We start from the raw sequence: 72089 nt of genomic DNA on the forward strand, positions 1-72089 counted from the left end.
GTGGGCCCAGGCTGCCACTCTGGGCAGGACTGAGCTGGACCACAGTGGGTGGGTACAGCAGGGCCTGGCACTGTGCCCTTCTCCAGCCTTGCATCAGGATCAGAGTCAGGGTTAGGGTTAGGGTTGGGGGAGGCAGATTGCAGTTTCACTCTGAGTTCCATAGTCAGCCTAATTTTGGTTGCAACACATGGCTTTTCCTGGCTGCTTGGAGGTCCTTTGGGTGGGTGCCCTGGCAGAGAGGCCAAAGAAGTGATCACAGCTGCTGGATTGGGCATCTCTCTGGCCTAGAGCCTCTGTCCTGCCTCCTGCAAACCTGGTCCCAGGCAGAACAGGCCCTCCTCAGAACTACTTTGGTCTCAGCATTTGGTCCTGGGTTTCATCAGCCTGGGTTTCTCCACCTGGTGTGGCTGATCTGAGTTTCACAAAAAAAGCCCAGCCGATGCTGGCTGTGCTGAACCTCATTGAGAGTTTTTCATGCAGCAAGGAAGAGCACTCTGGGATCTTCCTCCTCCTCCCTCTCCCCGCCTCCTTCTTCTCCCCTTCCTACTCTCAGCCCATGGTCACTTCTTCTCCACCTGTTCCAGCAGTGGGTTGCCTTCTGAGTCGGGGGTCTTAATGCTATCAGTCATGACAATGGAGGTGGGGCAATGCCAGTTGAGCATCAGGATGAGCTGCTGCCACTCCTGCTTCAGCTCCTCCATCTGGGTTTTCAGCTCCACATTCATGAGTTTCAGCCACTGAGATTCCCGCTGCAGACACTCTGTCCACTCCTTCTTCTTGTTCTGGCATGGGGCTGCCACTACTTTGTTCTTTTCCTGGAGCCTTTTTCTCCACTCCTCTTACTTGTCTAGCTCATTTTTCACAGGTTTCTTGACCAGTTTAACCTTCAGGAAGTGCAAGGGGGTGATCCTGGCCCCAATGTTGTGGATGTCAGTGTATTTCAGCTCCTCTGTAGTCAGGGCCAAGCTGGAGAGTCTGGTCAGGGGGCCGAGCCCTGGCAGAGAGCCGGCAGTCATGGAAGAGTCAGGCATCTGCCCAGGCATCATAGCAGGAGGAGTGGCAGTCCAGATCTGCAGAAGCCGCAGAGGGAGGCTACAACCCTGGGGTTTGGGCCAGGCTGCAGGCACCATTCCCACTCAGGAGCCTCAGTGGTGCCAGCCCTGCCCTGCAGTGTCCACCACTGCCAGGGCCTCCTGTCGCAGATGTGGAGCAGGCTGTGACCCTCCTGCAGGCTGTGGCCTGGGTCTCCCTCTTTGAGGTGATCAATCCTGGGGCTCTGCCTGCCTGCCTGCCTCATTGCCCCTAACCACTCACCTGCCTACCTGATTGCCCCTAACTGCTGGCCTGCCTACCTGATTGCCCCTAACCCATTGCCTGCCTACCTGATCACCCCCAACCACTCATCTGCCTGCCTGATTGCCCCTAACCACTTGCTGGGGGTGGGACCAGCCCTAGAGGGGCCATGGTGGTTCTGGTCATTATGCCCCTGGGCTTTTATTATATAGGATTTATGCTATTTATAGGTATATAATAAGATACCTGTCACTATTTGGAATTGTTGCATAACCCAATCATTTTAAACAAATTGATGTTTTGAACATTTTAATTAAAATATATTCAATAAGAATGGATAAAAGATTTAAGTCCATGTAATTAAGTTAATTCACACTAACACAGTAAGTGACTATTATTGACTCCAATGTTTGGAATTGGAGTTTCAGTTTACATAAAACAATATTTATATATTAAGAGAGTTTATAAATCTGTGGAGAATGAAACACAGGTAAATGGATACTTATTGTATAATGCAATATATTAAAAAATTAGTTCAATTATCAGGGTTCATTGAAAATTTGGTTCCATATAAATAAAATATAAAATGAAGGTTTTCTACACTGTATTTTTAGCACATAGACTAATATATGCCCATACTTTGATTTGTAAACAGTAGAAAATTTAGTTAGAGATACTTAACTGAGAGCCTAAGTGGTATTTAAAAAATAGCTAACATCACATACAGTTAATCTATATAATGAGAAAATATTTTCCAAAGGACGTACAATAGGGCTAGATCGAGTACTTTGCCTTTGTCCTGCTTTGTTATACGTTGCATGGCAAATTACTATGGAAATAAGATCTTTGTTTCTTTAGAGTTTATTTTCTTTTGCTCTTTCATCCATTCCTCAACTTGTAATCTTCCATTTGTGACAGCAGTGAGGTAGTGAGGAAATGATTTTGTGTTTGTAGATACAAGATAGGGATTTCAAATAAGTAAAAAAATAAAAAGCATCATAGCTTAAGAATGAACAATATAGGAAAATCTCTTGGCATGAAAGGTTCTCTATTTAAAAAGTGAGATTATCTTATAGATAATTTGTCAAAGTCATATCATAACAGGCTTGTTTATAGATTTTATTGGCCAAGCTAGTCAAAAGGTAGCATGACATTGGTAAAATGTGTCAGAATAAGAAATATTTGGGTTCCAATCTCATACTTCTGCTATTTGAATTATCTAAATTCTTTTTTCTAAATATTCACCAGAGAATATGTTTATTGATTTTAGAGAGGGAGAGAGAAAACGAGAGAGAGGAACATAGATTGGCTGCTCCTTGCATTGCCCCAATTAGGGACTGAACCCACCACCTAGGTATTGCCCTGACCAGAACTTGAACCCACGGACTTGCAGTGTACCAGACAACTCTCCAACCAATTGAGCCACACCAGCCAGGTCAAATTACCTGAATCCAAAGCCTTAGCTTCATCACCTGAATAATAACATTACTAAACTCTTTACTGAGATAATTTGTATATGTAAGGTACATTAATTAATAGTGGCCATTATTAATGGGATTCTTTTCTGCCATGGTGATGTGTGTAACATATAATTGCATTTTTTCCCTCCCTCTGTCTAAAGGAAAGGAAATATGACCAAGAGTCATAAACCAAGATTATACTGTTCAGGAAGTTATTTTGTTGATATGCCCAGCAACTCTCTATCAATAAACATTTTAAAACCATTATGGCCAGGCATTTTTCAAAACAAAGTAATCACATCACTGTAGTCCTGCCAAAAAACCCTAACTCCAATTTCGTGTCCATTAGTCAAAGTCAAGCAGAGTATAATCTGTTTTTTCCTATATTTTTATTTTCTATCTAATGGTGTCAAATTAAAAAAATGCTAAAGTCAAATCTATAAAGTATGAATTTTACTTATCTGGACTGTTCAATCAGTTAGAAGTATTTATTCAACTTTGGCTAGGTGTGAGGTCTACTGATAGTTGCCAAAGGGGCTATAAAAAGGTTATTGTGAACCAATGCCCCTATAATATGATCTAAGATATTTTATATGTTAAAGACAAATATCATCATCCCCATGTGCCAAGCACAGATACTTAGTACTCAGACATTAAGTAAAATGACCAAGGAATACCTGATGCAAAATGAGGGGTTGTTGTTGAGTTCAAACCCAGCATTATCTGACTCCAACCTGTGTCCCTTTATACCATCTACTCACATCCCAGGTGTAAAGCAATATATCTCCCCAAAAGGAGTTTATAATCAAGTTGGTAAGATACCTATATTGACACACACAAAAAAGATAACATTGCCTAGGAATGGCTTAGATTCAGGAGAAATTTCAGAGGAAAGACAAAGATGATTTTAAGTCTGGATGATTAGTGAGACGTTATAAATTGAGTTTTGAAGAATATGTAGGATTTCCTCATTGACAGAGGATGTGGGATCTGCAAGCCTTCCAGGTATAAAGAGTGGTTAGAGCACAGGCACAGGAAATCCTACATATTCACGATAGTGAATAGAGCAATCCGATTGTAACAGTCATCTATTTTGAGAAACTAGTTTAAAAAATAAGACTGGGAACTAAAGGTCTGATTTAAATGTTTCTATTTTAGGCCATTTTGAGATTATTCTCACTTTAAAATTATGATTTGAGTTCTCAAACAGTGTATACTTTATTTCAAAAATCAAACATCACTAAAACAAGTGACACAAATGCAAAGCAGCACATGACAACTTGGTCTTGCGTGGCCAGGATCTGTTCCTTTGCACAACACCCTTCAAATCCATTGTATGTGGTGGTAATGTGACTGAGGCCAGGCTAATCATAGCACACACTCCTTGTAATGTATTGGTCTCCCTGGGTGGCACAGGAAATAAGCAAGCCAATAACATCACTTCCCTGGAACTGCTATGCAGAGAGTGGGGATTCCATATCCACTAAGACTGCTTTTAGCCACTCAAGGACAGTGTAACTGTAAGAGGAGAGAAGGAGGCCGATACAGAAGGGAGTGAAGAAGCAGAGTCAAGGGATAACAGTGAAATAGGAGGGAGACCTCACACGTGCACATGCGCGTGCGCACACACACACACACACACACACACAGAAAAACTATTTTTAGGAACCCTGGACCCAGCGGTACTTAAAACTAAAAATTCACATACATAAACAATAATTTTCTTTTTCCCACTTGATATAGTTTGAGCTGGGTATCTATTATTTACATTTTATAAGTAGAAAATAAAACCTATTTATTAAAACTTATTCTAATTGTGTAACTCAAGTAAATATTTTAAGATACTTTAAAATAAAAATATTAAAGTGAGCAGTCTTGGAATTCTGAAAAAGATAGGAGAGTGAACATCACACAATTAATTCTACACAACTCTAAATACAGAGTGAAAGGTAAAATATTTTTTGCCTGGTGGGCATAGTTCAGTGGTTGAATGTTGACCTATGAACCAGGAGGTCATGGCTCAATTCCTGGTCAGGGTACATGCCCAGGTTGCGGGCTCTGTCACTAGGAAGGGGCATGCAGGAGGCAGCTGATCAATGATTCTCTCTCATTATTGATGTTTCTATATATCTCTCTCCCTCTCTGAAATAAGTAAAAATATTTTTTAAAAAGAAAAGTAAAATATTTGTAAATGTACTTAACAGATCACATACCTTGATTAAAAAGGAAAGAACACTTGGGAGAATTTCTGTTCCTTAACCATGACCAAGAAATAAGATGTTCTAAAATTACCCTTGCACTATAACAACTAAACAACTGGAGAAAATATAGGAAGTAACTATTTTCAGACAAAATTCCACAGGCAGCACAGGGCTGTAATTCACCAGAAAAGGGAAAGAAACTTAATTAGGCAAAATACAGCCTAGATGTTCTGACTGGAGGTAATTTCCATATTACAGCAAAGGGCAGAGGAGCCTCAAATCATGCTTGAAAATATCCTGGAATTCAGAAAAACAACTTTTGTAATTTGTACAGACCAAGGCAACTAGAAATTGTGTAGAAGGTAGAGAGAAATAAGGAACTAAAGCTACAGAAAGATAAAGTTCTGCCCTGGCCAGTGTTTCTTGGTGATTAGAGTGTTGGCCCATATAACAAAAAGGTCCAGGTTTGATTCCCGGTCAAGGGCAAGTACCTGGGTTACGGTACGCTCCTACCCAGATTGGGGTATGTCGGGGAGGCAACCAGTCTATGTGTCTCTCTCACATCAACCATGCTCTCTGAAAAGCAATGAAAAAAAAATATTCTCAAGGGATAATTAACAAAAACAAACAAACAAAATAAGAAATATAAACCTCCAGAAATCTACATAAGGGCCCATGAGTCTTTCCTGGATACAATATGCACATGCATAGTATGAAATCTCATAAGACTAAACAAAGCAACTTCTAAGAAAATAATAATTCTACAAATTAATAAGATGAACAATTCTCAAAGGTCACACAGGGCCAGAAATTTGTGAATTTCCTTCAAACAGAGTGTAGAGACTTCATGGAATATACAGGGCCTTCAGTCACTGCTTGAAAAAAATCTAAATTAGCTCCAGAATACAGTCCACTCTAATTCTGCCCAAGACAAGCTAAAAACACGAACTTCAACAGCATTAAACTAATCCAAAAGCATCTTAGAGACTACTAAGAAAAATATAACACTTTTTTATTCTTCAGAGAAATATAAAAAGTATGGGCTTCAAAATATAAAATTTCTAATATCCAATATTCAATCCAAAATTACTAGAAGAAGAAGAAAAGGAGGAGGAGGAGGAGGAAGAGGAGGAGGAAAAGGAGGAGGAGGAGGAGAAGGAGGAGGAGGAGGAGGAGGAGGAGGAGGAGGAGGAAGGAGAAGAAGAAGCAGAGGAAGGAGAAGAAGAAGAAGATATGTCAAAACCAGGAAAAAACTCATCAATGGAAACTGACTTAGAACTTTCAGAGATAATAGAATTAACACAAAAGGCCATAACACAATGTTATATTATGAAAATGATCCATATTTTTACTGATATAAGAAAAAAGAACATGAAGAGAAACAAATGGTGCAAAAAGAACTGCCTAGAACATGAGACATGAAAATACAATACCTGTAGGGGGCATGGAGGGCTAGAAGGGGCCTAAGGGGCAAAAGGGGGGACATATGTAATACTTTCAATAATAAAGCTTTAAAAAATCACTGGATATGATTAATAGCAGTTTGAAAACTGAGGGAGAGAAATGACAATGAACTCTGAGGTTTTCTTGTTTTTGTTTTGTTTTGTTTTCTTCCTAATATATTATCTCATATGGTAACAATACAAACTATCCAAATCAATTACAGAGAGAGAAAAAAAAAAAAAAGACTTAAAGGAAAAACAAAACCAAAAATACCATTGTTGACCTGTGGGACATTAACAAATGATCTGCCATATCTAACTTCTTTGGACTGAATATTTCTATCCCTCCCCCCAAAATTATATGGTGTACTCTAAATTCAAAATATGATTTTTGATTTGAAGCTGGGGCCTTTAGGAGGTATTTAGATCTGGGGGGTGGAGCTCCCATGAATGGGACTCATGCTCATATAAGGGATGGCGAGACCAGTGTTCCCCCTCTTTGCCATATGAACACACAAAAATAAAAGGACTGTCTAAATCTAGAGAGTGGATCCCCACTGGACAATGAATCTGTCTACACCATGATCTTCAGTATCTGAGTATCTAAAACTGGGAAAAATAAATGTTTGTTGTTATGGCTTCCACACTGACTAAAACTCTAATCCTATATAATAAAAGGCCAATATGCAAATTGACCGAATGGCAGAACAACTGGTTGCTATGAGGCACACTGACCACCAGGGGGGCAGACACTCAATGCAGGAGCTGCCCCCTGGTGGTCAGTGTGCCACTCAGCCAGAAGCGAGGCTCATGGCTGGCGAGTGCAGTGGTGTGGTGGGAGCCTCTCCCACCTCTGCCGCAGTAGTGCTGAGGATGTTTGACTGATGGCTTAGGCCTGCTCCCCTCAGGGGAACGGGCCTAAGCCATCAGTCAGACATCCGCTGAGTGCTCCTGGACTGCGAGAGGGCACAGGCCGGGCTGAGGGACCCCCCTAGTGCACAAATCTTGTGCACAGGGCCTGTAGAATATATATAATTAGAATCCCCAAAAGAGAGAGCAGTATGACCTATCTATTTATTTACCTATCAATTATCTAATCTATGAAAGAATCATGAATGGAACTTTCTCTTTTTTAAAAAAAATATATATTTCTTTATTGGTTTCAGATTGGAAGAGAGGAGAGAGAGATAGAAACATCAATGATGAGAGAGAATCATTGATCCGCTGCCTCCTGCACACTCCCCACTGGGTATCAAGCTGCAACTCAGGCATGTGCCCTTGGACAGAATCGAACCTGGGACCCTTCAGTCCGCAGGCGGAAGCTCTATCCACTGAGCCAAGCCGGCCAGGACGAATGGAACTTTCTTAAATTTGATAAAAACTATAGCACTATAGATGAGACAAAGTTCAAAAAAAATTACAAGCACAGCCCTTGGCTGGTTTGGCTCAGTGGTTAGAGCATAAGCCTGCAGACTAAAGGATCCCAGGTTCAATTCCTGGTCAGGGCACATGCCGAAGTTGCAGGCTTGATCCCCAGTAGGGGGCGTGCAGGAAGCAGCTGATCAATGATTCTCTCTCATCATTGATGTTTCTATCTCTCTCTCCCTCACCCTCTTTAAATAAAAATATAGTTTAAAATAATTACAAACACAAAAAATATCCATATCCAGGTACATTTTATAATCAATTTTCTAAAAAAATTGAGATCAAAAACAATGTCACCAAAATACAATTTACTATTATAAAACTTGACTATCAAATGAAAAACAAATAATTCAAATGAGGATGTGATAAAGGGAGCACATTTGTTGGCTACAGTATAATAAAATTATAATCGAATAGTAAAAGAGAGACAAAAAATTCCAAAATATTTTTAAAATAATGTCACCTTAAATACCTCATAGATTAATGAGAAACTTGCAATACAATTTAGTAGATTTAGAGCTGAATGATTATTAAATCAACACATAAATAAAGTCTTACATATATAAACTAGCATTAAAGTAAATTTATAGCTTTAATTACATGTATTATGGTATAAGAAAGACTTGGATTAAATTATTTTTACAATAACTTCAAGCCCTAGCCAGTTTGGCTGAATGGCCTGAGGACTGAAGGGCCCCAGGTTTGATTCTGGTCAAGGGCACATGGCTGAGTTACTGGCTCGATCCCCAGTGTGTGTGTGTGGGGAGGGGGGGGGGCGGGGGAGGGGAGTGCAGGAGGCAGCCAATCAATGATTCTCTCTCATCACTGATGTTTCTGTCTCTCACTCCCTCTTCCTCCTCTCTGAAATCAATAAAAATATATTTAAAAATAACTTCAAGAAACATAGAGAGATGGTTGTCAAAATGTCAGTTGAAGTTGTTTAGGACCTAATTAAAGAACATGATTTATCATTACCATATAGGAGAACAATATGACTGCTCCAGAAAAATAGAAAATATGCAAACTTTACCAGCCAATACTACTTCTATTTCAGAGAAGTATAATGAACCTCAGAGTACACGGTTCTCACATGTAAGCCCAAACATAAGAGAGCATGCGTGTTCACAGCACAATAAAATGTGATTTAGACAGATACTGTGAATTCCAAGACAACATTTATATTTCTCAGAATCCCATACAGTTAGATTAGGTTCATCTGACTAATCCTGACCATCAAATATGAGCAGACATGATGAGATTCATCAGTGTGCTTCCTCAATCCATTTCTTGCCATGCTACAGTGGGTTTGGAACAGTTGTCTTTCAGATGTAGTAGTGAAAAGATGAAGCAAGATTCCTGGCACACTTTAGAGTTTAGTTGAGCCAGAAACAAATCTGTGTTATGTTAAAAAATGCAATTTCAAGGTTCGTAATATTGCAGCAGGACCAAGATAATCTTCAATAATATGTACCTAAATGTCTAATAAGGGAAAGAGATGTAAATTAAATGTAGTCTATCCATGTATCAAAAAATACAAATAATTCTCTAGATGCATGTAATATAAAAATATTAAATTAATAGATGAGCAAATAAAGTGTTTACCAAACAAATGCATACAATGTACTCTAAATATTCTTTTATGGATATATAAAATGTATATTAAAATACAATTCATGTTAATCTCAGTCATTGGCTCTGGGAGTGAGATTTTATGGTAGGAGTTCATAGTAATTTTAACTTCATCTACAATGTTTCATTTATTTTATGCAAAAATAGCATGAAGACAATGGAAATAATATTTTAATAAGAGATAAAAGAAATCCATAAAGAACACATTGAACATAGCATCTTATTTCTAGGTATCTGTTTACACTATTTTATGTACTTTCTGCAGTACTTAAATTTTTTGTAAAAAATAATAGCATACTAAAGAGAAAAATAAATGGAAAAGCAGAAAAAAGAAAACAGCAACAACACAGTTAAGAGGCTAGTGAAAAGATTTTCTTGTATTGATTGATTCTTCAAGCAATTTACTGAAAACAACTGTAAGTCATGGTGAATACAAACCTCTGGTTCTTATCCCCAAGCACTCTGCTGTCAAGCAAGGTCCACACACATGAAATAACCTCAAAGAAGTGTTGTTTGTCATGAATGTGTTATTTACAGAATGTAGTGGAAGCCCAGAGACCCAACATTAAATTGGTGCTGTGGTTGTTCACAAGAGCACGTCCTAGAAAAAGGAGACAGTCTGTGATGTCTATGCTGGAGAAAGCTGGCCTCGGGGTAGAAAGACATGTCAGCTTGAAGTTGCATCTTTTAAAGATATGAATCTATGAGGTAAATTATTGAAGGAATTCCAAATCATTCAATATGACCAGTGATGAGAGTAGTCCCTAAAAGCATTACCCCATCTTAACCTATAGATTTTATTATTTTCTTTCCTACAAAAACAAAATAATTTTAATATAAACATCCATTCTAACCTGTTCAACCTCATTGCAGTCATTTCCTACTGGGAAGAGAGCATTTTGGATCCAGATGCATTATTTGAACCTATGTCTGTCCTCCATTCCTAGCATAAATTGCAGTGCATCCAAAGTGGTCCATCAATATTAGCTAAACAGTCAACTATAGACTTGTTTGACTAATAAATATCTAACTCTATAAAACAGTTTAAATCTTTATTTGGGACTAAAGGAGACACAAATTCAGGAGAAGAGCTGAAATGTGCTCCAGGAAAGAAAGCCAGAGCTTACAAAGGCAAAACCCACATGGTGAAACAAAAGTAACTGTTCCCATTGGCTATGCAACATGGTGTGAGGGCTGGTTAAAAACAAAACTGGTCAAGACCAGGTGATGGAACTCTGAGGTAACCAACACATGAAAACAAGGGTGAGGTCCGTTCAAGGGTGCCGTTGTACAACAAGCACAAAATCCTAAAGTTCAAATGTCCAAACATCATCTGGGTACTGTAGCTCCTAAGTCTGATTTCCCCAGTGACCTCCCAACTCTATTTTAGGGCCCTCCATTTTAGATACTTTGGCTTATATTTGCCCCATTTGTTTGAGATATTTCCTTAGAAAACAATGATAATCAACCGTTCTAGCATAGAGTTAATCAGGAATGTCTGGTCCCTCATTCCCAGGGAATCTCATTCCTACTGTGCCATGCCCTGCATAGGAGGAAAGAAGTGTTATTATGGAAGAAATAAGAAGCATAGGGACAACATTCACATCTGAGCAACAAGGAGACCCCAGGTAAGTGAACCTTAGGCATAGTCTTCACCAGGAGTTGTCTTTAATGAGGATCTCAATTGCAGCAAGCTATTTTGCTGGGGAGAAAGGTTGATTAATTATCTCTACTCTTAAGCAACCATTATCTGAGTTTTTACAAGAGACTAAAAACATATGGTTGTATAAAGCATAAACAATTTGATAATAAAGTACAGTAAGCAAATCAGAACAGCAATGAATAAAACAATTTTAAATCCAGACCTAAAATAGCCCTGGGTCCAGTTGGGAGCCAGTTGAAAATATTTAAAAAATTAAACTATAATTAGTTACTAGCATTCATGGCAAAACAGAAATGTTCTTTAAAGGAATGTGAGAATTTAAGAAGCTTAGCTGTTTCTAATTTGACCTGGGAAGATATATTTAACCAGGTATAACAAGAAGGATTCACTGCGACACAAACTCCTTGGGCTGCAAGCAAATAATAGAAGGTTACTCTGTTGTTGAAGACTCTCTGAAATAGGAATGTAAGGATCTTTCTTGATCTATGAAGGCACTAGAGGATGACTGGGCTATTCTTTTAACAGTTCTTCTTAGATTCTGCATCATTATATCTTACTGTGCAGTGCCAAGGCCAGCACATGAATCTATAATTCTAAGAAAGTGGCTGCTCTCATCTCCTGCCTGGTAAGTCATATCCAACAGAAAGGCCACAGGAGCTATCATCATATTCAGAAGGGTTCTCACCAAAGTAGTCATCTATTATTGATAAGGTCCTTTTGTGAATAAGTCTTCAGAGTAGTGGCTGCAATTATTTCAAGAATAGTAAAAGGAGATGTCAAGTGGCCCAGGAGACATTGTACAGTTAGTCTCCCACTATTTAGGCAATCAAATGCCCAAGGCTGATTTTCATACTTGTAAATGATAGGATTACTGTGGGAACATACATGTGCTGGGAGGGTTTGGTTATTTATGGACTCATTGGCAAGTCCTTTCTGGTACCTATGTATTCTGAAAGGTGAACAGCTAGGTTTCCACAGTGTGGGCTGTGTCCTGCCATCTGGCCTTATAGAAGGGAATTCACGTTTGCAATAGGTGCAGCCTACTTGATGTTCAAGACCTCTATCATATGAAAAGGCATGCAAAAAGGGTGGCTAGATACCACCTCAATTGTAGGAGGTGCCTGAGGTCCACCAGGGAAGAGAGGGTATGCATATATGGAGACCACCATATAGAGGAAGTAGATGGGTGTTAGGTAGACACAAAGAAAATGTGAAACCCCTTTTGATAGATTACCCAGTAAATATCAGGAGAGTGTTCTGTAAAATCAACAGCAAAGTTATGGATGGTTGAGAAATTGCCAAATCAGTTCCACCAAAGGTAGAGGTAGGCATCAAAGGACAAATGCAGCATTCCAGCAGGTTCACTGCAAAGGCCAAGGTTTAAGAATAGTGTATCTTAATACTTCTATGCCATGCTTTCCCATTTCAAGGGTCAAAACAGCAAGAATCAGGAAGTCTTGCATAGGCAGAAGTTAATGATATGGAAGATCATTCATATACCCAGAAATATAATCATTATGACATCTACACTAATAAAAGAGAAATATGCAAATTGACCGTACCTCCGCCACACCCACCAGCCAATCAGAAGTGAGTATGCAAATTAACCCAACAAAGATGGTGGGCTAATTTGTATATATAGGCGTCAAGCAGTCTGGGTTCCAGACAGGTTCCAGGCCCTGCCCCCAGGGTCCCAGAACCATCGGTGACCCAGGGAGGCAGGCCGGGCAGTGCCAGGTCCCGCCCCCAGGGTCCTGGGACCATCGGCAACCGGGGAGCGGCCAAAGGGGCCCCCTCGCAATCAGCACACAGCAGGGCCTACTTGGCCCTGGTCGGAGGCGACCTGGGAGAGCTGAGTGGAGTAGGGGTGGCAGGTAGCCACGGAGGGGCAGGGCCACCAGAGCCAAGCTCCCGGGGGGCTGAGGAGAGTGCCTGAAAAAAAAAAGGATGCTTCAGTGAAGCACAGGAGGCGGGCAGCCCAAGGACCGCAGAGTGGCGCCAAGGCAGAATGCCCCGGAGGGGGCTCGGGCTGGGGCAGGGGGCCAGCGGGCGGGGATCTGCCTCCTCTGAGGAGAGCAAGGTTCTGCGGTGGTCCCAAGACACAGGAAATAAGAGGTGATGACTGCCGGAATGGAAGGACACGGACCTGCAGCCCTGAGGCGGGGGTTAAGGGGTGGCGCCATCTCAGTTGAGGAGCATCGCACTGCCGGGTACCACACTGCGATGGTCTGGTGAAGCTCCCTGCACTAACTGGGCCTCGCTGTGGCCTGTGCACTTGCAAGGCCACAACTCCTGCTCCTGCCTTGGCCCAAAAGCAAGCCTGTGCCTGCCCCCGACTCCACTATTAAAACCCTACCTTTACGAGCCACGGGGCCCCCAGATGAGGATGGCAATCAACCCCATCACTATTGGCCTTTTGCCACTAGTGACCTTTACAACTGGAAGTCTCAGAATCCTAAGTTCTCTGAGAAGCCAGCAGGGCTTATTGATCTGTTAGATTCTGTCCTTTTCACCCACCAGCCCACGTGGGACGACTGCCAACAGCTTTTACAGGTCCTGTTCACAACTGAGGAGAGGGAAAGAATCCTCAGTGAGGCCCGGAAAGTGGTTCCTGGCGTGGACGGGAACCCAACCACCAACCCGGTCCAGATAGATGTCTCTTTTCCCTTAACTAGGCCTGAATGGGATTTCAACACGGCAGAAGGTAAGGAGAGGCTCTGGGTCTACCACCAGACTCTAATGGGGGGTCTCCGAATGGCTGCTAGAAAGCCAACTAATTTGGCCAAGGTAGGGAATGTTCAGCAGGAAAGGGATGAGTCTCCAGCTGTCTTTTTAGAATGGATCATGGAGGCAACCGCACCTACACCCCCATGAATCCAGAAGCTCCTGAAAACAAGGCAGCTGTGATCATAAGCTTTGTAAACCAATCGGCTGGGGATATTAAAAAGAAACTGCAAAAAGTAGATAGGTTGGGGGAGAAGAGTTTAAAGGACCTACTGGAGGTAGCCGAGAAGGTGTATAATAACAGGGAGCCCCCGGAAGAAAGGCAGGCTCACGCTGTGGCGGCTGCTGGCAGCAAACAAACCTGAGACCTAGCTAAGATCCTTCTCGCCACCACCGTGGACTCTTTGGAGGAACGGAACCGCCGTCTCTGCTGACTCACCGGCAACCAGGAGGACGGTAAGGGGACCACCTGGGGTGGGAGGCGGAAGCTGCAGAAAGATCAGTGTGCTTACTGTAGGAAGATAGGGCACTGGAAACAAGAGTGTCCGAAAAGGGCCAGCAAAAAGGGAGGCGAAGCGGATCGAGTGAAGGTCCTGGAGCTAGATGAACTGAGTGATTAGGGGAGTCGGGGTTCGGACCACCTCCCCAAGCCCAGGGTAACTCTTAGAGTGGAGAGAACCCCCATTGACTTCCTTGTCTACACCGGAGCGCAACACTCGGTCCTCCGTATGCCTCAAGGAAAATTAACAAATAAGAAGTCTTGGGTACAAGGGGAAACTGGTATGAGCCAGTATTTATGGACTACCCGAAGAACGGTGGATTTACGGATGGGCCGGGTATCCTACTCTTTTATGGTAATTCCGGAATGCCCCTACCCACTGTTAAGACGAGACTTGCTTACTAAGATTGGAGCTCAGATAACTTTCAGACAAGGGGGGGCCTCATGTTACTGGTGGCAAGGGCCACCCCATTCAGGTCCTGACCATAAGGCTGGAGGATAAGTACCAGCTTCACCAAAAAGCCTCTCCAATAGAGGGCAGCACGGACGAATGGCTGCAGGAGTTCCCCATGGCTTGGGCAGAGACAGGGGGAGTGGGGCTCGCCGCCCACAGGGCCCCAGTCCTGGTAGAGTTAAAACCAGGGGAAGGCCCGGTGAGAATCAAACAGTACCCCATGCCTCAGGAAGCCCGGAAGGGAATTCAGCCACACATTCGGAGACTGAGGGGCCTAGGGGTGCTGGTCCCCTGCCAGTCTGCCTGGAACACTCCCCTCCTGCCAGTCAAGAAGCCCCACACAAATGACTACCGGCCGGTACAGGACCTCTGGGAAGTAAATAAAAGAGTTATGGACATACATCCAAGGGTCCCCAACCCATAGACTCTCTTAAGCTCTCTGGCGCCCTCCCGTGTCTGGTATACTGTGTTAGATTTGAAGGATGCCTTTTTCAGTTTGCCGCCGGCACCCTGCAGTCAAGCCCTGTTCACCTTCGAGGGGCATGACCCAGAAGAGGGCTACAGTGGACAACTGACGTGGACTCGGTTGCCTCAGGGGTTCAAGAGCTCGCCCAGCATCTTTGATGAGGCCCTGCATGAGGACCTGGGTGAGTACCGGAGAACACACCCCAACCTCACTCTCCTTCAGTATGTGGACGATATCCTGATTGCAGCAAACACGGCTGAGGACTGCAAGGAGGGGACAAGAGACCTGCTGGCCTCCTTGGGGGCCCTTGGATACCGGGCTTCTGCAAAGAAGGCTCAGATATGCAAAGAAAGGGTGAGTTACCTGGGATACATCCTGGAGGGTGGACAGCGGCGGCTGTCGGATGCCAGAAAAGAGACTGTTTTGAAAATCCCATCCCCCACCTCCCAAAGGGAAGTAAGGGAATTCCTAGGATCGTCTGGCTACTGCCGCCTCTGGATACTGGGTTTCGCAGAGATTTCCAGGCCCCTATACGAGGCAACTGAGGAGGGAAAGGCCTTTGAATGGACTGAGAGAGAGAAGGCAGCCTTTAAGCAGTTAAAGAAAGCCCTCTTAAGCACTCTGGCCCTGGGCCTGCCAGACATCACGAAGCCCTTCCATCTCTTCGTAGATGAACACAAAGGAATAGCGAAAGGGGTCCTGACTCAGACCCTAGGCCCCTGGAGCCTCCTGGTGGCTTATTTGTCCAAGAAGTTAGACCCTGTAGCTGCCAGTTGGCCACCGTGCCTAAGGTTTATTGCGGCAATGGCGCTTTTAGTCAAAGACGCTGACAAGTTGACCCTGGGGGAGGAAGTCTGGATCACCACCCCACACGCCATTGAGGGAGTCCTGAAGCAGCCTCCTGATAGATGCATGAGCAACACACGTATAACCCACTATAAGAGTCTCCTTCTCAACCCTCCCAGAGAATCCTAAAGCAAGTGCATGGGCTCCGGAAGGACCTGACTGACCAGCCCCTTCCAGATGCAGACGTCACCTGGTTCACGGATGGAAGCAGCTTTATACGGGACAGGAGCAGGTATGCGGGTGCAGCTGTATTCACTGAAACGGACACTGTATGGGCAGAAGATCTGCCCTCCGGGACGTCAGCCCAGAGAGCAGAGCTTGTGGCCCTCACCAAGGCCCTGACACTGGGAGCTGGAAAGCGGCTCAACATCTACACAGACAGCCGGTATGCATTCGCCACCGCTCATGTTCATGGGGCAATCTACCAAGAGAGAGGGTTACTAACAGCAGAGGGGCGGACTGTAAAGAAAAACAGGAGATACTCAACTTACTCTCAGCCTTATGGCTCCCTGCCAAATTGGCCATTATACACTGCCAAGGACACCAGAAGGCTGACGACCCAGTGGCAAGAGGAAACCACAGGGCTAACCAGGCAGCCAAGGCAGTAGCCCTTTCTCCGATCCCCACCATGGCCCTACAGCTCCCAGACCCAGGAGACAAAGTTCTGCCAGTTCAGCCAGGATATTCCCTGGAGGAGTTACAGCACATTAGGAAGCTTCCCCAAAGGAGGAGAAGGGGTGGTGGTATACACCACAAGGGGAGCTCATACTGCCAGACCAGCTTGGAGTCTCCATGATAAAACACATGTACCAGTCCACTCACCTGGGGGCACGTAAATTAAAGGACTTAATCTGACAGGCCAGAATTAAGATCCACCAGAGGGACATTAAAATAGAGCAGGTTATATCTGCCTGCAAGACCTGTCAACTCACAAATGCGAGAATCGGGCCGAGTGAAAAAGGAACCAGGCTTCGAGGAACCAAGCCTGGGGCACAATGGGAGGTCGACTTCACTGAGGTCAAACCAGGAAAGTATGGCTATAAATATCTTTTAGTATTTGTAGATACCTTCTCCGGATGGGTAGAAGCATACCCAACTAAGCATGAAACTGCTCAGATGGTAGCTAAGAAGCTGCTGGAAGACATAGTGCCCAGGTACGGTTTTCCCGCTGAGATAGGGTTAGACAATGGACCAGCTTTTGTCTCGCAGGTAACGCAGGCAGTGGCCAAGGCCATTGGGGCAAATTGGAAATTGCATTGTGCTTATAGGCCCCAAAGCTCAGGGCAAGTAGAGAGGATGAATAGAACTCTAAAAGAGACCCTTACCAAATTGACCATGGAGACTGGCGGGGACTGGGTGGCTCTCCTTCCATATGCCCTTTACCAGGTTAGGAACTCCCCCTATACCCTGGGTTTTACTCCTTATGAGATCATGTTTGGCCGGCCACCCCCTATTATCCCTAACCTTAAAGCCAAATTTCTTACAGAATTTGAAAGTCAAGAACTGTTTCTTTCCTTGAGAGGGCTCCAGAGGGTGCACGAGGACATTTGGCCACGTCTCTGCACTATCTACGAGACCCGCCCAACCCCGACTCCTCATCAGCATAAGCCTGGGGACTGGGTCTACTTCAAGAGACACCGCTGGGAGACCCTTGAGCCACGTTGGAAGGGTCCCTACGTCGTGGTGCTGATGACCCCCACCACTCTCAAGGTAGACGGCGTCGCTACCTGGGTCCATCACACTCACGTCTGGTCAGCGGACCCATCTGTGATCCGGGAAGACTTCGTCACCAAATGGAGCATTGATCGAGATCAACGCAACCCTCTCAAGCTCAAGCTATGGTGTGCTCGACCTGCCTGATGCTGGTAACCTTACTCGCGATCACTCCTGCTACCGGGAGCCCCCACACTCCCCATAATGTTACCTGGCAAATAATAAACACCAACTCAGGGGTGATTCTCAATCAGACTTATCAAGCCCATCCCAAAGGCACTTGGTTCTCTGAGCTGTGGGTGGACCTCCAGACTCTTTCCCAGAATCTACCCACCACCGGACTGTACATCTGCTGCGATAGGCGCAGGCAGAGATTAAGGACTCAAAACCATTAAGGATCGCCTATTTCTATGTCTGCCCCAAGCACTCGCGAACTCGGCCCTGGGAAAAGAACCCTTGTGGAGGCACTGGAGACTATTTCTGTGCTTCCTGGTCATGCGTCTCAACTGGACACATTTGGTGGGAGGCCCCGAGGAAAGGTGACCTGATCACCATTGGACGGCCGCTGCCCCACCTTGTCCCCCGAGAGGCCATAGCCACTGTAACCCCGTGAGCATTTCCTTCACGGGAGAGGGAAGGAAGGCTACCAGATGGGACACCGGGAAGACTTGGGGACTCCGATTTTATCGGTGCAGGGAATTTGGGATGGTGTACCCTCCTGACCCAGGAATGTTGTTCAGTAGAAATACAAACCGACCCATGATTGGGCCTGTAAGTTTCAGGATAAAGGGGGAATGAAAGGGCAGGGAGAGACCGACTCCATGTTCCCTTTGTTACATGTCCTCCACCTCGTGGAGTCAGGTTCCAGCCCTAGAACGTCTCCAAGAGCCCAACCCACACTTTTGAATTAGCCAATAGAAATGCAAGAGGAAAGTAAGCTGCCCCCATGTGCAACCTGACCCCAACCAATCAGCGGAGGCCACACTACCTCACCCTTCCTACCTCTCCCAGGCCCCCTATAAATCAGCGCATTTGGGGCCTGGGGCTCTCTCTCTGCCTCCTGCCACTGTGTCAGCGAGTGTGGTGGACAGGGAGCTCGAGCTAGCTCAAATAAAGGCTCTTTGCTTTTGCATCGGACTCGGCTCCCTGGTGGTCTTTGGGGATCACGAAATCTGGGCATAACACCACCAGGTGCCATTCAATGTGCCTATTATAAGGAGGAGGGCCACTGGAGAAAGGACTGCCCAGAACACAAAATAAACAATAATAAAAAGGATAGCAAACATCTCCAAGAAATATTAGAAAGGCATTATGAATCTGGAGGCCAGGGGGTCCCTAGGCACCTCCCAATATCAAACATGCAAAAGAGATTTTAAAATTGCTGGGGGATGCCTTGGCCTGTGTTATCAGTTGATTGGGTGACCTGTGCACCAAGAGGTTGCTGGTTCAATTCCCCGTCAAGAGCACATGCCTGAGTTGCAGGCTTGGTAAGGGACAGCTGATTAATATTGCACTCACAATGTTTCTCTGCCCCTCTCCCTTCCTCTCTCTCTAAGAATCAATAAATTAGTCTTTAAAAAACAAACAAAACAAAACAAAACAAACAAAAAAACAAAATTGCTAGAGGCAGTGAATCTACCGATCCAGATTGACATGATAAACTGCCCAGGACAACAGAACAATGGTTCCCAAACAAGCCAGGGAAACCAAACTGCTGATAAACAGCAGGACAAGCTGCCTGAGGTCCACCACTTCTTAGGGCTTTAATTCTCCACCTGGACTGGTCAGAATTTAAGCCCCATTGCACAGAATGAGATGAGGAATGGGCCAGTGAATGGGGATTCTCTAACACTGACCCTAATTTATATGGAAGATCTATACTCCCTGAAGCTCTAGTATCTCCGATCCTCAAGAACCTATAAGAAGGGACCCATTATGGAAAGATGCTTTAATGTAGTTAGCTGAGCAATGGACCAGTCTCTATGACCTCCTTCAGACAACACACTCTTCCCTAAAGCTCAGAGGAATCAAGCCTTACACTCACCACACACTGATCAAGTGGGTACACCCTGAGGAGGACTAGGGTCTGGCTCACCACAAGTTTTGCTGCTGTTACTACAGCAAGGGAAAGCTGGACCTGCACTCCCGGAGGAGATTTAAAATTCCTCTTTTGGAAAGGAACAGTGCCTCCCAAAGCTAAGTGTTTCTTTCTGTTTTATTATTATTATTTTTTTAATTTTAGAGAGAAGAAGGGAGAGAGGGAAACATCAATGTGAGAGAGAAATATAGATCATTTGCTTCCCACAAGTGCCCCAACCAGGGATTGAACCCCAACCTAGTATGTGTCCTGACCAGGAATTAAACCAAAAGGTTTTGGGACAATGCTCCAAACAACTGAGCCACCCAGTCAGAGGAAGAATATTACTTTTCATTTTATTCTGCATTTCCTAGACATTGGCTTCCTTGGCAAATTTATACAGATGTTGCATACGACACCCCAAGGCCTGCTCTGGATTAAATCATGGGGGTCATTAGGTCTCTCCAGTTTTGGACTTCTCTAAAATTTCCCCTGCACTACTAGGCATACCCCCACTAAATACTTGACTTGTTATCTAAACAACAGGACTCCCTTGGAAGCTCACCTGCAACATCAATGAAACATGAAGCAGTCTACAGGCTTTGCTTGTCCAGCAGTGCTATCCCCTAGACACCCCATATGCTGTCTTCTGAAGGCAGCGGTCCTCCTCCCTCACATAAAGCCTTCCCTCCATTCTTGACTCCTCTCTTCCTTCTGTAGATAGTAAGAACCTCTGGACCCAGGGAATGGTAAGACTACACCCTTTGACAGCAAGAAGATGAGACCTCCATCCATTTACCCTTATAAGATTACAAGGGTCTAGAGTTTTGAAGGGGGAAATTGTTTCAGTAGACAGTCAGTCAGAGGGTCAGGGAGCCTCCCTAATGGGCCAAGATTGTTCCAGAGGAGGTTCTTCCAATGACTGCGCCAAAAGCTAGAAAGATGAATAGATCAATCCTGGTGAGCCAAGAGCTAGCAAGATAATTAGGAAAAAAGCCCCCTCCCTATCCTTATAAGAACGGTGGGGGTATGAGCTGGTGGGGGAGATGGTCTTTGAGACAGGAGTCCACCATTCTCTCAGGCCATGTGGCTCCTGAATTAAACCTCTTTCCTTTTGCACTATCACCGACCTCACAAGTTTTGCATTCTTTTGTTTGGTACATATATGTATGAGATATTTAGCAGTCTAACTTCACTGTTGCAGACTAGGTAGTGAAAAGTCTTAGAAGAAAAAAATTTGGCTTTAAATATTGTTTTGGATCATTTTATTACCCTGTGATATTGTTCAGGTTATTTAATTTTTGGAATCTCAATGTGTCAACAAAATTTAGATTAATCATATATACCTTTAAGTTTAATAATGAGATTCTATGAAATATTGTATGAAATAAACTGTGAAACATTGGTGTTTAGTAAATACAGGAAATAAAAATGTGAGCTAATTATCACAGACGCCTCCCAACTTTTAATAGAAACTGAATAATTTTTTTCAATATGTGTGGAAAAATACTAACAGTTGAAATGCACAATGTATATTTATTAGCCAGTCAGAAATCATATCTGATAAAAGTAGAGAATTTTAGGTAGGTTGAATGCAGAGGTTTTATCAAGAGACAACCTGATGCTGTGAGAAGGCAATGTCTGTTTTTAAGAGTTATTGATGCCAGTGGGATAAATAATATCCTGTTCTCCAATTAATTACAGAAGCTCTGAGCACTTTTTCTCATTTATGATAGCCACAAAGGCTGGCATTTTCCTTATCATGTTGTGAGCAGACACTGATGGCTGACTGTTGCTGTCCTCAGGCCTGGGGAGAAAAGCAGTTGTTTTACCAACGGAGTTGAACTTTGGGCCATGTTTATTCCCAGCAAAGTTCTGCCTCCCTGATGGAGGAAATTAGGTAAAACTTATTAGGAATGCTCAAAAGACATTCTCCAACATCCCATAACCTTTAAACAACTTAAATTTCTATGGTATCAAATAAAAACAATGTATTCAAAGACCTAGAGCATATGCAGTCTATTTGCTTTCTAAATAACAAATATGAGAAAAATAGAAAATAAAAACTAAGAAAGGTAAATTTATTTCAAGGGATATTATGAGAGTTAACTGGCTGAGGACAGTTATGAGAAAGTGGCTGATAGAATAATCAGAATATTGAGAAAACCTGCTACTGAGGTAATTGAATTGCAAGTCATTGTATATAAGGAATTGAGGAGATGAAAGAGATGCTAGAAGAGCTGTCAAGCCACAGAATACATGCATGGAATTTAAATACATATTTTAAAGTGAATAAAACCAATCTTAAACAGTTGCATATTTTATGATGACTATTGTAAGGCATTCTGGAAAAGGCAAACCATATAAAGAGATCAGTGATTCCTAGGGGTTCCAGATGAGGGGGGGGAGGGATAGACAGGTGGGATATGTTTTTTATAGAAGTGGAACTATTTTGTATCATACTGTAATGATAGAAACATGTAATTATATATTTAACAAATCTCACAGTGACATATGACAATCTCACAAAATTTTTAGCAGGTAGAGTAGACCCTATATAAACTATATATTGTAGTTAATAATAAGCCTATATAATAAAACCCTAATATGCAAATCAACTGTACAGACCAGCAGAAAGACTGGTCACTAGGAAGGGAAGAGTGACTGTTAGTGGAAGCCTATACATCCAGGGGCTCTACTACACAACACCCTGGGACCAGGAACACAGAATCTGAAGCAGCACAAACACACAGACTTGGATGAACTCTGCACCCTCACATGGAAAGGTCAGATTTCGCCAAGGGAAAGGAGAGAGAGCGCTACATAACCAGATACCTGGAGAAGAGAGATCATGGAGAGACAAAGAAACAGCCCACATATGAAAGAAAAGGAGGCATCAACAGAAAAAGTAAAAGAAATGGAAGCAAGCAATATGTCAGAGAAAGAATTCAGAGAAATGGTCATAAGGTTGCTGAAAAGAATGGAAGACAAATTCAGCAATATGTGTAAGAACCAAGAGGAAATGAAGAAGAATCAAGAAGAAATGAAAAATGACATCACTGCTATAAAGAACTCAATAGAAATCATCAACAGTAGACTAGAAGAAGCAGAGAACCGCATCAGTGAGCTAGAAGACAAGATAGGAAAAAATACCTAAGTAGAACAGCTTCTAGAAAAAAATATTTAAAAGCAGGAGGAGAGCCTAAGGGAACTTTGGGACAACATGAAACAAAACAACATCCACATTGCCGAAACCAGTTTGGCTCGGTGGATAGAGCGTCAGCCTGCAGACTGAAGGGTCCCGGGTTCGATTCTGGTCAAGGGCACGTGCCTTGGTTGCGGGCACATCCCCAGTGGGAGGTGTGCAGGAGGCGGCTGATACGATGTTTCTCTCTCATCGATGTTTCTGACTCTCTATCCCTCTCCCTTCCTCTCTGTAAAAAATCAATAAAATATATTAAAAAAAAACAAAAAAACAAAAAAAAAAACAAAACAACATCCACATAATATGGAGAGAGAGGAAACTGAGCAAGGAATAGAAAACCTGTTTGAAGAAATAATGACAGAAAACTTCCCTGATATAGGGGAGAAAACACTCACACAAATTCAAGAAGCTCACAGAGTTCCAAACAAAATGAACCCCAAAGGAATGACGCCAAGGCACATTATAATTAAATTGGCAAACACCAACAACAAAGTAAGAATCTTAAAAGCGGCCAGAGAGAGACAGACAGGATCCCTCATCAGACTAGTGACTGATTTCTCAACTGAAACACATCAGGCCAGAAGGGAATGGATTTAAATATACAAAGTCATGCAAAGGAAGGGTCTGAATCCAAGAATACTGTACCATCAAGGCTATCAATCAAAATTGAGGTTGAAATCAGGAGCTTCACAGACAAAAAAAGACTAAGGGAGTTTATTACCACCAAAGCAGTAATGCAAGAAATGCTAAAGGGTTTGCTGTAAAAAGTAGAAATAGGAAGGGAAGAAGGAACACATGAGTAAAGAATAAAAATGGTGACAAACAAGTACCTATCAATAATAACTTTAAATGTAAATGGGTCCAATGCCCCAATCAAAACACATAGGTAGCTGAGTGGATAAGAAAACATGACTCATATATCTTCTGTCTAATAGAAGCCCATCTCAGAAAAAAAGGACACACACAGACTGAGGGTGAAGGGATGGAAAAAGGTTTTTCAGGCAAATGGAAATAAAAAAAAAAAGCTGGGGTAGCAATACTTATATCTGACAAATTAGATCTCAAAGTGAAGGACATAACAAGAGATAAGGAAGGCCACTTAATAATACTAAAGGGATCCATCCAACAAGAAGAAACAACTCTGGTAAACATATACGCACCCAATACAGGAGCATCCAAATACATTAAAAAAAAAAGAACTTCTGGAGGATATCAAGGGAGAGACTGACAGCAATACAATCATAGTAGGGGATTTTAATACCACACTATCACCATTGGACAAATCCTCTAAACAAAAAATCCAGCAAATAAACATCAATCCTAAATGACTCACTAGATCAGATGGAATTAACTGACATCTTCAGAACATTTCACCCCAAAGCCACAGAATATACATTCTTCTCAAGTGCACATAGGTCATTTTCAAAGATAGACCACATATTGGGTCACAGGCAAAGTCTCTTCAAATTCAAGAAGATAGAAATCATATCAAGCATCTTCTCTGATCACAATGCATAAAACTAGAAATCAACTACAATAAAAATAAACAAAATAAAGCAAACACCTGAAGGCTAAATAGCATGCTATTAAACAATGATTGGGTTACCAGAGAGATCAAATAAGAAATAAAAAGCATCATGGCAACAAACAACAATGAAAAAACAACAATCTAAAACCTATGGGACACAGTGAAAGCAGTCTTGAGAGGGAAGTTCATAGCTCTACAAGCCACTGCAAAACAAAACAAAACAAAACAAAAAAACAAAAACAAAAACAAAAAAACAGAAACAATGGTAATAAATTACCTAACCCTACAACTCAAAGAGTTAGAAAGAGAGCAATAAGAAAAGCCCAGCATAAGCAGAGGAAGGAAATAATAAAGATCCAAGCGGTAAATAAAATAGAGACCAAAAAAACAATACAAAAGATCAACAAAACCAAGAGCTGGTTCTTTGAAAGGATAAACAAGATTGATGAACCTCTAGCCAGGCTCACCAAGAAGCAAAGAGGGAGGACTCAAATAAACAAAACCAGAAATGAAAGAGGTGAAATAACAACCGATCCCACAGAAATACAAACAATCATAAAAAAATACTATGAACAACTCTATTCCAAAAAAATGGACAACCTAGAAAAATGGACATATTCTTAGAAAAATACAAACTCCCAAAACTCAACCAATAAGAATAAAAAAACCTGACTAGGCCGATAACTACTGAAGAAATTGAAACAGCGATCAAAAATCTTCCAGCAAACAAAAGCCCTGGTCCAGGTGGTTTACAGGGGAGTTCTACCAAGCATTCATAGAAGAACTAATATCTATCCTCCTGAGACTATTCCAAAAAATTCCAAGATCTTTCTATGAAGCTAGCATTACCCTAATCCCAAAACCACATAAAGAGACCACAAAAAAAGAGAATTACAAGCCAGTATCGTTGATGAACATAGATGCTAAAATCCTCAACAAAATTCTAGCAAATCAGATTCAGCAAAACATTAGAAAGATCATAACACCATGACCAAGTGAGATTTTTTCCAGGGATGCAAGGATGGTACAACATCCACAAATCAATAAATGTGATACATCAGATAAACAGAGAGACAAAAATCACATAATCATATCAATCAATGCAGAAAAAGCATTTGACAAAATCCAACACCCTTTCTTCATAAAAAACTCTCAGCAGCCCTGGCCTGTTTGGCTCAGTGGATAGAGCGTCGGCCTGCGGACTGAGGGGTCCCAGGTTCGATTCTGGTCATGGGCATGTGCCTTGGTTGCGGGCACATCCCCAGTGGGGGTGTGCAGGAGGCAGCTGATCCGATGTTTCTCTCTCATCGATGTTTCTGGCTCTCTATCCCTCTTCCTTGCTCTCTGTAAAAAAAAAATCAATGAAATATATTAAAAAAAAAACCTCTCAGCAAAGTGGGAATAGAGGGACCATACCTCAACATAATAAAAGCCTTATATGACAAACCTATAGTCAACATCAAACTCAATGGGCAAAAATTAAACTCATTTCCCCTAAGAACAGGAACAAGACAGGGATGCTCACATTCACCACTCCTGTTCGACATAGTACTACAAGTACTAGCCATAGTGATCAGACAAGAAGAAGAAATAAAAGGCATCCAAATTGGAAAAGAAGAAGTAAAACTGTCCTTATTTGCAGATGACATGATACTATACATAGAGAACTCCAAAGACTCCAACAAAAAACTAGTAGACCTAATAAATGAATTTGGCAATGTAGCAGGATACAAAATTAACACCCAGAAATCTATGGCCTTTTTAGACACAAATAATGAACTCACAGAAAGAGAAATGAAAAAAAAAAATCCCGTTTCCCATTGCACCAAAAAAATTAAGATACCTAGGAATGAACTTAACCAAGGATGTAAAAGACATATACTCAGAAAATTACAGGACATTGAAAAAAGAGATAGAGGAAGATATCAACAAATGGAAGAACATACCATGTTCATGGATTGGTAGAATCAACATCATTAAAATGTCCATACTACCTAAACCAATCTATAGATTCAATGCAATACCTATTAAAATACCAATGGCTTATTTCAAAGATCTAGAACAAACTCTCCAAAAATTCATCTGTAGTAAAAAAAGACCCGAATAGCACAGCTGTCTGAGAAAGAAGAACAAAGTTGGAGGGATCACAATACCAGACATCAAACTATATTACCAAGCCAATGTTCTCAAAACTGCCTGGTACTGGCATAAGAACAGACTTATAGACCGATAGAACAGAACAGAGAACCCAGAAATTGATCCAAGCCATTATACTCAATTAATATTTGACAAATGAGGCAAGAGCATACAATGGAGTCAAAACAGACTCTTTAATAAATGGTGCTGGGAAATTTGGTCAGATACATGCAAAAAAATGAAACTAGATCACCAACTTACACCATACACACACACACAAAAAAAACCCCACAAAAACAAACAAACAAACAACAACAACAACAAAAAAAAAACACACAAAAACTCAAAATGGCCAAAGGACTTGAATGTAAGACAGGAAACCATAAAAATCTTATAAGACTCCATAGGCAGCAAAATTGTAGACATATGTCCTAGCAATATCTTTACAGACACAGATCCTAGGGCAAGAGAGACTAAGGAGAAAATAAACAAATGGGAATACATCAAAATAAAAAGCTTCTGCACAGCAAAAGAAACCATCAACAAAACAACAAGAAAGCCCACTGCATGGGAGAACAAATTTGCCAATGTTATCTCCGATAAGGGTTTAATCTCCAAAATTTACAGGGAACTCATACAACTTAATAAAAGGAAGACAAAAAATCCAATTAAAAAATGGGCAACGGACCTAAATAGACCCTTTTCAAAAGAGGACATTCAGAAATTCAAGAGACATCTGAAAACATGCTCAAAGTCACTAATCTTCTGAGAGATGCAAATCAAAATGACAATGAGGTACCATCTCGCACCTGTCAGAATGCCTATCATCAATGAATCAACAAATGACAAGTGCTGGGGAGGATGTGGAGAAAAAGTAACCCCCGTCCACTGCTGGTGGGAATGCAGACTGGTGCAGCCATTGTGGAGAACAGTATGGAGTTTCCTCAAAAATTAAAAATGGAACTCCCATTTGACCCAGTCATCCCACTTCTAGGAATATATCCCAAGAAAACAGAAACACCAATCAGAAAGGATATATGCACCCCTGTGTTCATAGCAGCATAATTTACAGTAGCTAAGATTTGGAAACAGCCTAAGTGCCCATCAGCAGATGAGTAGATTAGAAAACTGTGGTACATCTACACAATGGAATTCTACACTGCTATAGAAAAGAAGGAATTCTTGCCATTTCCAGCAGCATGGATGGAACTGGAGAGCATTATGCTAAGTGAAATAAGTCAGGCAGTGAAAGAAAAATACCACATGATCTCACTCATTTATGGAAAATAAAGAACATTATAACCTGATGAAAAAAAAGATAGATACAGAGGCAGAGAAGCATCGAACAGACTGTCAAATTACAGCAGGAAGGCTGGGAGTGTTGCGGGGGGTGGTAAGAGATCAACCGAAGGACTTGTATGCATGCATATAAGCATAACCAATGGACACAAGACACTGGGGTGGGGAGAGTGAGGGCATGTACCAGGGGATAGGGGATGCCAGGGGAAGGTCAATAGGGAAAAAAAAGGAGACATATGTACTACAATTTGTAAAACTTTAAACAATAAAATTAAATTTAAAAAAGAAAGATGGGTTGCTATGACATGTACTGACAACCAGGGGGCAGGCGCTCAATGCAGGCAGCTGCCCCGTGATGGTCAGTAGGCTTCCACAGGGGGAACGCCACTCAGCCAGAAGCCAGGTTCAAGGCTGGCGTGCAGCGAACCTGGCTTCTGGCTGAGTGGCGCTCTCCCTGTGGCCTAAATGGGAAGAAGGACATCCCCCGAGGGGTCCTGGACTGGGAGAAGTTGCAGGCCAGGCTGAGGGATCTCTCACTACCCCCCCCCCCCCCGGGTAAAGAATTTCGTGCACCAGGCATCTAGTGTATTAATATTATTGGAACATAAATTGTAACAAAAATACTACACTAACACAAATGTTAATAATTGGGAAATGGAGGAGGGAACACGTGGGTACTCTATTTTCCACTTCATTTCCCTGTAATCCTAGAAACTCTTCCCAAAAAAAGCCTCTTGTTGTTGTTAATAATCACCCAAGGATATTTTTCCATTGATTTTCTAGACAAAGAAAGAGAGAAACATCAATGTGAAAGAGGTGCATTGATTGGTTGCCTCCCTCACACACCCTGCTAGGGTCAGGGGTTGAGTGAGGCTTCAACTGAGGTATGTGCCCTTGACTGGAATTGAAGCCATGACCCTTCAGTCTGTAGGTCAACATTCTATCCACTGAGCCAAACCTGCCAGAACAAAAAAAAAAGAGCATTTTTTTTAAGATGTTAGAGGAATGCAGAACAGCAAATGTGTTATGGTGGTGGTGATGATAATTTAAAAAAATACTTTGCGGAGAAACCAAGATGGCGGAATAGGTAAACACCTGAACTGCTGCCTCGCATAACAACTTCAAAACTACAACTAAAAGACAAAACGGACATAATCCAGAACCACAGGAAGGCTGGCTGAGTGGAAATTCTACAACTAGAAGGAAACATAAAAGCACACTGAGACTCAGAGGAGGTGCGGAAGTAAAGGGCAGAGATACGGAGGCGCACGCCAAGAGGGCTGGCAACTGATTATGCGGCTGTCTTTTTCAAGTGGGAGGGAGACACAAGCTCCCAACTGCTCTGAACTCCAGTTCCAGGCAAGACTCTAGGAACCCAGACTCATACGGGGAGAAACTGGACTGTCTGGCAGTGGGTGGAACTCAAGGGTGGCTTTCTCTCAGAGGTGCTTGCAGTGATTACCGAGGGACACTGAGACCCGGGGGCCTCTTAGGGCAGGGCTGATGGGAAGCCATTGCTGTTTGCTCCGCCCTGAGACTCCGCCCCATCCAAGCTGTGCGCAGAGGCTTTTGCATATGAATGGCCTGGTCCTTTGAAATCTAAACTTACCTAACAAACTGCAGCTGAGTCAGTGAGACCCAGAATATCCAAAAGAAGTCCCAAGGCCCCGCAGCAGCTTGCATTGCTTCACAGCTGGGCCTCATCTGGGCACCTCCAAAATCCAAACAAAGAAGAGGAATCTGCAGATCTCTCTATAGCTCCTGCTGGGTGGCCTCAGACAGAGGCTAAATTAGCACCTCCTTGGAGATCCAAGAGCCAGTGTACCCAGGGGTCAGAGTAGGACCATCCAGATTACAACTCCTCAGATCCATAAGGGACACACTCAGGGGGAAGACTCAGTGAGCACCAAAGCCCCACTGAAGCAAGTCTTGCCTCATGAGGGTGTCTCCAGCACAGAAGTTCTCCCATCGTAGACACAACTGATCCACACAGCCAATTGGCCTGCAGGTCAATTCCTCCTGGTGATACCAACAACAATCAAGGCTTAACTACAACAAGACTGTGCACACAGCCCACAAAGGGGTGCACCAAGAGTGTCCACCTCAGGTAACTGGGGAGGCTGAGCCACTGGGACACCTAGCACACAAAGCCACTCTATCAACTCAAGGAAGCAGCCAAAATGCAGAGACAAAGAAACAGGTCACAAATGAAAGAAATGGAGGAAAGCAAACTACTGGATATAGAGTTCAAAACCACGGTTATAAGGTTTTTCAAGAATTTTCTAGAAAAGGCCAATAAATTTAGTTAGACCCTCGAGGATATGAAAAAGGACCAACTAGAAATTAAGCATACATGGACTGAAATAAAAAATAATATACAGAGATCCAACAGCAGACTAGAGGACCGCAAGAATCAAGTCAAAGACTTGAAATACGAAGAAGCAAAAAACACCCAACCGGAAAATCAAAAAGAAAAAAGAATCCAAAAATATGAAGATAGTGTAAGGAGCCTCTGGGACAACTTCAAGCATACCAACATCCAAATTATGGGGGTGCCAGAAGAAGAGAGAGAACAAGATACTGAAAACCTATTTGAAGAAATAATGACAGAAAATTTCCCCCACCTGGTGAAAGAAATAGACTTACAAGTCCAGGAAGCACACAGAACCCCAAACAAAAGGAATGAGCTGCTGCTCTCCCATACTGCTGGCATTATTGGAATAAATGCTCATATATGATTCAACCCTGTCTCTGCTTAATTGGCTCAAGTGGTGACTAAGACACATCATAATTAAAATGCCAAGGGCAAAAGACAAAGAGAGAATATTAAAAGCAGCAAGAGAAAAACAGTTAATTACCTACAAGGGAGCACCTAGACAACTATCAGCTGATTTCTCAGCAGAAACTATGCAGGCCAGAAGGGAGTGGCAAGAAATATTCAAAGTGATGAATAGCAAGAAGCAACAACCAAGATTACTCTACCCAGCAAAGCTATCATTCAGAATTGAAGGTCAGATAAAGAGCTTCATAGATAAGAAAAAGCTAAAGGAGCTCATCACCACCAAACCAGTATTATATGAAATGCTGAAGGGTATTCTGTAAGAAGATGATGAAGAAGAAAAAAGGTAAAGATAAAAATTATGAACAACAAATACATATCTATCAACAAGTGAATCTAAAAATCAAGTGAATAAAAAATCTGATGAACAGAATAAACTGGTGAATATAATAGAATCAGGGGCATAGAAAGGAAGTGGACTGACAATTCTCAAGGGGAAATGGGTGTGGGGGGTGCAGGAAGAGACTGGACAAAAATCGTACACCTATGGATGAGGACAGTGGGGGGGGGGTAAGGGCAGAGGGTGGGGTGGGAACCGGGTGGAGGGGAGCTATGGGGGGGGGGAGAAACAATTGTAATAATCTGAACAATAAAGATTTATTAAAAAAATAAAAATAAAAAAATACTTTGCAACTACAGACCTGTACATTAGGTAAGAGGAAAAAACAAAACAGTCAAAACAAACATTAACAATTCAAACAGCAATTGTTTAGAAAGTATAAATACCCAGAAAATAACTTATTATAAAAAAGAAACAAAATATCATAGTAAGAGTGGGGAAGGAGATGTAATGAGAATAGAGCCACAGTTGTCTAATAATCATTCAACCTTTCTAACTGTGGATGAGAAGTTTTATTACAAACCCTGGGAAATGGGAGGATGAAACAGGATCAGGCTGTAAAAAGATAGGATGCCTCCATGGGTCCATTACTCAGAAAAAAAAAACATTTTCAGAACAGACAAGGATAGGACACGCCTTGATTTGGTTGCTGTGCCCAGACCTTAGCCCCCTCGGGAGTTTTTCTCAGGAATGCTGACCATCCTCTGGTCCCAGGAACAGGCTGAGTTTGTAACATCACAGAGGATTAGCTACCTTGTTATCTGACTTTGAGCTTCTGAAGGCCGGACTGCAGACTCTACCCTCCCCTTTCCATGTTACATTTGTAGCTCCCAGCTGCATGTAGCTATCTTCTCCCTCGTGTGTATATAACCAGCCACTGGGAAGCCGGGGGTCAGAGCAGATTTTTGTGGATGAGCTGCTGCTCTCCCATACTGCTGGCATTATTGGAATAAATGCTCATATATGATTCAACCCTGTCTCTGCTTAATTGGCTCAAGTGGTGACAGGCATTTGGACCCCTTGGTTGTCCGGTTACAAAAGGGCACATAGGAACACCTGGAAGTTAGAACACAGGGGCCAATATAAAGGATCAAATAAAGAACAAATGAGTTTAATTAATCTGTTGACAAGGTCGCTGAACCTGGCTAACTTGACAATAGATGATACATGTAATGTTTTTCAGTTTTAATAATTTGACAAAATATCTTATAATTCTTTTCAAGATCCAGAATTGCGTGAATTAATTACCAGCAGTTAATAGTTAATGGATTTATAATGAATTTTTAAGTGATATATGACAAGTCTCTGATTTCTGTTCTGTCAAGTAACAAAATTGCATTAACATATGAGACATCAAATATATTGGACTAAACATGTTCATCTAAATAGATACTGACATGCTGGTGTGAGGGATACATCCAATAAAATAATATTCATTACAGATAAAACAGACGCATCATACCTGCATCCAAAATTTAGGTTTATTTGCAAAAAAAATGGGGGAATTGGACTCTATGGAAACTATAACTTGAAATGTGTGTGTCTGTGTGTGTATAATATAAATCAATAATATGGAAAATATACCAAATGATGTCATATGGTGACCCAAAAATAAATGTGATTCTTAACTCATATGATTATACATATTTCTACAAGCAGAGTCTAAGAGAGATACAATCTGAAGAAACCAAAATTTTATTAAAAAACTAGAGGCCCAGTGCACAAATTTTGCACAGGTGGAGTCCCTCGGCCTGGCTGGCGGTCAGGGCCAACGGGGGCTGTCTCGCCCAGTCCTGATCAGACCCAATAGGGGCTGACTCGGCCTGGGGAAGGGACTGCAGGAGGTTGGCTGTGGAAGCACACTCACCACCAGGGGGCACAGCTCCTGCATTAAGCATCTGCCCCCTGGTGGTCAGTGCGCATCATAGCGACCGGTCGACCAGTTGTAACAGTCGCTTAGGCTTTTAATAATTTGACAAAATATCTTATAATTCTTTTTAAGATCAATATTGATTTAGTAGCAATGGATAATAACTTGTTCAACATATTATAACCATAATATGTCCACCTATAGCTATTATGATTTTAGTTCATATTAATGGATATATTTCTAGAATATAAGAGAAAGAGCCTAACTCAAATGACACTTTCGCCAACACTCTCGAAATTCTAAATTCTGGTCTAGTACTACACCTTAAAAAAATTATAGTCAAATTGGAATGTGTTAAAGAAAAATGTAATGATAAAAGTGCTCATAGCCCTAACTGGTTTGGCTCAGTGAAGGGTCCCAGGTTCGATTCCAGTCAAGGGCATGTACCTTGGTTGCAGGCACATCCCCAGTGGGGGGCATGCAGGAGGCAGCTGATGGATGTTTCTCTCTCATCAATGTTTCTAACTCTCTATCCCTCTCCTTTCGTCTCTGTAAAAAATCAATAAAATATATATTTTTTAAAAGTGCTCATAGTATGTCAGAGCAAGAAACATTAAATGAATTGGATATGTTTACCTTTGTAAGAAAATATTCTGAGTTAAAAATATTTCTTCAAATATCTGTAGCCTTCCTGACAAAATTTATATAAGGTTACAGAAAGAAATTGAAAGCCAGTTTGAAATTTATGTAGTTTTCATTTTGAATAGCAATAACTCATCTATATGATCCTAACTATGCAAAATACAATAAGTTATTTTTAAATTTTATTTGAATTAAGAACATCTCACAAAATAGAATTAGTCATAAATAACCGACTGTGGATTTATGACTATCCCTCCTTACATTACCAGACACTCCATTTTCCTCCATGTCTATCATGATGTATCAAAGCCCTTTGCTATCCTCCTTGATCAAAATGTATTAATATGGTTAAAAATTACATATCCCTGGGGAGGGAATGGTAGTGAAGGGGAGGGGAGTGAATGGGGAAAAAAGGGACATCGGTAATACTTTCAACAATAAACATAAATGTTTTAAAAATTGAATATGTTTTACATAATATTGAAGAAAATAGTTAAGATTTCATCAATGGTCAGAAAACACTCCAGGATTTGAAATAGAAAATGTGGTATGCTCTATAAGAAAATAGAAAGCTTCAAGGGGTGGGAGGTCAGTGGAGAAAAAAAAAATGACTAATGAAACCAATTAAAGATATTTCAACTTTGTGATAAATTATGACATTGACTACATGGCCAGGTAGCTCAGTTGGTTAGAGTGTTGTCCTGATACACCAAGGTTGTGGATTCGATCCTCCACCAAGGCAATACAAGAATTAACCAATGAATGCATAAATAAGTGGAACAACAAATCTTCCAACTCTCCTCCCTTCACCTCTCTCTCTAAAATCAATCCATAAATAATTTTTTAAATAGTCTGACATCGATAGGACACAGAAAAGCAGAAGAAATAATATTGTAAAACATAGCTAGAGTTCCACAGCTTATTCAAATTTGATTATCATGTTTTCTTATGGCACATAGTAGGCCTCTGAAAATTTAACATTCATTAACAATCACTTTAAATTCACTCACTTTAATTTAAACCTGTGGGTCCTATGCTCTTTAATCTGATATCTAATGCTACATTTCATTGGTACTGGCTTGAAACTACTTTTATCCTATACATTAACCCAGAGGATAATAAAGAATAGCTTTATCAAGGTCATGGACCTTATTAGAATATGTATTAAATTTGGTCTATCTCCCTAACCTGGAGATAAAACATAGAGAATTGAGGAATTGCACAATTCATATTTCATGACTATTTCTTCAGATTTTGCCAATGAATCCTTGACCCAATGATCCCAAATATTCATCAACAATCCCATTGTGTTCTTGACTTAATGCACCTATGTTTCCAGGCATTACATCTATAGAAAATTTACAAGGATTTTAGCATCTGCTAAAAAAAAATAATGATTTTTAATGGCTAATATGATATCATTCCCCTATCCTACAAAAAATATTAGCACTAATAGGACACAGTATTCCAATTAATTTTTATTTTATGAATGGAACTACTCATGGTGCAAAGATATTGTAGCTAGTGTGTGTGTGTGTGTGTGTGTGTGTGTGTGTGTGTAAAAATTCTTCATGACTCTAAATCTTGAGAGAAATGGAAGAAAATTGTAATAATTATCATCTCTTTTAGATATTTAAGTAAATGTTATTTGTGTTTTGTTTTATATAATGTTATTCATTTTATAAATATTTTGCAATGAACAGTCATTATTTGTATAATGAAAAAGAATGACCAACTATTCTTACAGCAAAAACATAGACATCTATATTTATGTGTAGGTATAAATACAGGTATTATAATAGGTATAGACATAGATATCTGTATCTATAGATAGTGACTTGGACACATTCATGTCATATGATATCTATATGACACAAATGCATCCAACTCACTAAGAGCAATAATTTTAGAGAGTGGAAATTTGGTTAATTTTTTAACCTATATCTAATGTTATATTGCTAATATGATAAAAATGGATGAGTCTATGGATGAGTCTACCAAGGATATAAGAGAATAGTGCCTCTATCAGGCAAGAAAACACTATTTAGGAAATGCACAAGCATTGAGAAAATAATATAGAAGAATCATCTCTTCATAAGATCATTCTCTTTCACAAGATAATCTATCATTTATCTATCTATCTATCATCTATCTATCTATCTATCTATCTATCTATCTATCCATCCATCTGTCTATCTATCATCTATCATCTATCTGCATTTATCTACCTCTACAGGTGGATCTAGAACATTGACTTTTTTAAATAAATCTTTATTGTTCAGATTATTACAGATGTTCCTCTTTTTTTTCCTCATAGCTCCCCTCCACCTGATTCCCCACCCCACCCCATGCCCTTACCCCCCGCCACTGTCTTCATCCATAGGTGTAAGATTTTTGCCTAGTCTCTTCCTGCAGCCCTCACACCCTCTTCCCCCCAAGAATTGTCAGTCCACTCCCTTTCTATGCTCCTGATTCTATTATACTCATCAGTTTATTCTGTTCATCAGATTTTTTATTCACTTGATTTTTAGATTCACTTGTTGATAGGCATGTATTTGTTGTCATTTTGTTGTTCATAATTTTTATCTTTACCTTTTTTTTTTCTTCCTCTTCTTAAATAATACCCTCCAGCATTTCATATAATCCTGGTTTGGTGGTGATGAACTCCTTCAGCTTTTTCTTGTCTGTGAAGCGCTTTATCTGACCTTCAATTCTAAATGATAGCTTTGCTGGGTAGAGTAATCTTGGTTGTAGGTCCTTGCTGTTCATCATTTTGAATGTTTCTTGCCACTCCCTTCTGGCCTGCATAGTTTCTGTTGAGAAATCAGCTGACATTCATATGGGTACTCCCTTGTAGGTAACTAACTGTTTTTCTCTTGCTGCTTTCAAGATTCTCTCTTTGTCTTTTGCCCTTGGCATTTTAATTATGATGTGTCTTGGCATGGTCCTCTTTGGATTCCTCTTGTTTGGGGTTCTGTGCACTTCCTGAACTTGTAAGTCTATTTATTTCACCAGATGGGGAAAGTTTTCTGTCATTATTTCTTCTAATAGGTTTTCAATATTTTGTGCTCTCTCTTCTTCTGGCACCCCAATAATTGGGATGTTGGTACGCTTAAAGTTGTCCCAGAGGCTCCTTACACTATCTTCATATTTTTGGATTCTTTTTTCTTTTTGTTTTTCTGGTTGGGTGTTTTTTGTTTCCTCATATTTCAAATCTTTGGTTTGATTCTTGGGTTCCTTTGGTCTACTGTTAAATTTCTGTATATTCTTTATTTCAGACAGTGTATGCTAAATTTCTGACTGGTCCTTTTCCATTTTTTTTGGCATTCTCATTAAGAGCCTTAAAGGTCTCACTAAGTTTCTCAGAGGTTTGTAGAAGATTCTTGAGTAACCTTGTATGGTTTTTCCTAGAACATTTACTTTTGTCTTATAAGTAAACATTTCTATGGATACACAGAGTGTTAAAAAAAAATCCAAATACACACTTAAGCTGCTGTTCATTTCTCACCAGAAAATAAAGAAGATAAGTAGCCAGGGAAAAGCATAAAGGTTTTCAGATTCTGACCTACTCCAAGCAGGTTTTGAAAGTGTTGAAAATAGAGAAAGGAAATCTTCAGAATGCTGAAACCTTTCTCTTTGCAGCCAAAAGTGGGCCAGCACTTTCATCAGTGTGCTGCAGGGGTCATGATAGCACTGACTTGTCACATGTCTATTTGCCTAAGGCTTGGCCTTTACTGGGAGTGACTAGGCAGGCAAGACCAGAGAGTGTAATCCAACTGAGGATGCCAGGTGGTTAGGGGAGTTCTGCTAGGCCCTTGGAAAATGGTTATCTCAGCAGTTTTCAACAAAATAGGAAAAAGGTACACAAGGGGTTAAGTGTCCAAGTACAATAGATGGATAGATATATAAAGAGCTAGGTAGATAGATGAGAGAAAGAGAGAGAGGGAGGGAGGGAGGGAGAGAGAAAGAACATATAGTTCTATCAATGTCTTCAAAAGTATAACTTGGTCCATCAATGTGTATGATAGGGTAATAAGGGCCACAGGTTATATTCAGGAGTATCTGTGGGTAGTCTTAGGTCAAATGCTGTTCTTAAATCAGACCATAGCCCAATTCAAGTTCAGAAAATAAATAAGACAGCATTAGTATATGTTACTTGATAATTATGAACTGGTGTGCATTCTGGCTAAAGTGTTCATCTGAGAATCAATAAATATTAGTTTAGTTCTAGCAATAAATAGCACTTGCAAAACATAAAAATGTCTCACAATGTTTTTGTTTATTATATTTAGCAAGGCAAAGTTCAGTTTTTCTCTGTAAAATATAGAGAAAGAACCAATTTAAGTGAAACAAAGCACAATAATTTAGTACTTAAAACTTTATGAGGAGTGTATGATTCTGTTACACTAAATTTTGATTTTTTAAGTCCAATCAATTTTTTAATCTCTTAAATCTTTAATATTTTATGATATGCTCTGAAAAGATGTGAGAGGATGAACATTAAACAAACATACAAGCAAATAAAGACAAACAAAAGAATTACATACACATCTTATACTATGCAGAGCAGATAGAAAAAAATTTTAATTTAATTTCCCATGCATATTAAATACAGAAAAATGCATTTTGAAAATACAATGTACTACTACTGAAACAAAACACTAGTCTTTTTTTTAACAGAAAAAAAATTATTCCAAGAGTCAAGCTAAGGAAAAATGTAGTGCTTTCAAACACTTTAATTTCCCAAATAAAAGTGTTGCCAGAGGCTCATAAGGATCTAATGGTAGCATCCCTGGCCAGTGTGGCTCAGTTGGTTGGGTCACATGGACCAAAAGGTAGCAGTTCAATGTCAGTCAGGGCACATGCCCAAGTTGTGGGTTTGATTCCTGGTTAGTGTGCATATAGGAGGCAAACAGTTGATGTTTCTCTCTCTGTCTCCTCTTGTCCTTTCCTCTCTCTCTCTCTAAAATCAATAAAAACATATTTCTAAAAATGAGATGCCATTTAAGAAAGATAGATCTAATGGCAGCAGTCTGGTATTCATGCAGAACTTCTTCCAGTGAGAAGAGGAACGTAACACATCCATATCATGGGTTAACCCCAATCATTTTCAGAAGGATTGTGGGGCTGAAAATCAGAAGCCTTCTGGAAGAGAAAAAAATATGTTACCAGAAAAGAAAAATCAGGACAAATAGGAATAAGTGAAAAGAATGATGATATGATTCTATTGACTTCATAGTCAACAACATGGAGATTGTAAGAATTTCATTTACCACTTACACAAAGTACCAATAATGTTTTGGCTTGAAACAACACAGATATACTGTCTTACAATTCCACATGCCAGGAGTCCAACACCAGTCTCATTGGGTTAAATTGAAGTGTCTGCAGTATAGCCATGTCCTTGCTCAGGACTCTGGAGGAGTCTCTGTTTCCTCATCTATTCTAGCTTCTCAGAGCTGCCAGCATTCCTTGGGTTATGGACCTGTCCCTTTATCTTCAAAACTAGCCACAACACTTTGAGTCCTTCTTATGCTGTTATCTCTGTGAAACAACTCTGTGGTCACATTTCTTGTCCTGACCACAGCCAGGAAAGGCCTCCTGCTTTTAAGGATTCATGCAATTAGGTTGGGCCTATATAGATACATAGGTAACCTAGGATAATTTCCACATCTCGAGGTCCTTACCTTACATTGTATTGTGAAAGTCCCCTCTGCCTATAAGATACTATATTCTCAGTTTCCAAGGATAAGGTCCTGACCAACTTTGGAGACCATTATTCTGCCTACTTCAGTGACATTGCACCATATTATTTTGCTTATCTCCATATTGACTTTACAATCTCCATTTATCATTCTTCTTATTACCCATAGATGCTAAGAAGTAATCTTTTCACCTCATTCAGAGACACATCCACTTATTTACTGGTAGTCACATTCACTTATTCAACACACCTGTCCCAAATTTCCCATCAAATGCTCTCATTGCAATTAGTAGTTCTCATTCATTTATACATTCATTTAATTTATATTTGCCTCCCACTAGAATCTGGAGAGTGAAAACCTTGTTTCTTTCACTTAGTGTTCTATTCTCAGTCACTAAAACAATATCTATCATAAAATTTGGCTCAATGTATATTGGTTAAAAAATGAGTAGTTACACCAATATTTATAATACCAAAGCTATTTGCTAGGGCTCAATACTTACATACATGAAGGCAGGCAAGTGAAAAATCACCCAGAAAAGAGCAAGATTGAGGCCCACATGCTGGTGCTATGACAGTTATTTACAGAAAGTCAGCATGGCCTGTTCTCCCTGCCTGAAGTCACCTCAGTGCCCCTGGCCAACAGCGACCCTGTAGAGGAATTATTACACATTGAAAAGTCAAGGAGGACAAAATTAACTCCAGAGCTGGGAGGTAATAGCAAGAACACTTCAACTAGAGATGAGCAAACATATGATTCTAGTTTTAACTCTGTCACATACCAATTTTGCCCCCTTAGATATGGGTTGTGGTTGCTACTCCAGAAAGAAATGCAGTCTGCAGGCACAGAACCGGAGGTGTCTAAGTGATCCCCAACCTTGGCCCCTGTTGCAAGATGGATTCTATAACACTGGACACAGTGATGGGTTCTCTGTGACTTGACTCTTGCCATTTTACTTGGAGGGCAGAAAGCCATAAATAGCCATGGCAAGACCCAGGCCAGAGAGGGAAGAAGGTTACAAACATGAGCTCAGACAGATGATAAAATGTCACTGGAGTAACAATCTTTCTCTGAACTGTGCGTTTGTCTCTGCACATAATATACATATGTGCGTGCATCCGGTGGATACTAAAACCATGGCACCTCTCATATTGTGCTCCTAAATATTTAATAGAGTTAAATAATGCAGTTCCTAAGGAGAGTATTAGCAGGGGAGATTAAAAGGCAGTGACAAACAGTAAGAGTTATGTTTGGGAAGAGACTAAGAATGATCTCCTGTTATCTACACTGACTTCCCGGAAAGCAGTCCTGAAGCCAGAACGGATCAAAGGCAACAGTACTCCAAGAATGCACGGAGTAGTTCCTGGGGGTTAGTGCTGCCTCTGACAGCCCATGTGGCCTGGGCTGCTCCGAGCCTCAGTTTTCCAACTTGGAAAGTAGAACCATATGTCGTGGCAGTTGTGAAGATAAACTTGCTAAGACATGTAAAATGGCTTTGCAATATGTATTATGCCAAGTAAATCCCTTCACGGATAAAAGGAAATCAGGTGAAGAGGACAGACCAAGATGAGGTACGTAAGACTTGAAGAGACGGGACTGGCAGCTCTAAAGATGGGCAAACTGTGGATTAAGATCAATTTCCATGGTGGCAAACCATGAAATCAATTCCAAAGGAGTTTAGAGTTTTCTTGTGAGACAAGAGGTGGGAAGACAAGCCATGATGTGGGGTCAGTGGGGGTGAATTGCCCCATTTTCCTCCGTAGCCTGTATTTTCTGCTGCTGCTCAACAGCACCTTGATGTCAGAACAGTGTTTCTCACCGGCCTCACTGGTCCTCACCAGCCTAATCCACACATTCTCAGCTCTCATCATGTAGTTTTTAACTGGCTTGCAATCTTCTTATTGCCTACTATTTCACTTTTAAAATCTCTAATGTTGTGGCTCAAACCTTACCTCATTGAAGGCTTCCACAGGTGTCAGCTCCTCTTCCAGGCTTCCCTGACCTCATAGAAAGGTACTTTGTGTCTCTAGTCATATAATACACTAGAGGCCTAGTGCACGGATTCGTGAACCAATGGGGTCCTTTGGCCTGGCCTCTAGGGATCAGGCCAAAACCAGCTCTCCAACATCCCCCAAGGGGTCCTGGATTGTGAGAGGGCACAGGCCAGGCCGAGGGACCTCATTGGTGCATGATTGGGGCCAGGGTGGAACGTGGGAGGCATGTCAGACCCATCTTGCCTAGTCCCAGCAACAAGCTAACCTACCAGTTGGAGCTTCTGCCCCTTGGTGGTCAGTAAACGTTATAGCGACTGGTCGAACTGTCGAATTGTCAGACACTTAGCATATTGGGCTTTTATTATATAGGATGATAGAAGCTGACCCACTAGAGGGAAGAGCTGAATCTTGTAGCTTTGACTATTTTGCCTTGAGAATACCCTTTTCCTTTGAGAACTGGTTCTCAAGCCTCAGTGTACAGTGTTACTTTGAAGGCTATGTTTTTTGTTTTACATGTTTTTATTGATTTTACAGAGAAAGAAAGAGAGAGGAGAGAGATAGAGAAACATTGATCGGTTGTCTCCTGTATGCACACTGACCTGGGGTCAAACCTGCCACCTGGGTATTTGCCCTGACTGGGGGTCAAACAGATGACCTTTCAGCACATGGACAATGCTCCATTCAAGTGAGCCACACCAGCCAGACTTTGTGCTTGAAACACAAATGACAAGACACCAGAGTTTCTGACTCAGCAGGTATGGGTGGAGTTTGAGAATGTATATTTATAACACGCTCCCACGTGAAGCTGATCCTTCAGTTCCTGGGACTACACTCTGAGTACACAGCCACTGAGGATGCTCCCCACATGTTCCATCTCCCAACACTCATTCACGCCTCAATGGGCACTCGAGTGTGGTCCATGCAAGGACAACGGCCCTCCTCCATTTCCCTTTGGCATTACTGAGAATAAAGTGCAGCAATTTAAAGGGCAAGGGAAGCAATAATATAGAAAAAGTGCACCTCACTCAATAATTCAACTTGCCCCTTTCAGCTTAGTTTCTATTAAATCAGATCTTAGTTTCCCTGCATTGTGGCCCCCAGCTTAGCTCTTGGTCAGTGCTCTTTACAAAAAGACTGTGTCTTCTCTATAAGTTGGACAATTCCAGGTCTGTCCAGCACCTCCATGCGTGGGTGAGTGCCCCTTTTATATCTGTTTCAACTCCCTGTTCTTTTTTTCAACTCCTGCATCTTTTCTTCATAATACCTACCACTCTGGATTTTTATTGAGATACAACTAACATAAAGTAAATCGTACAGATACTTAATGTTTTATATTCAGTTGTTAGAGGTACCTCTCACTGACACCAGAGAGGTGCTACCAGACAGCCCCCAGAGCCAGTGGGAGAGGGCTGTCCCCAACCCCAATCCTTGTCTTCTCATATAAATGAATTTATACAAGAGACCTTGACTGTGTTGTGGAAGCCAATTTATTAAAGCAATTAAAGCATGCACCTTTATTGAAAAATCAAAACAAGTAAACCTATGCATCTGGCTTTTGAAGCACAGAGGGCTCTCAGCTAATCAGAAGAGCGAGTTGGGTGGAGGTCTGAGGCATTATAAACCCTCCAGTCTATAGGTCTCAAAATTCCTCTGCGACTATTTTGGTGCAGATTAATTCCCAAGGTCCCTTTTTACTTTACTGTGGCCTTCCCAGAATTCATGAGAAGCACCTGGCAATTTATCTTGCCCAGCCTGAGACTGCTGGCTTCTCTACTTAGGAAGTAAGACTGCCTTTCCCCCCCCCCCTTTGCCCCCTCCATTCTTCATTATCTCCTTAGGGAGGTTTTTAACCATTTGCTCAGTGTCCTTAGCCTTGTTTTAACTTTCTTATCTCAGTGTCCCTATTCCTCCTGCCCTGGAATCCCATAACACAATGACATTAGGCAATTGTATGCACCTCTATAGCCACTACCAAAAATAGTAAATAGAACATTTTCATACCCCTGAAAACTTTTGGCTTACTTATTTCCAGTCAATAGTAACCTCTTTTTCCCATGACTATCAGATGTTTATTACTGTTTATTATTATTGTTTGTAGTTATCCTATATAATAAAGAGGTAATATGCAAATTGACCCTCACACCCTCACAAGATGACTGCCTACAACCAGGCTGGCAAGGGGGTTAGTGAGGGACGACCAAACCACTGAACAGCAGTCTGTGTGGGGTGACCAGGCCAGCAGGGGTGGCAGTTGGGGACCACCGGGCCAGCAGGAGGGGGGCAGTTAGGGGCAACCAGGCAAGCAGAGGGGGGCAGTTGGGGGTGACCAGGCTAGCAGGGGGGCAGTGAGAGGAGACCAGACCAGCAGGCAGGCAGGGAAGCTGGCAGAGGAGGGCAGTGAGGGGCTACCAGGCCAGCAGGGGGATAATTGGGGGCTACCAGGCCAGCAGGGAGGGAGGTCATGAGGGGCAACCAGGCTGGTGGGGGGGGCAGTTGGAGGTAACCGGGCTGGTGGTGGGGAGCAGTTGGCAGCAACCAGGCAGGCAGGCAGGTGAGCAGTTAGGAGCCAGTGGTCCAGGATTGTGAGAGGGATGTCCGACTGCCGGTTAAGGTCCAATCCTGGGGATCGGGCCTAAACTGGCAGTCGGACATCCCAAAAGGGGCCTGGATTGGAGAGGGGGCAGGCTGGGCTGAGGGGACCCCCCCATGCACAAATTTCATGCACCGGGCCTCTAGTCTATACTAATAAAAGGTAATATGCAAGTTGGTCAGGATGCCCTCACAGTAATACCCGAACAGCAGGCTGTGTGGGGCAACAAGCCAGCAGGAATGTTAGTGAGGGATTACCAAATGACTGAATAGCAGGTTGTGTGGGGTGACCAGGCTGGTGGGGGGGGGGGCAGTTGGTGGCAACCAGACCAGCAGGGGGGTGCAATGAGCAGTGACCAGGCTGGCAGAGGAGGACAGTTGGGGGCAACCAGGCTGACAGAGGGGGGCAGTAAGGGGTGACCAGGTCAGCAGAGGGGGGCAGTGAGGGGTGACCAGGACAGCAGGGGGGGCAGTTGGGGGCAACCAGGCTGGTTGGGGGGGGGGGGGTCAATGAGGTGTGACCAAATGACTGAGCAGCAGGCTGCATGGGCAACCAAGCCACTGGGGGGGGGCAGTTGGTGGGAACCAGGCCAGCAGGGGGGGCAGTGAGGGGCGACCAGCCTTGTAGAGGGGGGTCTTTGGGGGTGACCAGGCTGGCAGGGGTATTAGTGAGGTTTAACAAAATGACTGAACAGCAGGCTGCATGGGGCAACCAGGCTGGTGGGGTGGGGGGGGCAGTTGGCAGCAACCAGACCAGCAGAGGGGGCAGTGAGGGGCGACAAGTCCAGCGGGGGGGCCAGTGAGGGGTGACCAGGCTGGCAGAGGGAGGCAGTAAGGGGCGACCAGGCCAGCAGAGGGGAGCAGTTGGGGGCACCAGGCCAGCAGGGGGCAGTTGGGGCGACCAGGTCAACAGGGGGGTCAGTTAGGGGCGATCAGGCAGACGGGCAGGTGAGCAGTTAGGAGCCAGCAGTCCCGGATTGTGAGAGGGATGTCCGACTGCCAGTTTAGACCCAATCCGGTCCAACTGCCAGTTTAGGCCCAATCCCTGGTATTGGGCCTAAACCAGCAGTCTGACATCCCCCAAGGGATCCCGGATTGGAGAGGGTGAGGACTGGGCTGAGGGGACCCCCCCATGTACAAATTTTGTGCACCAGGCCTCTAGTATTTAATATGAATAATACTGTTATCATATCTTTTCTATTGTGCCAAAAAAGTTACTTTCTCTTTATGTGATATTTTCATATTCATCTCTGTGATAAGTTGCTTGAGAAATTTTGTAATTGCTCTGAAGTATTCAACTGTATGTAGATATAATAGAGTTTGTTTACTGTTCACAAACAGAGGACTTTTCTTTCATATTTGAATCTATTGTGATAAAACTTGCTATAACCATTCTAGTCCAGTCATTTTCTTGATGTATGTTGTACTTTTGTTGAATAAATACTTGGGAGTAAAATCACTGTCAGGAGCAGGGGCGGGGTGGAAAAGCCCTCAGGGGCGATCAGGGCCAGCAGCCGCCGCTCACAACTGCTGATGGCACAAGGTAGATTTATGTTTAACTTTATAAAATCTTCTTCATATAGTTTAAAATGTTTGAACTAATTTTGCCCCATTAGCAATGTATCAAAGTTTGAGTTATTCTATATCCCTAGAATATTTGTCATTCATTTTTTTTAAATTTATCCATTTTAGTGAGTATAAAATAAAATATGGTTGAGTATCTTTTCAAGTGCTTATAGGCCATTTGTATAGTTTTTGAGAAAAGTTTAAGTATTGTGCATAGTAATTATTATGTTGTCAATTATTATTGATTTAAAAGATAAGATTCCAGTATATGCTGGACAAAATCCTTTTTTCCTATATGGCTTCAAATATTTTCCCAGATAGTAGCATACCTATTCATAGTTTTACTGGTATCTTTTGATACATAGATTTTTTTAATTTTGAGAAAATCTAATTTAACATTTTTCTTCTTTTATGTTTTTCTATTATTCTGTCCAGTACATTAAATTTTTATTTAACATAAAATTGCAATTCTTCCATTTCAATATTTGAAAGTTTTTTGATACTGGATTTAATTTTAAGCCTATGATCCATTTCAAAGTAAATCTTGTATATGGAGGGGAAAAGGTATTAATATTCATATAAAAACACAAAAGACAACTTTTTTAGCATATTTATAATTTTTAAAAAATTTTTCCCACTGAATTATCCTAATTTAATGGCTGAAATGAATATATATATATATATATATATATATATATATATATATATATATATATATATAGTTTCTGGGTTTCTATTTTCTTACAATAACAAATTTTCTATCTTTATGATAATGTCATATTATAGCTTTATATTAAGCTTTGAAATCACATAGTATACATCTTACAGCTTAATTCTTTGTATTCAAAATGATTTCTACTAAATCAGATCTTAATTTTTCCAAATTAATTTTAGAATACCTATCTATCTATCATCTATCTATCTATCTATCTATCTATCAATCATCTATCTATCTATCTATCTATCTATCCATCTATCTATCATCTATCTATCTATCCTATACAATAAAAGGCTAATATGAAAATTGACCGAATGGTGGAATGACCGGTCACTATGACGTGCACTGACCACCAGGGGGCAGACGCTCAATGCAGGAGCTGCCCCCTAGTGGTAAGTGTGCTCCCAAAGGGGGAGCACCACTCAGCCAGAAGCCGGGCTCATGGCTGGTGAGTGCAGCAGTAGTGCCGGGAAACTCTCTCGCCTCTCTCTATGGGGGCGGGCCTAAGCCAGCAGGCAGACACCCCCCGAGGAGTCCCGGACTGCGAGAGGGTGCAAGCCAGGCTGAGGGACCGACCTCCTGCCCCACCCCAGTGCACGAATGTCGTGTACTGGGCCTCTAGTATCCTATCTAATGAAATAGTAATATGCAAATTGACTGTACCTCTGCTACACCCACAAGCCATGCCCACCAGCCAATCAGGGGTGAGTATGCAAATTAACCCAACCAAGTTGGCTGCAGCCACGGAGCGAGCAGGAGGCTTGGGTTTCCCCAGTGATGGAGGAAGATTCCAGCACACCTTGGCCGGCCCAGGCCTCCGCTGACGGCTACCAAGTTTCAATTATAGAAGATAAATAAATCCCAGATACCAGGGCCTCTGCTTGGGTTGCCGGGGGCATGGCTGGCCTGCAAACCACCACAGGCCCCTCACCCAGGCCGCCCCACACCCCAAGGGAACCCCCACCCTGATCCAGGACACCCTTCAGGGCAAACCAGTTGGCCCCCACCTGTGCACCAGGCCTCTATCCTATCTAATAAATGAGTAATATGCAGATTGACCATCACTCTAACACACAAGATGGCTGCCCCCATGTGGTCAAAGATGGCTGCCCCCATGTGGACACAAGATGGCCACCACAAGATGGCCAGTAGGGGAGGGCAGTTGAGAAGGACCAGGTCTGCAAGGGAGGGCAGTTGGGAGCTATCAAGCCTGCAGGGGAGGGCAGTTAGGGGTGACAAGGCCCGCAGGGGAGGGCAGTTAGGGGTGACAAGGCCCGCAGGGGAGGGCAGTTAGGGGTGACAAGGCCTGCAGGGGAGGGCAGTTAGGGGAAAACAAGATGGCAGGGGAGCAGTTAGGCATCAATCAGGCTGGCAGGGGAGTGGTTAGGGGATGATCAGGCTGGCAGGCAGAAGCAGTTAGGGGCAATCAGGAAGGCAGGCAGGTGAGCAGTTGGGAGCCATCAGTCCTGGATTGTGAGAGGGATATCTGACTGTCCATTTAGGCCCAATCCTACCTGGATTGGGCCTAAATGGGCAGTTGGGCATCCCTTGAGGGGTCCCAGATTGGACAGGGTGCAGGCTGGGCTGAGGGACACGCCCCCCCCCGTGCATGATTTTCACGAATTTCGTGCACCGGGCCACTAATATATATATAATAAAAGAGTAATATGCAAATTGACCATATATATATATATAATTGGCCCAGTGCACAAAATTTGTGCACATTTAAAGGGGATTAATTAGAGGAAATAATTTAATATTTTTATTTGCCCTTTCTCTATCATAGAAGTGTCAGAGATAAAAGAAAATTAGTAAAATGTATACGAAAACCTTCCTCCTGTCAGAGTCTGGGGCACACCTGCGACCCAGAGTCAAGTCCCCACCCACCCACATGTGCCTCAAAATCATGTGAGACCCAGACCTGGCTGGCTCACCACCCCCAATTGGGCTAGATCCAGACCCAGCCAGTCCCACCCTTGTCAAGCCCTGCCAGGCAGGGGGTGTAGCCTCAGGTCCCCTGGCCCAGGGCCAGGATCAGGGGCATGGCCTGAGGTTCCCCCAGCCCAGACCGGAGAGGGGAGAGTGTGCCTTGAGGTCCCCTGTCAAGCCCCACCTGGTGGGGGTCATGACCTGAGGTCCTGCATCAAGCCCCACCAGATGGGGGGGCGCAGCCTCAGGTCCTCCAGCCAAGCACCGGGAGGGGGGCACAGCCTCAGGTCCCACATCAAGCCCCACTGGCAGGGGGGCGCAGCCTCAGGGCCCCTGTCAAGCCCTGCTGGGTGGGGGGCGCAGCCTGAGTTCCCCTGACCCAGCACTGGGGGGTGCACCTTGAGGTCCCCTGTCAAGCCCCGCTGGGTGGGGGGCATGGCCTGAGGTCCTCTGTCAAGCCTAGCCAGGCAGGGGGCACAGCCTCAGGTCCCCTGGCCCAATGCTGGGGCGGGGGTTGCGCCTGAGTTCCTCTGTCAAGCCCCACCTGGTGGTGGGCACAGCCTGAGTTCTCCTAGCCTAGTGCTGTGGCAGGGGGAGCAGCCTGAGGTGCCCTAGCCCAGCACCAGAACAGGAAGTGCACCTTGAGGTCCCCCGACAAGCCCTGCCGGGTGGGGGGCGCAGCATGAGGTCCACTGTCAAACCCTGCCAGGTGGAGGGCGTGGCCTGAGTTGCCCTGACCCAGCACTAGGGGTGCACCTTGAGGTCCCCTGTCAAGCCCAGCCAGGAAGGGGGGCGCAGCCTCAGGTCCCCTGGCCCAGTGCTGGGGCAGGGGGTGCGGCCTGAGGTCCTCTGTCAAGCCCCACCTGGTGGGGGGCATGGCCTGAGGTCCCCCAGCCTGGCATTGGGGCGGGGGTAGCAGCCTGAGGTCTGCTAGCCCAGCACCAGGATGGGAAGGGCACCTTGAGGTCCCCTGTCAAGTTCTGCTGGGTAGGGGGTGCAGCCTGAGGTCCCCTGTCAAGTCCTGCCTGATGGAGGATGTGGCCTGATGTCCCCGGTCAAACCCCAAGGGGGTGGGGGAGGGCGTAACCTCAGGTCCCTGCTGATAGCTCGTTAAGGCTCCTTAGGGGAACGTGGCCTCAGCTGTGGGTGCATCCATCTTTGTGATGGAGTGATGGTCAGTTAGCATATTCCCTCTTTATTAGATAGGATATATATATATATATATATATATATATATATATATATATATGGCTAATATGCTAAGTGTCCGACTGGTCACTATGACGTACACTGACCACCAGGGGGTAGATACTCAACACAGGAGCTGCCATGACACCCACTGGCCATTTACTGAGAAATGGCACCATGGACCTGGTGCCCATAAAGCAACACTCAGCTTCCCCCAAGTGGGGCACAGGCCCTGCCACCACCCCAGGGTGACAGACTAGCAAATCGCAGCCAACACTGCCAAGACCCCATGACGCAAAATGGGGCCCAGCCCAGAAATGTTGGCTGTGGGCACTGGGTAATGACATCACATTGGAATGCCCAGCTTCCTCCCCCTTGCAACTAGCCTCCTTGGAGTTTCTTCAGCCCAGGAACATGACTTGCTTTATAGCCAGGTGCAAACATTTTACACTTTAACCAAATGCCTGTGAAGCATTTTCCCATGCTTCATCTCATTTGATCCTCACAGAAATCCTAGAATAGATAGATAGGAGACTTGGTGGAATCTTTTTTTTTTTTTTTTTTTTTTTTTCCATTAGCTGGAAAACAGAAATTTAGAAAGCTTACACACTTGACCCGACTGAAAAGAAGTAAGAAATGGTGCACCTTAAAAATGACTTCATATTTTCTCACTGTGCAGAGTAGTATAGTCAAACACTGCTGCAGTTAAGTATTGTACCCTTTGTTCTCCCTGGGTGATCTATAATAATAATCTGCTTCATGTTGATATTTACTTCTTTGTCGCTGACAATTTTCTGAAAGAGAAGTCGGGGTGCTTCACTGGGCTGGAAAAAGTTTAGCTACATCAGAATGCAGGTCTAATTAAGCAAGCTTATTCTATATCTATAAAAGGCTAAGTTGACTTGCGCATGTGTGGTACATATAAAGCTCTCACTGGCGCCAGTCACACGCGTGTGTTTCCATCTGTCATTGTCGATCGTGAATTTGCTTGATACTTCTATTATAGAGAAGGGGCAAATAGCGATATTAAAATTTTTTCTTCTAATTAATTTCCTTTCAATGTGCACAAATTTGTGTACCCGGCCACTAGTTTAAAAATAAAAACCTGTGAAATTTTTGACAAAAAATAATTAAATCTATAGATCAATCTGGAAAGTATCTTCAAATCCTTGAACATATTATATCTAACTATTTGTTTATTTCAACAAAATTATATAGTTATTTGGCCTTATGGGCACATGAAAAAATGCTCAGTTTCACTAATTATCACATAAATTAAAGTTGAAACTACATAAAATATCAACTACACCTGTTACAATGGCTACCATTTTGGGCATGGATGTGGAGAAATAGGAACGCTTGTTCACTGCTGAAGAAAATAAAGATTGTTTCAGCTCTTATGAAAAATACTAAGATGTTCCTCAAAATGTACAAATAGAACTATCATATGATCCATCAATCCTATTTCTGGGTAAATGTAAAAATAGTAAAAGTGTGATATTAAAAAAATTCTGCACTCTAATGTTTAATGTAGCTATAATAGCCAAGATATGGAAACAACCACTTGTAAATGGATGAAAAAATAAATAAAAATTATGTGGTATTTTGTAGAATGGACTGTTATTCAGTCCTGAGAGAAAAAAGAAATATTGCCATTTGTGACAATATGAATGGAACTTGGGGGCATTATGCTAAATGACATATGTCAGACACAGAAAGACCAACTCTGTACAGTATCACTTATGTGTGGAATAAAAAAAATGCTGCATTTGTAAAAATAGAGGATAAAATTGTGGTTTAAAATGGTATGAACACACAGAAGATGAATAGATTCTGGCAATATAATGCACAGTATTTTGATTATTGTTAACAATATTGTAATATATAGTTAAAAATTGCTAAGAGACTAGATCTCAAATGTTCTCACCACAAAAAAAGAAGTGATAATGATCTGAATTCATGGAGGTGTTAGCTAACACCCAATGCTTACAGTGGTAATTACATTGCAATATATAAGTGTATCAAATTAATATGGTGCATGCCTTAAATTTGCACAATTCTAAATGCCAATTATATAACAATAAAAAGAGTGCTTTATCAAATTTCCAATTCTTTTGAAAAGATGCAAATCACAGAATGTAGAATTTATAGAGACAAGTCTGTAGTAGTTTCATAGGTGATATGAGAAATCATCATCTAAGTCTTTTAAAGGAAGCACATGTTTTTATATTTATTAATATATTTTATTGATTTTTTTACAGAGAGGAAGGGAGAGGGATAGAGAGTTAGAAACATCGATAAACTGCCTCCTGCATACCCCCTACTGGGGATGTGCCCTCAACCAAGGTACATGCCCTTGACTGGAATCGAACTTGGGACCCTTCAGTCTGCAGGCCGATGCTCTATCCACTGAGCCAAACCAGTCAGGGCAGCACATAATTTTTTATACAGACTGTCAAACCTCAAAGGGAAGGCAGGGAGTGGGGTAGGAGGAAGGGTAAGAGATCAACCAAAGGACTTGTATGCATGCATATAAGCATTGCCAATGGACACAAACAATAGGGGGTGAGGGCATGTGCTGGGGGGTGGGAGCAAGCTGGGAGAGGTCAATGGGGAGATAGGAGACATATGTAATACTTTCAACAATAAAGAATTACATTTACAAAAACCTATTTCTCTAAAAATCACTGTAGTTAACAGCCTCCTTCATCCCATTGCCTATTAACATTTCTACAAACTATTTCCTTTTTTGTAAGATAATATAATTTCTTAGTCTTCAAAAGAGAAGTAGAATATCAACACCCCCTAGGCTTCTTCTCATTGTGCATGAAATAGGTGTGAGATTCTAAAGTGAGATTAATGTTCTGGAGAAGAAAAAATTAAGAAGGTTAAAGCTATCTTGATAATGATGGCCCTTCTTGGATCAGATAAATCACTGCTTTAAGGTGACTTGAGTAATTCTAATTAGACAAGTAAAGAAGAGAATTTACTTCTTTAGATAGGGGACTATTTCTGTTTGTCTTTCTTCATGTAAATTTAAAACCACATTACAGGCTTAAAACTTTTCCTTTCTTAAATGGTTTATTTGTAATACACAATTTCTTACCTGAAACAGATGTCATGGCCTACGTACAGCAAGCATCAAAGAGTAACTTTAAAAAATATATATATTTCCCGTTGCCACATGGATCTGAACAAATTCCAAAATTACTTTCTTCACTAAAATTGATGCCCAGGTGTGGTAAGGTAACTATAGAATATTTTGATGAGGAAATAAATCAAAGTTAGTTATTTTTGAGACACAATATGTTCAGTTTTACAAATCCCTTCTTTTGTGAGAAAATGACACTGATCTCCAGATATCAGATTCTCCTTAAACCTGTTTCCTTACATCACTTAGCAGCAAGATTCACCTGGCATCTTCAAGTTATATCCAATACCTGGACTTCAATTACATTCAATAAAAGTGACAATAGGAATCCACTGGGACCAATATGAGCAAAGAGTTTGCCCAAAGCAGTCTGGACTGTGGGAGCCAGAGCAAGTGCAGAGCATGCCCTTTAGAGAGCTGACTACTGCAACTCAGTATATTAACAGCAAAAAACAAATACAGAGAGGACCAGGTCAAAGAGAAAACTTGTCCAGAAAAAAAGCTTCTGAGAAATGTAGCAAGGATAATGCTTCCTCCCCTTTTATTTTTAATAAAATTCAAACTCTTCCATCTGACAAAGAAGCTCTTTATTATCTACTTTCCTCTTCAACTTCAACTCCTATTAAAAATTTCAGAAATGTATTCTGAACACACTCTCACCCTCCACAGTTACAGTTGTTGCTCCACTGGACCATCCTCCTATTCTGGACTTCCTAACTTATTTAGTGTTCAAAGTTCAGCTCAGGCATTACTTATTCTAGGAAATCTTGCCTGATTCTTTCGTGATTTTGTTTTGTTGTTATAGGACTTCCTATATGCTATGGTAATAGTCTGATTATTTGTACTAAACAAAGCATATGGAGAGCTTACCTTTAACATACAATGAGTTCCTCCTTTTTTCCAGCAGGGTTGCTGAGGCCTCCATGAATTCCCTAACTCTGATCTTGACTGTACCTAAGAAGTCAGTTGTGGTGTTTTTTTTTTGTTGTTGTTTTTTACTGAATCAGTAAGTAGCCTGAGACTCACTGGAAATACCTTTTCCACAGTTATCCTCAGCATCCACATATCATCAATTCTTAGGAGAAAAATTTTGAATAATATACAAAATAAAAAATAGAAACTAATCAAAATTTAAAAGAATAAACTCAATGGATTGTCTGGTTTATTCAATTGCCAGAAATAAGTTATGAGTTAACCTCCCAGGAATACCAACCAACAATAAAACACTACTTAGTTAATCCATTCTCACAGCTATTTGCAATAATCTATCTTGTAGATTATGTTTAAGTTTTTTTAAAGAGTTTTTAAGAATAGATTACTTTTTTTTTTAGAGAGAGACTCTAAATACACAAATAACAATGGGACTCTGCTTGGACTCTTCATATTTAAGGGAGAAGTATTTGAACTCTTGAAGACAGTTAACTAATGCAGATTACTGTATGATGATAATTGCTGATTTCTAAGTGGAAATTTGAATCAGTTTTCAGTATATTTTTCCTTGAAAAAGAAAGCCCAAATTTCTCAACTATACTTTTTTATGCAGGAAATTATGCATTACTGGCCATGAATGTATCTCTCAAGGTTGCTGTGACAAATGAATAAAAAATGTGGCTGTTTCTATATAAGATACAAATTTACAATAGTATCACATTCTCTCCCTTGGCAATAGGAAGACAAGAAAATATTTCAGGAAATTGGGAAGCAGACAATCAGATTCTGAATAAATTGAAGCTATGTCTCAAAATAATCAGAAATTACCAAAAGGCCAAATTTAACAAGTTAAGATTTTTAAAATAACTTGATAAATTTTTCATTTGATTGCTTCTTTTTCTGGACCCGAGTTCGGTAGATCATCTCAAAATCCCAGATATATTGTGCATACTCCTGTTGGCATTCTACTTCCTAGAGTTTGCTAATTCTAAAACCAAGTTTTCTCTTATTATTATTTGCAGAATAATGTAAAATGAGGGTAGAAAACTAAAGTGGTTGCAGGGAAAAATATGGCTTTTATTTTGTCTTTAGAATCTTGAGATCGAGTTATACCAAGAAGTAAGTTATGTCGCAACTTCTTAAAATTATTATTTTTTCATTTTTAAAAGACCTCTCACAAAATAACTGCATTTTATCATTATTTTTTATTTCTTTGTTTAAAAATGTGAAGTTATTAATTATGATTATGGATTGAGAAACAAGGAACACTTGGTCTAAATGTCATGTGCTTGAGATAGAGAATTACCTTCTCCTTTAATAACATCATACAACTCAATAAAAACGACATATGTTCTGCAGTTTCCAAGGTCAAATTAATACAGCATGGAGAGCTGTGTGCTTAGTGGGTTGAGACAAAAATAAGAAAAGGATGGCTATTTGGATAAAAAACAATTTAAAAATAAGTTACTTCAACCCTGGCTGTAATCACCCCATGTTTCATTGATTAATTAATGTTTTTTTCTCCTTTAATAGAAATATACTAAGCAGAAAAGATAACAATATTTCTTATGATTAAAAAAATTAAAAATTAAAATTAGTCTTTGTTACCATGAAATCCTTCTGTTTCTTATATCCTCTCTCTCTCTCTCTCTCTTTGTTTTATTAATACTCACTGGAGGATAGTCTTTCCATTGATTTTTAGAGAGAGTGGAAGAGAGGGAGGGAGAGATAAAGAAAAAGAGAGTGAGAGAGAGAAACATCAACACATGAGAGACACATATATTGGTTGCCTTCCACAGGTGCGCTACCCCTACTGGGGCCAGGAATCGAACCTGCAACCCAGATATATGCCCTTGACCAGGAATCCAACCAGCAACCCTTCTGTGCAGGGGCCAACACTTCAACCACTCACTGACCAGAGCTAGATAATCTCTTAAGGATATAATTGTATCGACATTTGTTGATATAATTTATAATTGTCCTAATGAAGAATGAATACTTACTTAGCAAATGCACAAAAATATTTAGGCAGAATTTTCTAAATATCATTTCTCCAAAGGTTTCTTCCAGGTGCTTTTATTTATTCTTACCCAAACTATGGTTTATTGTCCTTGTTTTACACATAATTCACCTGAATCTTGTGAAGTATAAAGCATGTTTAATATTACCACTGACAGGTATAGAAGCTGGGATTTAAATCCAAAAAATCCAATTCCAAAGAACTAATTATTTACCATTGCCTACATAACAAGCATTTAAAATGCTAACTGTTGAAACAAAGCCTGGGAGGATCCAAGATGGTAGTGTAGGTAAACACCTAAACTGCTGCCTTGCACAACAATTTCAAAACTACAACTAAAAGACAAAAACGTCTATCACCCATAACCACAGGAAAGCTGGCTGAGTGGAAGTTCTACAACTAGAAGGAAAGAGAAAAGAGCATTGAGACGTGCACAAGTGCTGAAAAGCTGAGGTACAGAGGCGTGCAATCCGGGCTGGTGGCAGGCATTGCTTTTTTCAACCCGAAGGGAGACAAGCCCCCGATTACTCTGAAATCCAGTTTCTGGGGAGATGTGGGGGACCCAAACTCCTATGGGGAGAAGCTGGACTGTCTGCCATCAGGTCGGAAAGTGAGGGTGGCTTGCTTGCGGAGCTGCATGCAGGAATAATTGTTTACTGCACTGGGGCACAGGACATGGGGATTCGGTCAGAGACACAGAGCAGGCTAACTGGCAGCCATCACTATTTGCCACGCCCTAGCCTAGTCACGCCCTGAGACCCTGCCCTGCACAACCTACAAACCCACCCAAGCTCCAAGTAGCGGCTTTAGCATATTAATGGCCTGCCCTATCGCAGCTTAACCTAGCAAACTTGCAGCACGGGTCAGACAGCTCCAAAACCTCCAAACCCCAAGCAAAGAGGAGAAAACTGTAGTTCTTGCTGTAGCTCCTACTGGGTGGCCTCATACAGTAGCTGACCTGTACCCCATTGGAGATCCAGAAGCCAGTGTACCTAGTGGTCAGTGTGAGACACCAGATTTCAACTCCTCACATCCATAAGTGACACATTCAAGATGCAGACTCAGTGAACACCAAAGCCCCACTGAAACAAGTCCTGCACCATAAGCGTGTCTCCAGTGCAGCAGTTCTTCCATTATAGACACAGCAGGTCCTCACAGCCAATTGGCCTGGAGGTCAATTCCTCCCAGTGTACCAATAGCAATCAAGACTTAACTACACCAACACTTTTCACTCAGCCCACAAAGGGGTGTACCAAGAGCATCCACCTCAGGTGATTGGGGAGGCTGAACTACTGGCCCCTATAGGTCACCTACCACACAAAGCCACTCCATCAACACAGGGAAGCAGCCAAAATGCGGAGACAAAGAAACATGTCACGAATGAAAGAAATGGAGGAAAGCAAACTACTGGATGACATAGAGTTCAGAACCACATTTATAAGGTTACTCAAGAATCTTCTAAAAGCCTCTGAGGAACTTAGTGAGACCTTTAAGGATCTTAATGAGAATTCCAAAAAAATGGAAAAGGACCAGTCAGAAATTAAGCATACACTGTCTGAAATAAAGAATATACAGAAACTCAACTATAGATCAACGTACCCCAAGAATAAAACCAAAGATCTGAAATATGAGGAAACAAAAAAACACCCAACCAGGAAAACAAAAAGAAAAAAGAATCCAAAAATATGAAGATAGTGTAAGGAGCCGCTGGGACAACTTTAAGCGTACCAACATCCGAATTTTTGGGGTGCCAGAAGAAGAGAGAGAGCAAAATATTGAAAACCTATTAGAAGAAATAATGACAGAAAACTTTCCCTACCTGGTGAAAGAAATAGACTTACAAGTTCAGGAAGCACACAGAACCCCATACAAAAGGAATTCAAAGAGGACCACACCAAGACACATCATAATTAAAATGCCAAGGGCAAAAGACAAAGAGAGAATCTTGAAAGCAGCAAGAGAAAAACGGTTAGTTACCTACAAGGGAGCACCCATACGACTGTCAGCTGATTTCTCGGCAGAAACTATGCAGGCCAGAAGGGAGTGGCAAGAAATATTCAAAGTGATGAACAGCAAGAACCTACAACCAAGATTACTCTACCCAGCAAAGCTGTCATTCAGAGTTGAAGGTCAGATAAAGAGCTTCACAGACAAGAAAAAACTGAAGGAGTTCATCACCACCAAACCAGGATTACATGAAATGCTGGAGGGTATTCTTTAAGAAGAGCAAGAAGAAGAAAAAGGTAAAGATAAAAATTATGAACAACAAAATGACATCAAATACATACCTACCAACAACTGAATCTAAAAATCAAGTGAATAAAAAAATCTGAAGAACAGAATGGACTGGTAATTATAATAGAATCAGGGACATAGGAAGGGAGTGGACTGACAATTCTCAGTGGGAAGTGGGTGTGAGGGGTGCTGGAAGAGATTGGACAAAAATCTTACACCTATGGATGAAGACAGTGGCAGGGGGGGTGGGGTAAGGGCATGGGGTGGGGTGGGGAATCAGGTGGAGGGGAGCTATGGGGGAAAAAATAAGAGGGACACGTGTAATAATCTGAACAATAAAGATTTAAAATAATATAAAATAAAATAAAATGCTGTTTATTATCACTGTCTTGTATATAAGGGCATTACAAAGTAGAGAGATTGGTTGATTTGTCCAAAGTCTCACAACTAAAATGTGCTGCAATGAACAATAACATAAATTCTAGTGTCTTTCTACTAGTATGCTGCCACACAGCTGTCAAATGGAGAATGCTGATAACACATACTGCCTAAGACTTGTGGTACCTTTGAAACTCACTGGTTATGATCCAAACAGAGTCTTTGGTAATAGTTTTTTACACAGGTAAGCTCCACAGAAAGGTATTATATTTAAAAAATCTGTGTATGTAACTAGGTAGGAACTCTGGGATATAGGCACTATGTAAGACTAGAGGTCCAATGCATGAAATTCGTGCATGGGTAGGGTCCCTAGCGGCTTCCAGCTGCCAGCCAGGGCCTCCCTTTCCTTGGCTGCCTACCTGACGCTGCCACCATATAGGGCCTCCCTTCGCACCCGCCTTGTCCTGGGGCTGCCTGCTCACCTGCTGCACCATCCTGTTATGGTCCGGCTCTTGTCGGGGCTCGTCAGGGCCGGCAGCGCCTCCACTACTGCCCACTGCCAGCGATGCATTCCCAATGCCCACCATGTTCCGTGCCGCCCCCTGGTGGTCAGTGCACATCTAACTCCCGGTTGGTGGAACACCCACCCATGGGGACAATTTGCATATTAGCCTTTTATTATATAGGATAGAGACTCTGAACATATACAGCTCCTTGGATTTCCTGAGAACCTTGTCTCAGCCCTGGAAGGCATTGGCACCACACTGGTCCTGCAACTGAGTCTCCAAGTGGACATTCCACTATTCTATCAACTCATCTGCTTCAGGGCGCAGGGAACATGTATTATATGATCAGTGTGTTCCATGAGTATGTGCCCAATGCTGCATTTTCTGCAGTGTGAAAAGAGTTTTTTGATCAACAGCAGTGTTGTGTGAAGTAACATGCTAGTGGATAAGGCTCTGAAAGTTCATGGATGGTAGTTTTGGCAGCAACATTGCATGTAATAAATTCAAATCTGTATCCAGTGCTTATTTCAGTAATTACAAAAGTCTGTCCCCGCATGAGGAAAGAGTCGATGTAATCAGTTTGCCACCAGGTTTCTAGCTGTTCATCCTGGAACATGGTGCCATACATCCCAGCTGCTCTATGTTCATGGCAGATTGGAAGCTCAGCGGTGGCTGCAGCCAGGCTCATTTTGGTGAGTGGGAGGCTGTGTTGCTGAGCTGAAGTACAATCTCCATCCTTACCACCATGCCAATTTTGTTCATAAGCCTGTTAGAGGACAGCAAAGGTTACTGGAAAAGGGGGCTGACTGGGATCCACATGATGAGGCAGGCTATCCCCTTGATTGTTAAGATTTTCTGCTCACATGGGACACATTATCTTAACTTTTCACCCATTTAGAGAGGTTATTCATACACCTGTTCTCCAGATTTCCTTGTTACCACTTTATCAGTCAGGTTCCTTTCAAGTCCCTGATCATTTAGACCAGGGGTGGGCAAACTTTTTGACTCGAGGGCCACAATATGTTCTTAAACTGGACCGGAGGGCCGGAACAAAAGCATGGATGCAGTGTTTGTGTGAACTAATATAAATTCAAAGTAAAGGAGCGGAGGGGAGAGCAAGAGAACCGGATAGAACAGCTGGATCTGGCCCGCGGGCCGTAGTTTGCCCAAGGCTGATCTAGACAAATGGTCACAGCCATCTATACTAATAAAAGAGTAAGATGCAAATTGACCATACCTTCGCAATGCCCACCAACCAATCAGGAGTGAGTATGCAAATTAACCCAACAAAGATGATGGATTAATTTGCATACACAGGCACTGAGAGGCTGGGGGTGGGGTGGGATGCTTGCATCATCGCCATGGCAACAACGCAGGCCTTCCGCACTGCCCCAGCCGTTCCGGGCCTCTGGGCAGCATGGGAAGGCAGAAAGGCAGCTCCGGCCGGAGCAAAGGCGGTGTCGGAAGCCAGGGGAAGAAAGGCCCATTCTTGCACGAATCTTCATGCATCGGGCCTCTAGTCAATATATCATCATGCAACTGACCATTTCTAATTTTAATCTAGTGAACAACCAGGTTCATGGATCAAAGCTCTGACCACTTGGTGGGTTTTCCTTTACTAATGCCCTTCAGGAATACTCTGAGAAAGGGTTGTATCACCTCTCAGATGGTGTTTTTATATCATGCAGAACAAACTTGTAGACCAGGTTCAACTTTTCTCTTGTTCTAGCCACCACCTCAAAATTAGTAGCTTTTCTTTTTTTGTCACTCAGTAAATGGGCCAGAGTAACACACCCATTTACTGATGGTAGAGGGGTCAGATGAAACAACTTATACTTTGCCTTAAGAAGGATATCTCCACATGCCGCCCTCCAGCAGACCCTAGCAGTTTTACTGAAGTAGAATTTTTTTAGGCTTATCTCCCCGTCTTGAGGTGCCAGTGTCTTCACAATAAGGTTACTAAAGTTGTTGATGCTTCTTTTTTACTGCATCTAATAAGAATAATGTCATCAATATGATGCCTTGTGGAATAGAAAGATGATCACAATATGTGTAAACAAAATTGTGACAAAAAACTGGAGTCTCAGTATGTCCATCTGATAGGACACCAAATGTTCATTGCTGGCCTTGTCTGCTGAAAGCAAACCTCTTCTGGTGATTTTTATTTTTTAACCGGAATGAAGAAAAGAAAGGATTGCCAGATTAATAACTGCCTACCAGGCACCTGGAAATGTGCTAATTTGCTCAATCAATGAAACTACATCTGGTACAACAGCTGCAATTGGAGTCAACACCTAGATAAGCCTACAATATTCCATTGTTATTCCTCATGATCCCTCTGTCTTCTGCAGAGACCAAATAGGAGAGTCAGATGACAATGTGGTGGGATCAGCACCCATGCATTTTTCAAGTCCTTAATGGTATAATTAACTTTCCATTCTCTTCAAGAATGTGGTACTTCTTTTAGGCTTACTAGCTCTCTGGGCAGTGGCAGTTCTAGTGGCTTTCGTGTGGCCTTTCCACTTACAGTGGCCCTCGCTGCACAAGTCAGGGTATCAATATGAGGACTCTGCCATCTGCTCAGTATGTCAGTTCCTGTTATGCAACCTAGAGCTGGGGACATAACCACAGAGTGGGTTTGGAGACCCATTGGCACCACAGAAAAATGGAGCTGAGTTAAAACTCAACCTCTATAAGCTTCTACTGTGACTCGTGAAATGCGAGTTATTATGATGAAAACTACCATTTCTCCTAGAGACAGGATTTATGAATCCAGGAATCAAGAGGTGGACATGGAAGTGACATTATTCACTAGTATCTCTAGTGACTCAATAACAAAATTGTTGCTTACTGTCTCTGTGATTTTAAGCTCTGCTGACTTAGAGGTCTTATTTCCAAAGAAGGAATGTTGCCACCAGGATACACCCAGTGATTCCACTGAACTGGAAGTTCAGACTGCCTCCAAGTCAGTTTGGGCACTTCATGCTCCTAGAGTAACAGGAAAACAAGAGACTTACAATGCTGTCTGGGATGATTGATTCTGAATGCCCAGGAAAAATTAGACTGTTTCTCCATAATGAAGTATATTCGGAGTACAGAAGATCCCTTAGGAGGTCTCTCAGTATAACTATGCCCTGTGATTAAAGTCAATGTAAAACTCAAATAATCCAACCCAGGCAAAGCTACTAACAGCCTAGACCTTCCGGGAATAAAATTCTTTATCATCCCACCACATAAAGAACCATGACTAGCTAAGGTACTTGCTGAGAGCAAGGGGAATACAGAGTAGGTAGTGAAAGAAGGTAGTTATAAATATCAGTTTCAAACATGTGACCAACTACAGAAATTAGGGCTATAATTGTCTTAAGGATTTCTTTTGCTGTTATGTTATCAATATGTGTGCATAAATATTCTCTCTTGAGTAATAGAAGGTATATTAACTTTATATCATAGTATTTAAGTATTGTCGTATTTTCATTATAGCAGTTAAGTTATAGGATTTTAAGGAGAAAAGTAAACATCACCAATGGGCTTTGCATCCTATTCTTGAAAAATAGCTAGTGCATTTTTTTATAAACAATAGTTGGATCATGCTAGGCTGCTGTATGACCTTGTTATAGTCTTTATTTGGAGATTAAGTATGAGTTAAGGAGATACTTGCAGGTGCCAATTTCACAAGGGGTAGACTTATGATGATTAATTTTATATATCAATTTGGCTAGGCCATTGTGACAAGTTATATGATTAAACAGTATTCTGTGAGAGTATTTTTAGATGAGATTAACATTTAAATAGATAAACTTTGAATAAAGCAGATTGACCTTCATAACATTGGCAGGTCTTATCCAATCAGTTGACAGCATGACTAGAACAAAAGACATGAACAGAACAAAAAATGACCTTCCACTAGCAAGACGGGATTATGTTGCAGAGAGTCTTCAGACTTGAACTTAAACACCAGCCTCTAGCCTGGCAGCTTTCTAACTTGAACTACAACATTGGCTCTTTCCTGGGGCTTCAGCCTGATGGCTTTGAACGTGATCTACAGCATCAGTTCTTCTCTGCATCTCACGCCAACCCACCCTAGCATTTTGGATTTGCCAGCCTCCATAATTGCATAAGCCTATACAAGTGCACGTGAGCGCGTGCGTGCGTGCGCGCGCGCGCGCGCGCGCACACACACACACACACACACACATACACACGGACATCTTACTGGTTCTGTTTCTCTAGGGAATTCTGACTAATAAAGAAATTATGACTATCTGGGGTTATCTCAAAAAGCTTCTTAAAGAAGACATTAGATGCACTGATTTTTAAAGTTGACAGGATATCATAAGACTCTCCTCCAAAGAGATACTTAAATAATTCATCATTAATTGACTCAAAAATTTTATTGAATGTTTGGTTACAGCAAAAACAAAATAATCAAATCCCTTTAGGTTGTTATAATGGGTGAACCCTGAGAAAATGATAACTACTGAGAAAGGGTCCTGGTGGCTAACTAAGTTCAAATTTGTAAACAGTGCAGAGCGGCTGTTACTGAACAAGGACCTCTCACACAAACTGCTTCCAGGAGAAGTCTGCACTGAGCTGCCTGCCTCCTCACCGAACTGGCTGCCTGTAAGATGCCCCTACCAGCTGAGCCAACCCTTATAAAAGAGTTCCTTGAATAGTATTTCAACCTGTAGGATTGAGGCTTTCCTCATCCAATTGGAGCTAGGCAGCTATATCGCCCCATTAGCATCTTAACCAATCAGAGAAGTTCCATTGTGACCAGTCAGGACAGGGGTTTTTTAATCAATCAAATGGCAAGGATTTGGAGTCCTTACTTGCATGAGAATGGACTAATCAGGGGCCACTAGCAGGGGCTTCTGTCTGTATGTCAGCTATCCTCTGGCTACACTTTCCCTTTCCACCAAAGACTGGAGACTGCATTTCCCCTGCTGGAGCTGAACCAGTGAAGCTGAAAAAGAAGGATGTCTTCCCAGTGCAGGAGCACAGTGAAACAGACTGGACAGCAGCCTGGATGGGAGTAGGAGGAGCCGACTAGGCAAAGCAGAGCTGAATAGCCAAAGGGCTGCCTGGTCCCAGGGCACCTATAAGTAGTGCTTTTCCAAGCTGTGCTGCTTCACTATTAAGCTGTTACAGTATTGAGCAGTTCCACAGCTGTGCTGTTTTCACAGTTGAGTTCTTTGTACTAAATAGTTTTCTGTCTCCACCTAACCCCAAATTGGGGATGCCTGTTTCTATTGAATTCTTGCCAACAACCATTGGTTGACAAATGTTACAGATACTTACTACATTTTAGCCCCTTATGAAGTAAATTATATATGCTCATTTCATTAATTAATGTAATTAATTAATGTAATTGTGGTAACACCTGACAGAGTTTCTATGGTAATTTAGGGATAATGTAAAAACTTGATCTTCTGTCATTATTCTAGACAATGCTTACCAGCTTTACTAATTCAAGTGTTCTATCATTGAGATGACGCTAAAACCTATCTATAATAATAAAAGCATAATATGCTAGTTAGACCAAACAACCTTCCGGACGACCTTCTGGACAAAGCTGTGGGGGCCAAGGCAAAGGCAGTTAGGGGCGATCAGGCAGGCAGGCAGGCGAGCAGTTAGAAGCCAACAGTCCCAGATTGTGAGAGGGATGTCCGACTGCTGGTTTAGGCCCAATCCGCAGGGATCCCTGTGGAATTGGACATCCCCCGAGGGGTACCGGATTGTGAGAGGGTGCAGGCTGGGATGATGACCCATACACAAATTTCATGCACCGGGCCTCTAGTATTCTCATTAACAGCTTAATATTGATGAATCTGGACACTGGACTCCTAAAAAGGTAAGAATAACTAATCTGTAGAAATCTTCCAAAGTTGTTTTTTATTTAAATTCTTTATTGCTTAAAGTATTACATAAGTCTCCTTTTTTCCCCCATTGACCTTTCCCCAGCAACTCCCAACCCCCAAGACATGCCCTCACCCCCCTACTGTCTGTGTCTATTGGTTATGCTCATACATGATTTGTAAACATAGCCAGACCAATAAAATCTATATCTTGCCCAAATTAAATAACATTTCTTCCCATATTTTTCTTCTGGTCACCACTTATGCATCTAATGGCAAAGAAAGTAAAGAAGTAAAAAAAATATCCCATAATCCATTGAGGACCACTTTACATTTATATTTTTTATGTCAATATGGCATATAGATTTTATAAATATTTTTCTAGATATTTTTCCCCAAAAGTTTTATAGATTTGAAGTTGATAGTGGAATATTATAGAAATTAAAGCCCATCAGAACTAAATTTAAATTTTAGCTCCTACAACTGATGATTGTTTAAATTGATAATTTATTTTTTAATGTTCAACTGTCTAATATTGATTACACCAATATTTCATGGATTTGGTATTATTGAATGAAATATTACATGTGAAAAACTCAAGGAGATTTTTTCATGACTTTCAAGAAGCAGGTGACAAATATAGATTAGAAATATGAGAGTTATTTTTTAAATTTTTTATTTTTATTTACTTTTTATTTTTATTTTTTCCTTATCCCCCCATTACTCTCCCATCCCCCCACTCATGCCCTCACCCCCCTGTTGTCTGTGTCCATTGGTTAGCCTTATATGCATGCATACAGTCCTTTAGTTTATCTCCCCCACTTACCTCCACCCTCCCCTACCTTCCCTCTGTGGTTTGAGGGTCTGATCGATGTTTCTCTGTCTCTGGATCTGTTTTTGTTCATCAGTTTATGTTGTTCATTATATAGTGGGGGCGGGGGAGGGGAAACAGAAGCTGCTGAGAGCCTTCACACCCGATTCATGTATGAAAACTGTGGGAAGAGGAAAGGAAGGAGGATTGGGAGAAAGCATCTGGAACTGCCGCATAGTTCCAAGAAAGGGACAGTCAAGTGAATGGAGAATCCTTGAGCCAAAGCTTCCTCCTGAGCAAGTTTTGTGTGACCTCAAATGGGTCTGCATGAGTAACCAGCTGCTCAGTCCCTGATTAGGGGAGCCTGTGGAAAAGGGGACTCCATGTGAACTAGTTGGCAACTGTGAGAGCTGTTAGGTAACTCTGATCCTCACAACTGAGCAGCAAACAGCATATTTTCATGGCCAGCATATTTTCAGTGCTCTAGATTTCGGCACATGATTCATACCAAAAGCTTGTTTCTCAACATTTCCACATTTATTCCACATTTGCTTGAATCAATCTTTCTCTTCCCCTTGCACACTTGGTTTCTGCCTCCTCCCCCCAATTCTTTTCTCCTGTACCTCTCCTCATTTTTTGTTTTGTTAATTTTTGATAGTTTTGAATTGTATAGTTTTTAGAAAGAATGCATTTTCTGAGTATATTTATTTTGAAACTACTTTAGTATTGATGGCATATCTAATGATTAAAAATGGCAAATAATTACTGCAAAGATTTTTCAGTAATTGAAAGTAAACTTATTACTCTTTTTCTGAGGTGCCTTAATTCCACATCTGTCTTTACCTTTCCATATTGATCTTACCTACCTATTTGACCCTACCACTCATGCCCTCCTCTCCTCTATGGACCCTATGCAACTAGGGAAAGAGAGCAAGCATTGCACATGACTCCATGTCCACAAAGCTCCTGAGCATCCAAACATACTTATCTCATTCATAAGGAACCAATATAAAGAAGTTCCATCCTGTTGAAACCCAGTAGGTAAATCTTTATTGTCACACATGGACACTTGGGATATATGACAGTGGTATAATTTATCCAATCAACTTGCTACTTTCACTCCAATTGTTACTAAATTTAAATTACTTTTGTTTTTGCATTATTCCTTGCTGGCCGTACTAATCCATACCTCTTCTGCACGGAAACACTTTATTGAGCATCCTGTTTGGATTTGCCAGCTGAGATTGATTAATTACCTCTTCCAGGACATAACCTTTGTTTATGTTTCTTTTGATGCTTTTTTTTTCCCCCTGCCTCCAACTTCAGGTAGGAAATACTGCTATCCTCAGTTTTTCCCGCACTGGCCTCTCACCACCCACCTCACACACATGCTCCTTATCCCACTCTGGCTCCACTGAAGGAACAGTTAGGCAGGATCTATTAAACTCTGTCTGATAAGATTAATGAGATGTCCAACCACACAAGGAGGCTGTGCTTCCTAGTGAAGATCATGGATGTTCAGTCCTATGGGCCACAGTTTAAATATTGCCTTTTATTAATTTGATATATAAATTCCAAGGAAGTCTTAATGTATTTAAAACACTTTATTAAAATGGCAAAATAGAATATCAAACTCAGAGGTTAACTATGTGAATGAAATTTATATATATTGGAGACTTATATAAATATATATGTAATGAGGCAGATTATAGGTGTAAATTATAACTATTATTACTAGAAAATATCCTCAACCCCTGCTTACAAATTTATAATTGGATATATCTACGTGAGAATTCATTGATAACAAACATTGAAAAATATCTGTGTTTTCCGATGGTCTTAGGCTCTACAGCAGTGGTTCTCAACCTGTGGGTCGCAACCCACAGGTTGAGAACCACTAGCAGGGTCGCCTAAGACCATTGGAAAACACATATATTTATATTACAATTCATAACAGTAGCAAAATTATAGTTATGATGAAGCAACGGAAATAATTTTATGGTTGGGGGTCACCACAACATGAGGAACTATATTAAAAGGTTGCGGCATTAGAAAGGTTGAGAACCATTGCTATAGAATTTTATTAACCAACTAGGGGCCCAGGGCACTAATTCGTGCACCTTGAAAGAAACTGTGGGCTGCAAGGCTGCAGTAGGTCTAGGGGCAGTGCCCCTGCCCAGCCCCTCCCACCACAGCCCCTGGTCCCCTCTCTGCCGGCAGCTTGCTCCTGCTGCTACGGAGCAATTGAGACAGTGCCAGCAGCAGGTACGAGCGGTGGCCACTTCCCCGATTGTCCCTCAGGAGAAGGGGGAGGTGGAAAAGCCCTGAGGGGCAATTGGGGCCAGCAGCGGCTGCTCACATCCACTGATGGTACCAAGTGATCAGGGCCAGTGCCAGGTGCTGGCAGCAGGTGCCAGCGGGGCTGGCTCCGGCAGCAGGTGTGAGCACCAGGTGGGACCGTGGCATGTGGGAGCAAATAATTTTCAGTAACCACCAGAGGCTCACCCAGATGACAGCAACCAGTGCCCAGCACCCCACCTTGGTCTGCATCCCCGCTCACCTGCTCCACCATCCGGGTCCCAGATGCCAGAGGGAAGTCAGTGCCAGCATCTGGGGGAAGGAAGTCCTACTCTTGCATGAATTTTGTGCATCAGGCCTCCAGTATAAAATAAATGGGTTACTGTCCATCTCTTCCCAACACCACACTCATTACCTTAGTAGCTAGAAATCAGCCCAGCAAAAATCAACAAAAGCATTTTGTAAGAATTAATAGGCTATACGAAATTTACAAGAAACAATATTGTAAGGTTATAATAAAAATAATAATAATATATGTGCTACATATTCTTTAAATTAGCAAAATTTATAACAAACATGGATATGTATGTATGCAGATTTTTCTCAGATGGCCAATAGTTAATCATATATTAGCACAACATATACACAGGCCAGCAAAGGGGGGAATTGGGGGCAACCAGACTGGTGGGGAGGACAGTTGAGATGACCAGGCTGGAAGTGGGTGCAGTGAGGGGCAACCAGGCTGTCAGGGGGGCAGTTGGGGGTGACCAGGCCAACAGGGGGGGCAGTTAGGGGCAATCAGGCAGGCAGGCAGGTGAGCAGGTAGGAGCCAGTGGTCCTGGATTGTGAGAGGGATGTCCAACTATTGGTTTAGGCCTGATCAGACATCCCTTGAGGGGTCCCAGATTGGAGAGGGTGCAGGCTGGCCTGAGGGGAACCCCCCTCCTTGCACAAATTTTGTGCACTGGGCCTCTAGTTCTATATAATAAAAGCCTAATATGCTAAGTGTCCGGTCATCAGGCTGTTCACCAATCAAAGTGTAATATGCTAATGATATGCTAAGGCCTCTCAACCACTCACTATGACATGCACTGACCACCAGGGGCAGACAGTTGACTGGTTGACCAATTGCTATGACATGCTCTGACCAACAGGGGCCAGATGACTAGTATGTTAGCTTGCTGCTGGGGTCCGGCCAATCAGGTCTGAGCAAGATGGGCCGGACATGCCCTGGAACACTTCCGCGGTCCCTCCATGGCTGGCCAACCTCCCATGTCCCTCTCCGGTCCTGATCAGGCACTGGTGATGTCCCTTGGCCTGGCCTGTGTCCCCATGCAATCTGTGACCCCTCAGGGGATGTTGGAGAGCCAGTTTTGGCCTGATCCCAGAGGCCAGGCCGAGGGACCCCACTGGTGCATGAATTCATGAACTGGGCCTCTAGTACTATATAATTTCACTTTTATGTGGAATCTAATGAATAAAATAAATAAACAAAAGAGAAACTGACTCGTAGATACAGAAAACTGTCAGCTTTTACAAAGAAGAGTTTTGGGGGGCTAGGTGATAAAGGTAAAGGTATTAAGAAAAAAAAAAAAACAGACAAACAAAAACCTCATAGATACAGACAATGGTATGGTGATTACCAGAGGGAATGGGAAGTGAGGGGAGATAGAAGAGGGTAAAGGGGTGATAATGGTGATAGATGGAGACCTACTGATACAAAATCTATAGAAAATACTAGCAATTCAAACTCAGTGAAATATAAAAGGATTATACACTATGATAAGTGGGATGTATCCCAATAAAGCAAAACTGTTTCCTTATGTGAAAATAAGTTAATATAATATACCACTTCAATAAAAACAGAAAAAAAAAAAACATGATTTTCTCAATAGAGATAGAAAAACATTTGACAAAATTCAATACCCTTTAATGAAAAATATTCAAAACCACTAGCAATAGGTCTTCCAAAACTTCATAAAGAGCATTTAGAAAAAGATTTCACATCCAGCATCACAAAGATGAAAGACTTTTTTCCCTATGATCAGGAAAAGCATATGCTTATTTACTCACCACTTTTAGTCAACGCTACACAGAAAGTTCTAGCCAGAATTTAGCAAGGAAATAAAAATAATCATCTAATTTGTGTAAGAATAAGTTAAACTATCTCTATTTTTAGATATATGATTTTGACCATAAAAATTTCTAACGAATCCAGTAATACAATTATAAGAATTAATGAGTTCAGTAATTTTGGCGATGCAAGGTCAACATACAAAAATCAATTGCATTTTGAAAATTAAATTAGAAAAACAATTCCATTTGCATTGTCTCAAAAATAAAATTAATAAGAATAGATTTAGCCGAAACCGGTTTGGCTCAGTGGATAGAGGGTTGGCCTGCGGACTGAAGGGTCCCAGATTCGATTCCGGTCAAGGGCATGTACCTTGGTTGCGGGCACATCCCCAGTAGGGGGCGTGCAGGAGGCAGCTGATCGATGTTTCTCTCTCATCGATGTTTCTAGGTCTTTATCCCTCTCCCTTCCTCTCTGTGAAATATCAATAAAATATATTTAAAAAAAAATAAAATAAAAAAGAATAGATTTAAATAAAAATGTAAAAGTATATTCTGAAAACTTTAACAATATTGCTGGGGGGGAGGGGAAACAACACTAAGAAACACCTGAATAAATAAAACAGCATCCCATGTTCATGGCTTGGAAGATTTAATGTTAAGATAACAATATCCCCAAAATTGATCTACAGATAGAATACAATGATATACAAATCCGTTTTACTATTGGCAAAAATTGAGACGCTGATCTTAAAATTTATAGTGGTATTCTTGAAAACCAGCACAGCAAAAAAACTCAATAAATAACAACAAAATTGGAGTATGCACACATTGTATTTTCAAAACTTACTACAAAGCTACAATAAGCAAGTTAACATAGTACTAAAATAATAAAAGTAAAATAAAGTGTTCATAAATTAACCTCCAATTTATAGTCAATTGATATTTGACAAGAAAGCCAAAACAATTAAAAAGGAGGAATTACAAGATGTGTGTTGTTTTTTTCAACAAATGGATTGGGATAATTGTACACCCACATACAAAATAATAAAATTGAACTCCTTCCTCACAATACATACAAATAAGTGACAGCAACAACAATAAGCTAAAACTCTAAAATTTTTAAAAGAAAGTGGAGGTGGTAACTCTTTATGAGATTGGATTAGATCATCATTTCTGAGATATAACACAAAAGTACAAGCATAAAAACACTATATGGGTAAATTAAACGTTATAAAAACTGCAAACTTTTGTGCTGCAAAAGACAACATCAATAAAGTAAAAACATAGCCCTAACCGGTTTGGCTCAGTGGATAGAGCATCGGCCTGCAGACTCAAGGGTGCCAGGTTCGATTCCTGTCAAAGGCATGTACCTTGGTTGCGGGCACATCCCCAGTAGGAGGTGTGCAGGAGGCAGCTGATTGATGTTTCTCTCTCATCCGTGTTTTTAACTCCCTCTACCTCTCCCTTCCTCTCTGTAAAAAACCAATAAAATATATATTAAAAAAATAAAGTAAAAACATAGAATGGAAAAAATTATTTACAATTTATTTAGCTGATGAGACACTTGAATTAATATAAATAACATAATTAAATAATAATTTGAGAACCATTAAAAATGGTTAAAATAACTGAAGAGAAATTTATCTAATGATGTACAAATGCACAATGGGCATGTGAAATGTGCTCAACATGATTAATATCAAATACTAGAGGCCCAGTGCATGAAATTCATGCATGGAGGGGGAATTCCCTCAACTCAGTCTGCACCCTCTCCAATTGGGGACCCCTTGCGGGATGTCCGACTGCCATTTTAAACCAGCAGTCAGACATCCCTCTCACAATCTGGGACTACTGGCTCCTAACTGCTCACCTGCCTGCCTGATTGCCCCTAACTGCTTCTGTCTGCCTGCCTGATCACACCTAACTGCCCTCTCCTGCAGGCCTGATGTCGCCCCCAACTGCCCTCCTTTGCTGGCCAATTTGATTTTGATTGGTCTGTTCCTATGCCAGCATCAAAAGCTCTGCCTCCTAGACAGCCATTGGCTCCCCACAGCACCCACCTTTGGTTCTCATTGGCCGGTTCCTATGCCAGTCAGCATCAAAAGCTCCGCCTCCTAGGCAGCCATTGGCTCCCCACAGCACCCACCTTTGGCTCTCATTGGTCGATTCCTATGCCAGTCAGCGTCAGAAGCTCTGCCTCCTAGGCAGCCATTGGCTCCCCACAGCACCCACCTTTGGCTCTCATTGGTCAGTTCCTATGCCAGTCAGCGTCAGAAGCTCCGCCTCCTAGGCAGCCATTGGTACCCCACAGCACCCACCTTTGGTTCTGATTGGTTGGTTCCTATGCCAGTCAGCATCTCCAGGCCTATCTCTGGGACTGATCAAA

The 72089-nt window shown here is 41.8% G+C and overlaps 1 protein-coding gene across 1 annotated transcript; it reads right to left on the reverse strand.

The window, feature by feature from the left end:
- Positions 1-560: 560 nt before the first annotated feature.
- On the reverse strand, positions 561-58741 carry LOC308248256 (jun dimerization protein 2-like; the record flags this gene model as incomplete). Its single annotated transcript, XM_080668269.1, has 3 exons — positions 561-782; positions 885-1070; positions 58637-58741. The coding sequence occupies 3 exons, from the start codon at positions 58739-58741 to the stop codon at positions 561-563; spliced, it is 513 nt and encodes a 170-aa protein (XP_080524395.1).
- Positions 58742-72089: the final 13348 nt, after the last annotated feature.

The sequence above is a fragment of the Plecotus auritus genome (assembly GCF_963455305.1).
Source record: "Plecotus auritus genome assembly, chromosome: 5".
Taxonomy (NCBI): Eukaryota; Metazoa; Chordata; class Mammalia; order Chiroptera; family Vespertilionidae; genus Plecotus; species Plecotus auritus.